Here is a 70,755-nt window from a genome sequence, read left to right on the forward strand (position 1 = left end):
TCAAGTCACATCAGAACGGTTCCACTTGAGCTGTCAGACACAGACGACTCCTCATGTCCAAAAAAAAAAAAAAAAAAAGTATTAATCACACGTCTCATTTTGAATGCCACTCAACGTGCCGCCGCGTCCTCCATCCCGGGCGGAGGGAGGAGCCCCGGTGACGAGGCCGACAACGCGCCGCTAATTTCATCTCGCGCCGTCCCTCATCGAGATATTTTGCTCCGGCTTTCGGCGGAATATCTCCGTAGCCCGGGGAATCTGTCAAAACACTCGGCTCTCCGGCCGCCGATTCCGTCTGGACATCACCGATTACAGGGTGGGTGTTGATTCGGAGCAGGGCCTTGTTATGTAAAGCTGGGCCTTGTTATGTAGCCCATCTCACGCCACGTGGAGGTTCAAAATAGGTCTTTCACACCGACTCTTAACCTGGCCGCCAACCCTTTAACTCGTGGCCATTATCGAGTTGAGGGCCACATTAGCTGTCTGTTACATTAGCGTTATGGTATAATAACAAAACAAAACGTATGGCTAATAACCCCGGTTCTGCCCATTAACAGAGCAATTATTTATTATTTATATTATTAATAATTACTTATATTATTATTTATTTACAATTAAAAAGTCCTGACAACATGGAGAGTATTTTCTTGGGTGACATCCCGGCATGTACATTATTTGCATCAGGGTGGTAGTAGCCTAGTAACACACTGGGGTTCGAACCCCACTTACTACCATTGTGTCCCTGAGCAAGAAGCTTAACCGTGAGTGTCTCCAGGGGGGGGGGACTGTCCCTGTAACTACTGATGATAAGGGCGTCTGGTAAAACGCTGTAAATGTAAATGCATCAGTGTAAGGTGCAGTGTGAAATATAACACGTGAAATATGTGTATAGTCTATAAATGGAGTTGGTCCTAAATGAACCCTAACTACTCGTTTTGTCTTCTGCTCGCCCCATGGTCGGTGACCCCATGGTCAGAAGCCCAGCTATTCTCGTCGAATAGAGAAATCATGTTCATGCGAACTACCAAACAACATCTGTTACTCCTTTTGAGTGGGGAAGCATTGCACTGCAAACTTAAGTTTGATGTACAACGTGCTCACAAATAGGGCCAGCTGATGGGGTGTCACCGGCTGACACGATGCCCGGGGAGATGTGGCGCTTTGATGTTGTCACATGCCAGCCGTTGTCTGCACCGCTGCTGGCGCTGCGAAGATTCTTTCCGGGCTGAATAAACACAGGTGAGTTAGCGCCCTGACAGCGGAGTGAAATAGTCCTGCGTTGCACAAACATTACCTCACTTGCCTCGTAAGTCGCGGCTGGCAGCCGTCCACAGGTTATTGGTTTTCACCGCGCGCCGCGCGTTGCCCGCCCGTCAATCAGAGTCCGATCCGCTCCTTCCTCTCCGTCCGTTGCTTCTCTACTCTCCGGTCTGGTCACGCGGTTGAGTTTCGTAGGCGTGGTCCAATACGGAGTTTTGACCATTTTTTTTTTCTCCCCCTAACGAAGGCCAGCGAGTCATTAGGGGCCATTAGTGGCGACCATTAACCAGACAGCGATGCATAAAGCATATAAAGGTGTTTTAATAATACCGGCGGTAATACTGCAGCAAAGCACGTTTTAACGCCAAACAAATGTGGAAGTGTTGGCGGGATGGGAAATGTTTTGGGGAAAATGCACTCGGGAATTCCTTGTGTAACTGAGGGCTCATTTTGGTGGGTGGTAGTAGCCTAGTGGGTAACACACTCGCCTATGAGCCAGAAGACCCGGGTTCAAACCCCACTCACTACCATCGTGTCCCTGAGCAAGACACTTAACCCTGAGTGTCTCGAGGGGGGGGTGGATAAGGGTGTCTGGTAAATGCCGCATATGTAGTTTTGGATAAGTCGATCGCTCAGCCACTTTGCATCTGAACACGGTCCAGATTTTGTTCCACCGCGCCGCGAATGTTTCAGAACAAAAAGGTATTGGGTTTCGTGTTATGTCTCGGTTACAAATGACACAGCTTAACCCGCCATGTAAGTCAACGGCGTCAATTTGACGTTCGCCCAGAGCCAGGTTTGGCAAGTGAGCGGAGACGCACATCTGCGATGCTTTTCCGACACTGTTAAGCGATACGGCCTAACACAGTCACGGGTTTTAGCATCCGCCGTGCCGGGGAAAGACCGAATTGAACTCTTCGGCTCGCTTTACGCCGTGTTTTTGCCAGTCTCGTCCTTCTTTATGGATTCTTTTCAACAGATGTCTGGGATACCGGCATTAAAGGCCCATCGGCGGTGGTGCAAATGGGTCCTTAGAAAGTGTTTAATCATCACGCCTCCACCGAGGAGGGAATTTGTCTATATAGCCCTGTATCTTGATCCACTGTGTGACGTTGTGTTTAATTCCTACGCTGTGTAAGTGTCATGTTTGCAGCGGTGTGATGCTGTTCTTCATCAGGCGCTTGTACATCAGGGAATCCTCGATGCACCCCGAAGCCGCGGAAAAAGTCCTGGGGCCGCAGCTCCGGGCCGTGTAAACGAGAGAAAATTTCCAATGTGTTGCCATTAATCATTAGCTGCAATTCCTGTCATAATACATGACAAAGCAACACCTACAAATTGTCTCAGGACGGCGAAGTTGTGAAATAGCAGCTCCGGGGAGGGAGAAAGCACCGCCGCAGACCTGACAGCCGAGTTCCTGATGGTGCTCTCTGCCCTGATTAATGAGGCGGGCGGCTGCCATGGAAAGTCCCCGCCGCTCAGCATTTTTTTTTGTGTGGCCAGATTGGAGCAGGATCCCCTGTCCTTCGCAGGTGGGCACCTGTCCTGTTTGCACGACTCTCGGCTTCGTTAATTGGCCTTGACTTATGGCGGGCCGTAAACTGTTGCACTGCTTCCCATCGGTCTGAAACTGAAAACCCAGGGTGGCTGTTTGTTAATGTGTCTTTAAAGTACTCTGTTGTCCTCTGTTTACATTGCAATGGCTACAGAAGACACATACAACCACAGATTGCATACTTTTTTTTTAATTAAGAATAATGCAATTTTTTTTTCTCCAACATGAAACGTGATGACATCCTTTGCACATTTTGCTACCTATTTGTACTCTCTGTACTGTTGTGTCTTGCGTAGGGGTGGAGCCTATTTCCAAATACGGTATTTGCAAAGGCATAAATAATGGATTTAATTGCCACAAAAATGCCGGATTCATATCTGCTGTTCTCCACAAGCATTTTTCCTAAAATATCAAATTCAAAACCGACCAATCTGGCAACACTGAGTCAGGAGAGATAGTAGGGTGGTAGTAGCCTAGTGGTTAACACACTCACCTGTGAACCAGAAGAGCCTATGAACCCAGGTTCAAATCCCACTTACTACCATTGTGTCCCTGAGCAAGACACTTAACCCTGAGTGTCTCCAGGGGGGACTGTCCCTGTAACTACTGATTGTAAGTCGCTTTGGATAAATGTAAATGTAATCAGGAGACAATGGTAAAGGGTTCAAATCCCACTTACTACTATTGTGTCCCTGAGCAAGACACTTAACCTTAAGTTGCTCCAGGGAGACTGTCCCTGTAACTACTGATTGTAAGTCGCTCTGGATAAGGGCATCTGATAAATGCTGTAAATGTAAATGTAAATGTAAAGCCTAATTGTAATAGTGTTATTTTAAGGTCTCATTAAAAAGTATTTTTCATATTAAACGTGTAAAAGATTAATGAACTTTTATCAACTGAATATTTCCAGTAATATGTTATTAAAAACATGCAGTATATACAATATTTTATACCGAACTCAGACTTGAATTATAGTGAAATTAGGACATTTGCCTGTGACAACTGAACAGGCTTAGTTCCATTTCTCAGTTTCCATAAGACCGTGGATGACAGGGCATTAGCGAAGATGGACGGGGAAAGTGGGAAACGCTCAGCGTGTAAATATTTGGAGGGAAAGCTCGTCCTCCTATTTCATTAGCTGTAAAGGCTTGTTAGCCTAATGGTGTTTTCCATAAACACCGCGGCCTCCGTTTCTTCTGATCTCCAGTAGAGGATTCTCCCCGCACTCTCCGGACCATGGCGCTTCATTTGGCCACGTGCGAGATTGTCCTGTGCCACTGAGGAAGGAATCAAAGGCCCAGTTTACTCAACTAACATTGAAAGTGTAGCAAGTACATATTGTTGCATGAAAATATATACATATTGATAACCTAGGCACTGGGATCAAAGCATCTGTTCATTTCTTTGAATCCTGATGCAAGCATTGAAAGTGAAAGTGAAAGTGAAGTGATTGTCACATGTGATACACAGCAGCACAGCACACGGTGCACACAGTGAAATTTGTCCTCTGTATATAACCATCACCCTTGGTGAGCAGTGGGCACCATGACAGGTGCCCGGAGAGCAGTGTGTGGGGACGGTGCTTTGCTCAGTGGCACCTCAGTGGCACCTTGGCGGATCGGGAATCGAACCGGCAACCTTCTGATTACAGGGCCGCTTCCTTAACGGCTAGGCCACCACTGCCCCACAGTGACCCCTGTGACCCATGAGCCCTTGTGTGACCCTTTGACCCGCTGATTGTGTGTTCGTTGTGTTTATTATTTATAGATGGGCCCTAGAAGGATTTCTGGTCATATTTCTCTAATCAGCCAGGGCATTGTGATTGAAGCCGAAGTTGTAGATGACTCAGATTAAACCCTCAGCGGCACAAAGTGCCCAAACTCTATCTCGATCGCGGCTGGAGACAGATGAGCGGGGCTCGGTACGGCCTCTCACGTGAAGCCGAGCAGATGTGGGAGCCGCGGCGGGGAAAGGGGAGAGCCCATCAGCCCGGCCGGGGGGCCGCCCCTCCGGCAGCAGTAACGGCTTCTTCTCAAGGCCTCCCTCCGCTCTCTTTTCTCCCCCCCCCGTTCCATCTGACTGAGGCGGGCCCTCTTATCCATCTTATCGCCCGCCATCTAGAACTTGTCGGTTAGCGCAAATTGCCAGTCCTGCTGCGACGGCTGGCGGTGTGCGACTGTGCCGTAACTCTACACCGACATTAAACAAAAGAGCGTAAAGAAGGAGACGCTCTCCACCGACACGGGAGCTCTATCACGGGGAGGCGAAGCGAAGCCGGCGCGATAGCATCTCCGTCGCCGCTCCGGCTATTTGGAAGCGTCACGCCTCCTTCCATGCGACCTCTATTTACACTGCGCGTTGTCCTTCAGCCATGAAGGGGGCATCTTCTCTTGCGAACGGACACGGGGCTTTAGGTGCCGACGGCCCCTCGTCAGACGGTAGTGGCTGATAAGCAAACACTCCACATGACACCACATTAAAAGCTAATCCAATACACAAGACGAAGAAAGGCCTGTGGGGCCCTCAAAGGGACGTGTCCGACATTTGCACGATTCTAGGTGGTGAAGTGTTCATGAATTATTGCATTATAAAGGGATTTTTACCGAGAAGTGTCACACACGAGCGCAACATTTACATTTACATTTGTGGCATTTATCAGACGCCCTTATCCAGAGCGACTTACAATCAGTAGTTACAGGGACAGTCCCCCCATGGAGCAATTTAGGGTTAAGTGTCTTGCTCAGGGACACAATGGTAGTAAGTGGGGTTTGAACCTGGGTCTTCTGGTTCATAGGCAAATGTGTTACCCACTAGGCTACTTCCACAGGGTAAAAGTAAGCAGTCTCAAGACCAAGCCTCCAACTACAAGGGTGTCGTCTGAACGAATATACATGTTTAACGAGAGGGGGAAACGGGAGACCCCCCCGCCCCCTTCACACAAAGCCCCCGAGGCTGCAGTTCCAATAGGATCCCACTCACTGAGCCAGCTAATAGTCATTGTCCGCTAATTGTCATTGAGAGCTAATTCCAGCACGTTGCAGCAGCGCTGTCGACCGCAGACGCATTGTGGACGTGCAGGAGCTGAGCGGAGCCCCAGGGGTGCAGTTCGGCGGCGAGGCTTAAATGCCGAGGATTACCGACGCGAAGCCGAAGAACAAGGCAGGCCGCTAAATGGGGTAGAGGGTCAAGCCCTGGTCGAATTGAAAACAGCACATTCCAGCTGGCGGAGATGATAACAGGCTTTGGTTGTCTGAAAGGAAGCGGACCACTTGGGAGGTTCTGTGCTAAGCGAATGATTAATCTGCTGAAATCATTAATGAAGCTTAACTTCCTGCCGGTGCAAGAAAGGCCCGAGTCTGACAAATGATCCCAAGGGTGTTGCTCATATTTCTACAAGTTGCAGACACCTTACTTTGGAATGGGCCTAAAGTTCATGGGGCCGTGGCTCATCTCCGCAGAAGGCTTTCTGAGCTTCTCGTTCACCCCCTCACCCCTCCGACCGGGGCAACAGAAGGCAGTTGTGCAATCTGTCAGGTGCTGTGGCATCGCCTGCTGGTCGCGACTCTGTAACCCAAACCCACGCGTCTGTCTTTCATGTCATGATGGATTCCGCTCGGCGAGTTCAGGTAGGGGTCCACAACCGAGACTGACCACCGGACCCTGTTTACCGCAAACACGGCAGATGCTGCAGAATCGGCTCGTTGACTTCTGTCATGAATATGCAGATATAGATCAAACGAATGATAATGGGATGCATGAACAACCCCATATGCGGTGTCTCGAGAAAATGAACTGTGATTTGACCCCAAAGCAAAGGTCAACTAGCAGCAACGTTCCCCTTGTTATCACACACGGTGACCATATCATAGCCTGTGGTCTTCAAAGCTTTTTTAAATGGCTTTTGTCGAATGTTGGAAGCTGGTTAGCTGTGGGTCACCGAGCTGTGGTCACCTCCAAAGAACTTTATTTGATTTGGGTTGTTCCTCACCTTGACCCCCGGGGTCTTGTTCAAACAGTCGGGGTGAGCGGCGGAACAGCATTTGAGTGGCTGAGAAATGAGTGTGTGTGTGTGTGTGTGCTTTCAAAGTCCAGTAGTGTGTGATCCAGAGACACCAACACAAAGCAGCTAATCCCACTGGGCAAACACATTAGCGATGTCAAAATGGTGCTATTAGCACCTCAAACCGCAACACAGAGGTCAGATGAGCATCTCTGTTCAAAGGGAAGAAAGGGAATTACTAGGATTGGTTTATCTTTTACATCCACCATGACTTAACTGGTACCCATTTACTCCTTTAATGATGGTAAAAAGTTGAGCAAAATCACGTTCTTTCCTACGTATTCAAAATCCACTGGTCTTCCGGGAGGTGGGAAGAGATGGAAGGAAAAAAAACAAAGGTACTGGCTGTTAATCAAGTTGAGTTGCGCTTGTAGACCAATGTGCACCACTCTGCACCAGGTAGTGTGCAGGTCAAGTACCACAACTGCTTACGCTAGCATGTACTCGAAGAGTTCAGAGGTCCATAATACTCAGAGCCCGCGTAAAACGTTTCCCACATCCATTCTGGTCGAGCCTCCAAAGTTTAATGCCTCCACGTGCCTGAGATGGTTCAAACGCATATTCTAACGCAAACCAACGTCATCCAGGCAACTGCTGCAATGGTAACACGAACTGGGGCTGTAATTGGGCCTAAAAATTTCGGCAAGACCCGGCCCCATCCTGACAGAATCTGGCCCGACAAGTATGGCTTTTTAAAAGCCTGGCTTTCTTTGCACGCACTATGAGTGCTAGACTTGAAAAGGAAAATAAATGTGTTGCGAAATGAGCGGGTTTCTCCTCCAGTCTTCACTTTCTCTTGCAATAAGTAGCTGACGTGGGGCTGAAATCAAACGAACGTTTCATCACAAATGAATGTTTAAATAAAACAAATCTTTGCACGCAAAACACTTTTGCCACTTTCACCGAAACACTGACCCTCATCACAGGGCAAAATCGACCGTCACCACCAAGCGGCTGAGATGTTAGAGATGTTTGCCAAGTGCTACCAATTTTCTTGACAGTAGGTTTGTAACAGACACTGGCGGGATACAAGTGTTTAGCAAACAGTGGCTTCCTTCTCAATGCTTTTTGGACTTTAAAGGGTGGGTAACACATTCGCCTATGAACCAGAAGACCCACTTACTACCATTGTGTCCCTGAGCAAGACACTTAAGGGGGGGGACTGTCCCTGTAGCTACTGATTGTAAGTCGCTCTGGATAAGGGTGTCTGGTAAATGCCGTAAATGTAAAAAAAAAATCATTTATATTTCATATGAATAATTTATACCACTTGACTCTAATTTGACGGTAGAATGCAAAGCAATCATTGGAAGGTAAATAGTTCCTGGAATCCATGTGCATCTCTCCAACACCAATTAAAATCTTCCACATCAATTTTTCTTCTAAAAAAAGTCAGAAAAAAAAAAAAAATGCATCCAATCAAGACGAAAGTCCAAAGGGTGCCTGCCTATCTTCTGACGCAGGGTGGTAGTAGCCTAGTGGGTAACACACTCGCCTATGAACCAGAAGACCCGGGTTCGAATCCCACTTACTACCATTGTGTCCCTGAGCAAGACACTTAACCCTAAATTGCTCCAGGGGGGGACTGTCCCTGTAATACTGATTGTAAGTCGCTCTGGATAAAGGCGTCTGATAAATGCTGTAAATGGAAATGGTAATCTTGTGTTTCCCGCTTCCTGATCCTCATGGCGCTGCGGGTCTCCGACGGTGGACGGGCTGAGGGCTCCCCGCTGTTTTTTGCACCATGCTCAGCAGTAGGGGGTAGCCCTCTGTTTGTTTAAAACTCACAGGAATCCCATTAAAGCCCTGATTCCTCTCATTTAGGACTTCCACGGTGACACAAAGCAGAGCCCCTGGGAAGCGGCACGTTGCAAGGGACACCAATTATCAGGGCGAGAACATAGGCCATCTTGTTTGTGCTCAGGGGACCTGTCAAGTCGCTGGACGGCCCCCTTCGTCAAACCTATTCACCGGAGCGCACCGAGAGGCATCCTAATTGGTGTTGAGCAAACAGATTTTGTCACAAAGTTGCAAAGGAAGCTAAGTAGCTGAATGTTCACATTGTCCAACCCCTGACCCGGGGGTCCTGGGGCCATTCCGAGACATTATGCTCCATTACTTTGATTAATCGTCTCTGACTTGCCTTTACGGCCGCGAGAAATCCAGGGCAGCAATTAAAAACAATATTCTGGCAATAACCAGTCGAGTAAATAAAAAGTGAGCTCTTTTCTCCCGGTACAATGATATGATAGTGGCGAGGGGTAGGACTTGGCAGACGCAGAAAATCTAGTAGGGTCTTTGGGGGCACGTCAAGTTCATTTTTGTTAGTCTGTTTTGCTTCTCCTCTAAAGTGCCCGCCCACCCACCCACCCGAGTCCCCACCTCCCATTAGGGCGCTTTCATTGTTTTAAAAAGGGGGAATTTTGCAAGGGAATCACTTGACATCATTAGTTTTGGAGAGCGGCCACAATTACCGAGCGCTTGTCTTGGCTTATGAAAACATATGTCGGATCAGCGGCGGAGGAGCACCCTGGTGACCTCAGGTGAAAGGTCTGGCTGTCTGTCTTCCCCTCGCTTTCGCTCAGGCCCCGCTCGCCCTCGGCCTGCGTTCGTCTCGGTCTGGCGGCCTCCGCATCTTCTCCGTTTTGGGAGGTGTCCATCGTCCGGGAAGCTGACAGATCTCCATTAGCGGCCCATTAGCGCCGAAACGGGCGGTTTACAACGGGCTGGTGGTTTCGCCGCGTTTGAAGGGCTGAAGAGCTCCGCGCCCCGTGGGTGAGCGCCTGTGCCAGGTTACGGTGGCGAAATTAGCATGACGCCATTGACTTCATTTCAACTGCCTCACACTTCTTAAACAACGTCATGGCCACTCATCTATATGGCAGGCGGACCTTAAACCTTAGACAGATTTCGTGCGCTTTTGATGCTGAAGAAATATTTAAAGCCAAAGTCAATTCTAATGTTGAATTTCAAGTGAGCAAGCGTTCGAATTTTTGTACATTCTGGGCTTCTACAGAAGACGATGAAGGATGAGATACCCATTCTAAGATTATGACAATTTATTAGTGATCTAATAAATCTGTCAACCTCGATGGGTCATCAATCAATACACACTTTCGTCTGTTAGAGGACACAACATTAAATGCACTTGCCACCCCCTGTCAGCTCTGAAGGTGACCAAGATGTTAGCAGCACATCCTTACATTTACATTTACGGCATTTACTAGACGCCCTTATCCAGAGCGACTTACAATCAGTAGTTACAGGGACAGTCCCCCCCTGGAGCAATTTGGGGTTAAGTGTCTTGCTCAGGGACACGATGGTAGTAAGTGGGATTTGAACCTGGGTCTTCTGGTTCATAGGAGAGTGTGTTACCCTCTAGGATACTACCACCCCATTCAAGTCCTTTAAATTCCTCAAATGTGTGCCAAGGTCCATTATTATGCAGAGAGTGGTCACTACCATCAGGGTCAACGGCGTCATTTTTAAGTAGATCCTGCTGCCCAGGCAAACACGTCCTCTCCTGGACAGATTCCAGTTGTTCCCAGGAACACCCCTCGTGACCCTCTGACCCATTCTGGTCCTTGTCACAGTCGCTCAGATCCCTACACTTGTTCACTTTGCCCTTATTCCGATGCATCACTGACTGCTCACCTGCTGCCTTGGCAGGTGCCGCTGCAATCAATCAAACCAATTAAACTCAGTTCGCCAGTCGGTGGGCGTCTGGCAAGTCCGTTTTAACATTTAACAGCCGCTCTCTAGATTTCCTATCAGCTCTCTAATGTCAAAATCGGAGGATTTACATCTCCCCCCTCCCAAAAGAGCAAATAACTCTTAGGTTCTTGGGCTAAATGTCGGCCTTGAAAGAGTCAAGGGCCCTTTGCCACTGGTGGGAAAGTGCTGATTAATTGTGTAGTGGCTGTGTGAGAAAGTACGCCCCAGCGCAAAGCACTAATTATGGGTCCCTGCCCAGAGACAGAAAAAAGGGGGCAAAAAACGCCCAACAAAGGCTCATCTCATATCTCAAGACAATGAGGAGCCCAGAGAATGGGAGAAAAATGGGGGGGGGGGAACTAATGAGGTGTGTCACCTGGCAGCTGCTCGGGTCCCGGCAGGGCCCTCCGGAGGGATTTCTGACAGGAAGGGGGGGTCCAGGGGCCAGCAGGTTCTGCCAGGGCTGTTAAGAGATACGCATGAGGGCCCAAAGCCGGCATGGTGACCCCGCCACCTCCACAGCTCCCCCTGACTCCGCCTCCTCCTCGTCGTCCTCCTCCTCCCCCATTCATTCCATAAGCAGGAGAAATGAAACCAAGCCACAACACACACACTCACTCATTCATATATTAATATCCACCACCAGTCAAGAGTTGGGACGTTATCGAGTCATTTTGATGAATCCATAAACTAATTTATGTCTCTTTCCTCTTTTTACCTTCACGGCTTCTTTGGTCACTGTCATCATCCAAACCCGCTTGATGAGCTGCTCATTAACATGAGTGAACGATAAGACAGTGTTCAGCAGGAACCTTCAGGACTGTTGGAGACTGTCCCCGTTGTCCAACTAGAGGTTGGACATAACCTCAAGCATGTTATTTCAAGCTTCCTGCATCTTCACTTTTGTCCTATGATGTAATAAATGCAAGAGCCATAAACGAGTAGATGTGTCCATATTCTTTAAAAGCATAATAACTACTGGTGCATTCTGAGTAATGTTCTGTTTCTGCTACATACCTCAAAAAAAAAAAAAGACCTACAGTAAGTGATTTTTTAAAAATATTTTTTCTCTTCACATCTGTTCCTTCGTACAAACACCTCTCAGCTGTACGGACGCTCTGAAGGAAAACACCATAACTGTGACAGTCGTGATTATATTAGTGGTCTGTCATTAATTTTGTGCGTGTCCTGCCGCACGGCTCCCCTCCCCGAAGGCCCAAAGGAGACGAAGGTGGTTCCAAGTCTCGAAATCACAGGCCACCAGAAATGTTCTGTTGACGTGGCCTTTTATTAAGTGTGTGGCGGCTGAGGCGCGCATCCCCGAGGAGCATTTCGGGTCGTCTCCTCGACGCGTTTGACTTGTGACCGTGACAATGGCTTCCCACGCACCGACACCGGACGGGTGGCGGAAAAGGCCCGGCGCTTTTTCAGGGGGGGAACGCCCTCGCGGGGACTTCACAGAGCCGGTCCCCCAGACGGAGGCGGCCGAGGGGATTTTATGTTTCATTTAGAGTTACTGGGTCAGTTCCAGGGCCACCCTCCACTGATCAAAGGTTAAGTCAAAGGAGCGCGCTGGCAGGAGGCCTGCGCCAAATGCGCTCTGTTCTTTCATTTCGGAGGGTCTTGCGCTTTTTTGGACCGGGCTTGTTTACGGACCGCTTTTTTCTTTCTTTTCATAAAGGAACCGCTCCTGGTTTAAGAGGATGCACGTAAAAAAGAAAGAAAAAAAAAAAGCTCATTAACACATAATCACAACGACGCATGAATATTAAAAACTGGCAGGTGAAGGGCACCGTTTTACTATCTGTATATAACTCAGTGGTCATTCGGGGGGAGGAATTTCCCAAAATTCTCCACAGACAGACTCCGGTTTAAAAAAAATTAAATAAAAAAAAAAAACTCATTAACACATAATCATAACAATGCATGAATATTAAAAACTGGCAGGTGAAGGGCACCGTTTTACTATCTGTATATAGCTCAGTGGTCATTCGGGGGGAGGAGTTTCCCATAATTCTCCTCAGACAAACTCCGGTTTAAAAAAATTAAAATAAAAAAAAAGCTCATTAACACATAATCACAACGATGCATTAATATTAAAAACTTGAAGGGTTTTTTGATGATGCTGGCAGGTGAAGGGCACTGTTTTACTATCTGTATATAGCTCAGTGGTCATTCGGGGGGAGGAGTTTCCCATAATTCTCCTCAGACAGACTCCGGTTTTAAAAAATTAAAATAAAAAAAAAAGCTCATTAACACATAATCATAACAACGCATGAATATTAAAAACTTGGAGGGTATTTCGATGATGCTGGCAGGTGAAGTGCACCGTTTTGCTATCTGTATATAACTTGGTGGTCAGTCAGTGGGAGGAAAATAAAAAATGAAGAAGAATGGCGATTTGAACAACCAGACGTGTTGTTAGTGCAGACCGCCGCGCCACATATCACGCAGTACTTCTGGACTTGTTAAAAGGATTTGAGGCATGGAAGTGCCACGATGTCCCCATATATCTGTCTGCCGTGGGTGGCTCTGCTGGAGGGGGTCTGATAACATCAGTGGGAACTTAAACAAAAGGCATTTTTTCTGCAAAACTGCCATCTTTCAGGCTGACGGTTACTGTAAACACCATTCCAGCGTGCAACATTATAAGACGCGCTGCTCCACATTCCACGTTTTGTTCCCCCCTCCCCTATTATTTAAGAGAAAAAGAAAAATCTGAAAGAAAAAAGTTCCGCCGAAAAGGAGCCTCTTCAACATTTCCCAGTAAAAAAGGGGGAGACGGGCTTTTTCGTAACAGAAGATTCGATAATCGCCCTCCGCTGGGAGGCTGACGTCCATTAACCACAATCTAAAGCCTTTAAAATAAGAAGTGATTGATGTGACCCTTACCCCGTCCACTCCTGCACAATGTTACGGCCGAGTCGGCTGAATCACGTACAAGGCCTGAGTCTCTCGAAGGTAAATCTGAAGGAAGCGGCAGGTTCGGTTGGGATCAGGAGCCGCTTCATTTTCCTGACGAAATGTGCCACTTGCCACGTCCACAGCTTTCAGGGACGCGTGCAAAGGGACAGTGGTGGCCCAGCGGTTAAGGAAGCGGCCCCCGTAACCAGAAGGTTGCCGGTTCGAGTCCCGATCCGCCAAGGTGCCACTGAGCAAAGCGCCTTCCCACACACTGCTCCCCGGGCGCCTGTCATGGTGCCCACTGCTCACCAAGGGTGATGGTTAAATGCAGAGGACAAATTTCACTGTGTGCACCGTGTGCTGTATCACATGTGACAATCACTTTCACAAACACTAGCAACACTAGCGGGAACGCATGTTCAATTTACGAATGGTTAACGTCTGTAGTGCGATCGAACCGTTTTCAGATAACCGGGTAGAAAATGTCTCTTTTTATAGCGCAGCTGCGTGTGTGCGAACGTGAACTTGACGGAGTTGCACAACCGGCCGACCGGCCGCCCCCGGGCTCCTGCAGGAATAAAACACGCGTCGCGTCGATCCAAGCCGTCGGCGGCAATTAAAACGCGACGGACGTGGATCTCTGATCCACGCTGCGAGGAACCAGCTGCGCCTGGTGTTAAAAACATCACCCACACCCCCACCCCACCCCACCCCGCCTCTTTTAAAGATGGGAGAAATTTGTCAGGATAAAATAAACATGGCGCCGCTATCGGCCTGTTTCCATTTCATCAGACGACCGCGTGCGAGATAATGCCGCATATTTTGCAAGGTGGAGATGTGCTAGCGCCGCGTACAAGCGCATTCGCACTCCCCGCCCGGTTTGTATATGAAAGTGCATAACTTGGCCGCCCAGAGGTATGTGTTGCGGGGAATGTGCGAGTCGGATATAAATGAAAGAGTCCGTGCACAGCGATTCGCCAAGAGAGAAAAAACACGGAATGGCGTTTAAATACAAATCCGAGAGGGATTCTGTTTCATTTCTTATATGGTCCTGTTTTTTGTTTTTTTTGTTTGTTTTTTTATTATTAACAGAGGTCAAATAAACTCGTCGGGCTGTATTTACAAGACAAAATGCAATAAATACTTTTATAATAGTCATAAAATTATTTTGCATACATTACAATTCCATAAATGTGTCATGTTGTTAGTAACATCTCATACAAAAAAAAAAAAACCTGCCCTGGGGCTGTCGGTGGATATATATGCATTAAAACTAGAGCTCTGCCCCATGCAGGGACGAGTCCAACCCATGTGCCGGCGGCAACGGAGATAAATAACTTATCGGCGGGGGTGCGAGTGGCTTTACAGTTCTTCTGTCCCACCCACCATCTGACGGTTTCCACCGCGGCCCAGAGATCCGGCCCTCGTCCTCGCGCGTAATCCCCACCGTCGCGAAGGTCCCGTTTGTTTTAACAAGGCCGCCGCCGACCGGCTAGTCAAAGCATGTTGCGCTCGGGCTGAATCATGAAAAAGATATGCCAGGGACGTCGGGCGTGCAGCACGCTCCGCTCCGGATTCCACATCCGGGCGGGAGCAAGTCGGATGTCCAGAAACAAGACACGTGTCGCAGCCGGAGGCCGAGCGTCCTGTTGTCCTCCTTGGTTTTATCCAGTATAAATAACGGCGTACGGACTTCAGAACGAAGACCCGGGAAACATTCAACAGTTGGGAGATCCTCAAAGCTCCTGGAATATAAAAATAAAACTTTTTTTTTTTTCGTCCCCACTCGTTACTGTCCCCATATCCGTTGTCTTGTTAACATACAAGGGTCGTGGAGCGGATGAAGGCAGGGCGCCGGAGGTCTCTCTCAGTTCGTTTTGGGGTTGGGTTTTAATCGCCTCGCCCTGCGAGTCCGCTTGGTTACCGTGGTGAAACGGAACTCTTCTTGCGGATGAACTTTGCCCATGGGATTGCGCTTCATGAAGTGCACCTCCTGCTGCGTCTGGCTGGTCCGTGAGCCCTTCTTGGGCCGACCCTTGCGGTTGAAGCCCAGGTACCAGCCTTTGTACTTGGCCGAGACCAGCGCCGTGTAGTTGTTCTCCAGGAATTCCTCCACGAAGACGCACTCCTGGTTCCTGCCGTTGAGCTGTGGCGTGGAGAGGACAGGACGGCATGTCAGACCTCCACAGGTATAACTCACCATCTCCAAAGGTCACCAAGACATTCTATTATTAAGGTTTACCAAAAAACTACACACAACATGGCTCAGCCAATCATATCCTTCCAATCGAGCTTCGTTTTGACCTGGCAGAAGATCTAGAAGCCTGCAGACCCGGTCTGGCCCTCGCCATGCACTTTGTATACACACGTGGTATTATTGATGTAATCTTTGTATTTTTCTCTATGTAAGATATTAGACCATATTGTATATTGTCGTTGTTTTATACTATACTGACCGGAATCAAACTCCTCGACCAATAAATGCAATTCTGACTTTTTTACATATTAAAAAGGCTCCAAAACACATATATATATCATATAACATCTGTTATTTTTGGCCAAGACCGAGTGATTGACAGTAGCATGGCTGATACAGGGCTGCTTTGGTTTGCGGTATGAAGCGCACGAACAATTAAAAGTTAATGGAACGTCGCACGTGCCGGGGAAGTTGGAATTTGTGGGTGCTATTCCGTATTCCGCGCTAAATGGGGACGCAGAATGCACGTGGAACATTTCGTTTGTGTTGAAAAAGTGGAATAGTCAACACGTAAATTTTTTTAACCTTATTAATGGTTTAAACCCATTAAAAAGATGACCGGCTCGGTAAGTGAAGTGAACAAAGTGCTCGTACCTTGCCGACAACCTTGCCATTTTTATTCATGCAGATGTAGTAGCCACTCTCTTTCCCTTGTATCCGAATGTGGCTCCCGAACGTTTCGGTCTCAACAACAAGAAGTGCTGTAGGAGAGAGAAAGAACAACTGGTTACGCACGGATCGGGAGTGAAGAAAAACGAGCGGCTATCTTGGTCACTTTTCACGGGGAAATAACGCGTTCGGTGGTCAAATCTTGTCACTTTCCAGCAAAAGGTATGAAACAAACCTCCGCCAAAGTACAGGGTGGGCCATTTATATGGATACACCTTAATAAAATGGGAATGGTTGGTGACATTGAACACATTTTATAAGTGGTCAGAAACTTGTAAATAACTCTCGAAAGAATAAAGTCACTTTAAAACCAAGCACACCATTGTTTTTCTTGTGAAATTACCAATAAATTTGATGTGTCACATGACCCTCTTCCTATTAAAAAAAACAAAAGTCGGATCCAAGATGACCGACTTCAAAATGGCCACTATGGTCACCACCCATCTTGAAAAGTTTGCCCCCTCACATATACTAATGTGCCACAAACAGGACGTTAATATCACCAACCATTCCCATTGTATTAAGGTGTATCCATATAAATGGCCCACCCTGTACTTTGCAGACTTTATAAAAACCGGAACTCTAACGCCGGGTCGAGACCCGCACCGGAGACACCTCCTCTCTTTCTTCGCCTGCACCGGTTAACAGGACGAATAAGGCGTTCGACAAACATGAGACGCGTCCACGAAACCGCGCTCCGGAATGAATGGGAGCCGCGGTCGGGAACAGGTTGGACTTAGCCACGGAGGTGGTCCCGTCTTCAGGCACCTTTGTTTCTGCGTTTGGCACGGGAGATCAGCAGGCCCCCCCCATCACCGGCCCTGGGGATTGGGTTTCACGTTCCCTTCAGTCTGTGCTCACTCAATCAAAAAGTTAAGATGATCCATTTGTTTAACACACTGGGCTATTCAGCGCTGTTCAAAGGGAAAGGTGGTGGCTGGGGGGGGGTTTAGGACGGGGTTTGAGGGCTTGGGGTCCCCTTGGAAAATACTGGGAAAGTAAGGCGTGGGAGAGATCCTTTCCTGAATGCAGAGCCTCGCCTGAAGAAAGAAGACATCCCAAGACCCTCGAGATCAAAGCCAGGAAACAAACGTGGATGTTCTCAAATCCACATGCAGAAAAATGATGCAAGGATCTCAGCTCATCGAGACGTCTTTGAGGAAACCCCTCGTCAGCCACCACGTCTATAGTGACCATTCACGTATCTGGAAAAATGTTAGATGTCCCGCCCAGTTCTCGATAAAGCAAGTGACCAGATACGACTAAATATTATCGGTTGAGACGCATCTTCCAACTCTCAAGCAGAGGGTTCAAGCAAAAAAATATTTTTAGCGTGCTATGGAATGGAAGCCAACATACGAGACTAACTTCTCCACATTTTTGTTCGGTGGAGAAATGCCCACAGACCACTCGTCCACGTCCCTGCTTTTGCTAGAGGTTTGGAGGATGTCTTACTGCCCGCTCCAAAGTCCCCCCACAGTGTCTCGACAGGGCTCAAGTCGGGCCTCCGCCAAGTCTGTCCCATCACCCTCCATTTCTTCCTCTGGGCCCATTCCACGGTCCATTTGATAGGGTGCTTGGGAGTGTTATCCCGTTTTGAGGGTCCACCGGCAGGTCAACTTTAATGCAAACAGCCTCACGTTCTCATCACGTACTCTTCGAACAAGGACATTTCCACCAACGTGCGTCACAGTTTGCATAAACGTCGATCTGTCCAGAGCACACGGTTCCAAAAGGCCTGGTCCCACCATGCTGTCAAGGTCTTGGCGACTTCAACAAGAATCCAGTCACGGCCAATCAATCTACGGGTTCAATTTTACCATTTTGATCCAATTCTTGCACAAATACAAAGTGAAGACACAAGGTAGGTGTCCTCAACCACGTGGCCAAAACCATCGTGCCGTGACCAACGGCCCTACACTTTCCACGCTGTCCTAGAAAAAAAGGGGTCCTGGAAGAGCGCATCCCTCCATGCGTCTTCGTGTCCCACCGCGAAATGGACAGAGCCTTCAATGCCTGCCGCTATTAGAGCTAGCAGGGCCGCGTAATCCCAGTTCTAGTCGAGCGGGTTCTGCACAGGAACACTCCCGTACCGTACTTGCCCCCATCGTCTCCGTTGGCGTTGACCTTCTTCCCCAGGATCTGGACGTGCTTGCCGGTGGTGCGGCTGTACAGCTGGTAGATGCGGGTCTGCTTGCGGCTCAGGTCGTCCGGGTGCCGCGTGTGGTTCTCGATGTAGAACCGGAAGTCGGCCGAGCTCTGCTGGGACTCCTGCGGGACGGGGACGGAAAGCTCTTTAGTTCCCTCGACTAGTACGAACTGCGTTTTTTTTTTTTTTTTTCCTCGCGCGCCTGGGCCTAAAATGCGAGATTTCTGCACGAGAGGAACCGGAGGACGTTCTCGCTGCGCCCGAAGCCATGTTGGGAAACCACTACCGCTAAAAAGAGAGAGAGAGGGAGAGGGAGAGAGCCACCAGCAATTATACACCTGAAGCATCCAGACCTGTTACACTATCATCAAACAAACATCTGCCCCGGGCCCACATCGGCCTCGTAAATCACGGGCTGTGGAAACGGCGGCCGCGGCCCACCAGGGGCCTCGCCGCGCCGCATCGCGCCGTGTGTGCCATGCATGTGGGGACGGGGGGGGGGGCTGGAATCTCGGCCCAGCTGTACGGGCTGGTAATTACACGGTAATGGGCTCCTCTCAGGTGGCTAATTACACATGCATTACGCACGCCGTCGCCTTGTTGTTTTAACCCCAGCAAATGAATGACATTTAGCCGAGGAGGCAGATCGGCGGAAACAAATCTCCGAGCTCGCCCCGGCTCGCATCCGATCGACGCGCACGCAGGCAGGAAGTCGCCCGTGTCTTCACTATCAGAGGGAAATTGAAGGGTAATAACTCATTTACTCGCTCTGACGTATTTACGATGAAGGAAAAACCTCTCCGTCTTTTTTTTTTTTTTTTGAAGGCGTCACAACTTCAAACAAATGGCATATGCCATTTATTTATCATATTCAGTAAAAGAAAGAAAGAAAGAAAGAAAGAAAGAAAGAAAGACAAAACCCTGTGCTGCATGCATGGGAGCCAAAATGGCTTCCTTCGGCACCGAAATTAATGGGAGCAATTAGGGGGCAGAAAAGGCACGTACGTAGCCTATCTGACCAGGGCTGAAGGCTGCAATTAAAGCACTAGTATTGTAATTACCGCCACAAAAGGGGGGAGAAATCAGACTGCGGCCTACACTAAGCTGTTGTTTGTGCCAACTGCTTCGGAACAAACCGAGCGCATACCGTTATATAACCCCGTTGTGTCTCATTTCCTTCAAAACCGGGCCTTTTGTTCGCCACTGGGGCCTGGTCTTTGTAGACGGCCCTCGTTCATGAGATACTAATGCGGGCTTTTGCAATCGGGCCGCCCCGACCCATTTATTAACAGTTTATTTGATTAGGATTTACGACATTTTCGTTAAGGTGAAAGGTGCCCGAGCCTGGTGCCTGGTGTACACATATAAAATACATTTTTTTCTAATTATTAAATAAAAATAAACGTCATTTGCATTTAAAACACAAAATGATACGGAAACTATGAAACTATGTTAGTTAGTATTAAGGTGGTAATTAATGCATATTAAACGTTTAATGCGTTTGCGTTTTTCGCATGACGGTAACGTTAAATTTAATTAGTCAAACCAATAGATTTCGTTTTGTGCTTCATTAGCTGACAATTAGATTTTAATTGCGTACTTAATCAAGTTATTTTTTCTAAATTAATTTTAGAAATTCGTCTCGGATCGGACGCATCATCTGTTCGATAGTAAAAAATAAAAAGTCGAATATTTTTGTGTCTGTTGTGAAGGCGGATGGACGGGGACTCACCTGCAGCTGGAAGTAGAGCACCAGCAGATGTAAACACCTGGAGAGGGGGACAGAACAGCGGGGTGAGTGTGGGGGACCGTACCTGCGCAGCCGCCTGCGCCTTTGGCGACTTCTATTGGCAAGAATGCGGGGTGCGGGGGGGTGGGGGGGGGTCCGCGTGGGTGGGTGGGTGAAATGGAGATCCTTACACGTAGAAGAACCTCGACGGGAGAAGAGACATGTTGAGCGGCTCGGAGACACCTGTCCCGTTTCAGACCCCCGGGGGCGCGTCGGAAGCCCGGCGCGATGGGGAGCGCATTCGTCCCGCCGCCGCCTCCTCGTGTCGGGACGGTGTGCGTGGTGGGGGCAGGTCCGCGGCCCTCGTCCCCTTCTCCCAGCCCGCCACCACGGGGTCCGGACAGCGTCGCGACGATGCGGAGATCAGAGGGCGCGGGGGTCCCGTCCTACCTGCTGGGGACACCGAGACGCGCACCTTGCGCGGGTCATTCCCGCCCTTTACGTCCGCCGTTCAGCAGATGAGTAAAACAAACCGCGGCATTTCTCCCCCCCTTCCTTGCTCTTCTTCTTCTTCTTCTTCTATTTCTTCTTCTTAATAAATTAAAAGCAGAATAAAAGTTGCGCGGCGGAGGAGGCGCGCCGTGCGGCGGTGATGGAGCGGCGCCCGTCGGCGGACTGACGCTCCGTGCGCGCCGGCCCGTCCTCCTGGAGGTGCTGGTGGGTGGAAACTCCGCACCTGATAGGGTGAGGAAGGAGGAAGACTCCCGACCTCTTCATCGCCGCCGGATTCCCACGCGCGCGCGCGCGCGCACGCGCGCTCCTCGACTCCCAAATTGTGGAGGGGACAGGAGATCCACGGTCGTGGATTTTTTTTATATATATATATAAACGTACATATTCCGCGTTTATTGCTTTATTGATCGCGGGGCGAGCAGTTGTCGCTGTTTGGCGCGGGTTGTTTGTCCCTTTTGTGGACGCTTTGTGGATTCCGCTCCGCGTTTCCAGACACCATTCACATGCAAGTTGTCGTCGAACTCGATATTTCGTGTGTTCGCCGCAACTCGGCTCGCATGCAATTGAAAGGAAGGTGTGAACGTGTGTCCAGAACCATCCAGCCATCTGGAGGCAGTTTCATGCCATAAACAGCCGAACAGATTAAAAAATTGAATAAACCAGTGGTGATATTTTATGATTGGTATTACAATAGCTAATGCCTTTCGAACTGTCTTACAGGTCTTAATATGAATATTCGAGATTGGTTTATTGTCAGTATGCAATGTATTGAAATGCTGTTTCAAACAGACCCCCCCCCCCCCCCCCCATAGTGCAATAATAAATAAAATTATATATATATATATATATATATATATATATATATATATATATATATATATATATATATATATATATATATATATATATATATATATATATATATATATATATATATATGTATATACACATAAAACTAAACTATACTGACTAAAACTTAAATACTGTACAGGACTATAAAAACATCATGTGGAAAAGTTGTCCTGTTTAAAAGTGAACTTTTTATAGTCCTGTACAGTAATTAAGTTTTAGTCAGTATAGTTTAGTTTAATGTGTATTTACATATATATCTATTTTTTCTTTTATTATTGCAGGACAATAACAGGACAACATCATGTGGATAAGTTGTCCTGTTTAAAAGTGACAAGGGACAAACGGGACACAAATTGGGCAGGGCGTTAGGAGGTGCATAAGGCTGAAAGTGCAGCGTTGTCGTGGTGTTTTGGCGATATTTATTATTTGGTAATATTATTTCTTTATGTCTGTCACCCAGTGTCAATACTGCAGTCAAACACGCGTCCAGTGGGAAATTTTTATATTTCTGACATTTATCAGACGCCCTTATCCAGTGTGACAGTGGAGACACTCCGGGTTAAGTGTACCCTCGCGTATGAACCAGAAGACCCAGGTTCGAACCCCACTTACTACCATCGTGTCCCTGAGCAGGACACTTAACCCTGAGTGTCTCCAGATGGGGGGACTGTCCCTGTAACTACTGATTGTAAGTCGCTCTGGATAAGGGCTGTAAATGTAAATGCCGAGGGACACGATGGCAGCAAGTGGGGTTCGAACCTGCGACTCACTACCAGCGCATTAGTTACAAAGAACAGCAACTACTCAGGTGTGAATATGAACGTGAACATGGGCGGACGGATGGATCCGTCATCGCAGCGGCCTGCCGTCAGAAGCCCTCCTGCAGCCGCGTCCCCGCGCCCGTCCGCCAGGTGCCCGGCGGTGGAGCGATATCAAAGCGGGCCTCTGTGTACGTAACCCCTACAAAGGCGGCCTTATTAATTTCATTAGGCCCGCGTGTCATCGGCTGCGGTTTAATGGCGGCAGGGCGAACAATAAGGCGCCTGTTTCTCGTCCGGTGACGGCGGTTCGGTTTGTCGGCCCTGCACACCTTTCACTGCCGACGGAGGGAACCGGCAGGAGGGCCTCGCAACGTGGGGGGATCCTGTGTCCGGGGGAGGGGCCGGGGGTCACGTTGACGACCCCGGACCTTTTAAGCCCGGCGAAGGAGCCCGGAGAGCGCGTTAATAACGGCTGATGTGATTTGTTCATGTCGGACCACCGCGTCCCTCCGCACTTTCATCTCTGACACCGACGCATCGGCGCTGGGGGGCATCTGCATCTTGTTGAGTCGGGAGGGTGAGGGTCGTGGTGGGGCGGGGCGGGGACGTCGAACGCTTCGGACAGCTCACGGCCACTAATCGGGACCGGTTCTGGCCTCGGCCCCTCGCGCGTGGCGTTCAGGCCCGGCCGGGTCACCGCGGGGTCGCGGCGCGGAGACGTGGGAGAGGGTGACGGGGAAGGAGAGCAGAGCGGAGGACGTGTCGGGGGACCTGGGAGAAAGCCGAGGGCACCGGCCGGGTAATTTGTCGCCTTCATGTTGTTAGCTGGAGTGACGGCCCGGGGCACGAGGCCGTTTTGTGCCGTGGCGGGTGTGCATGGAAGCGGGGGGGTGGGTGGGGGGGGGGGGGGTTAGTTTCGTGCGGCCCGTGTCCACGTTGAGGGCGGGGTCGGTGGGAGGGCGAGGCCATAGCAGGAGCAAACAGGATAATTAAGGTGCCGTTCCTGTGCGTTAACAGCTACTTCAACGCTGCACGATGCTAATGCTAATCATCCCCATCGCAGCCAGTACACGCTCGTTGGTCCCATTAATAAATCTTCTAAATCATTTACTGACGAAGCATTGTAGCAAAAAATAACAAATCGGTGCTTTACCGTAACGGGATGTTTACTGATATAAATTCATATTTCGTATTCATATTGTAGACCATGTATTATTGTATGTTATATTTGTTCTAAATGTCATCATTGTGTCCCTACACATTGTTGTTGAGGGACACCATCTACCGGAATCGAATGCCAATAAACACGATTCTGATCCTGATCCTGGTTCTGAAGTGGCGACTGCCATTAACCAGCATTAGTTTTGAACAAGGCTAAATACAGTTTAGCACAGTTTCAGTGGCTGTGGTTTTGGACCAAACAGAGGTTGTAGTGAATTTTTTACGTCACGTTCACCATAACACGTGCAATATGTGAACACAACATTCAACATTCATATGCAGAGAATGCACTAAATGTCACGCTGCGTAGTGACACTGCACATGAAATAAGAGTAAACGTATAAAATTGCAGATTAATGAAAGCGGTCCGTTTGGGAAAAGTGAGCGAAAGATTTCAAGATTTGCTCATAATGAACAAATGTTTTTTTTTTTTTTTTTTTGGTTCCGTGGCCCGGGCCCTCCTCGGCGCGACCCCGCTGCCAGTCCCAACCTGTAACGCCGGTCCAGCCTAATGGGCGAGTCCAATCCATTCCCCTGTCTAACACCTCTTTAGAGGCAGCCCTGCCCTTTGTTCTGGCAATACACAAGCACCTATTCAAATGTGGAGCCTGTAATCAGCGAAATACTAGCCTCTGGGCCCTTGCGGAGAAAGAGGAAGAGAAAAATCCACCGGCGGCCAGTCGGCTCGCGCTCCAGCTACCTGCGCTTTTAGTTCCAGATGTTGTTTTTTTGGGGGGGGGTAACAACTCGAGAAAATTCTGCTTTTACAGTAGATGAGTGAAGCCGCGCCTCCCCCGGGCAGGAAAAACTGCCTCGCGGCATGTTTCCATGACTCGCTCCGGATATGTAAACGATGGAGGATGAAGACCAATTAGACCAATAATTGTTCAACACTCAATATCTAAACTTTCACGCCGTATAACAATCACTTATTCCTACATGGGCGTGGTTATAGCGTTTTTAAATACATATATAATCTGAAGGCCATTGGTTAATATTGGTCTATATAGCTAGACTGCCCCCCCACCCCCACCCACCTTTTTTCCCCAATGTATTACACATTAATAATCAATAATCAATCGCAATGATCTAACTGAAAATATGAGTATAACATGTGCCTGTCATGGCTGCCCACTGCTCACTCAGGGTGATGGGTTGAATGCAGAAGACAAATTTCATTGTGTGCACCGTGTGCTGTGCTGCTGTGTGCATCACATGTGAAAATAACTTCACTTTAAAGTAGCAGCACACATTCGCCGTCCCTTGGAAATAACTAAACACAGAGACATTTGTGACATTACACCCCTGTAAGTGAAATTGGGGAGCAGGTGTGTTAAAATTGGAGTTGACGCTCCCACACTGGCATCACCTTATTAGCCTACACCATAAATATGGTGTAGATGGTGGAGGCCACCATAAAGATGGTGTAGATGGTGGAGACCACCATAAATATGGTGTAGATGGTGGAGGCCACCATAAATATGGTGTAGATGGTGGAGGCCACCATAAAGATAGTGTAGATGGTGGAGGCCACCATAAAGATGGTGTAGATGGTGGAGACCACCATAAATATGGTGTAGATGGTGGAGGCCACCATAAAGATGGTTTAGATGGTGGAGGCCACCATAAAGATGGTGTAGGCTAATAAGGAGACGCCAACACCCTGAAACTGAGCTGCAGCACGGTGGTTACTCCCAGTAAAGACCTCGCCATGGTCCACCAAAGGGGTTGACAGCACGCGTTCGGCATCCTATCCGGAGGTCGTCTTTTGGAAAAAGACGGATGACTGCTGCCAGCATCGCTGCAGAGGTTCAAAAGGGTCTGGGGTCACCCCGTCAGCCGCCAGGCCAGACGCTGCATCACACAGCGTCTTCTAAAGATGTTGCGTAGATTGCTGGAACCGCCTCCTGGGGTCTGATGAGGCCAAGATGGACTTGTTTGGTGTAAAGTGTACCTTGCCTACAGTCCAGCATGGTGGTGGGAGGGTCACTTTTGTGAGACACTGTATGTATACATGAATAAATAAATGCAGAGAGAGATGCGAGGATCTCGAGTAGACTAATTTCCCCCATGAAAGCCACGTTTGTCAAACGTGTGTTTAAACCACAGAGCTGAGAAAATGCCGGGTTTGTCTCGAGAACGGAAGCTGGGGGGGCATCAAGGAATATTTGCGGAAGCAAATGAAGGAGATCCCTGCCCCGCTCAACCAAATCACTAATCATTAAGGGAAGGAAGTGTGTCACAGCCTCTGTACACACACGTCATGTGATCAGACTAATTATTATCCGCTGGTTCGCACAGAAATTCCGCGGTGTTGTCTTTACAGAAGCTGACGCAGCGGCATTCCAGAAACAGTGGTGTGACCGTGGTGTGCGAACCTGCAGCAGCTTTCACGACATAAGTGTTGGGGAGCTTCTGAACTTCAGCGCCTCCTCAGATGTTCTTGTTGCGTACGTAAATCCACTTTCAGATGCAAAACGTTCACTGGAATTAAAGCGCCTGATAACCTGCATGTTGGTGGTGGTAGTGGGCGTGGTCACGTTCACTGGAATTAAAGCGCTGATAACCTGCGTGTTGGTGTCGGTAGTGGGCGTGGTCACGTTCACTGGAAATAAAGCACCTGATAACCTGCATGTTGGTGTCAGTAGTGGGCGTGGTCACGTTCACTGGAAATAAAGCACCTGATAACCTGCATGTTGGTGTTGGTAGTGGGCGTGGTCACGTTCACTGGAATTAAAGAGCCTGATAACCTGCGTGTTGGTGTCGGTAGTGGGCGTGGTCACGTTCACTGGAAATAAAGCACCTGATAACCTGCATGTTGGTGTCAGTAGTGGGCGTGGTCACGTTCACTGGAATTAAAGAGCCTGATAACCTGCGTGTTGGTGTCGGTAGTGGGCGTGGTCACGTTCACTGGAATTCAATCACTGATAATTTGCATGTTGGTGTTGGTAGTGGGCGTGGTCACGTTGACTGGAATTAAAGCACCCGATAACCTGCATGTTGGTGTTGGTAATGGGCGTGGTGTCGTTCAGTGGAATTAAAGTGCTGATAACCTGCATGTTGGTGTTGGTAATGGGCGTGGTCACGTTCAGTGGAATTAAAGTGCTGATAACCTGCATGTATACTAGGGGGTATTTGGAGTGTGGAGAACGGAGGGAATTGGGAGGAGATGGACGCTGCACTACACCTGGGCGTGTCACTTATTGACACGAGGGGGTTTAACTCGTCCAAAATGAGGAAGTAGGGGGTGTGAGAGCTGTCAATCATGCCCACAGGCTCCTCCCCCTTTTAAACCTTGTTTTTAAGAACATCATTAACGTTAATATAATTGGTGCCAGAAATAATTCCGTAGTTAGTTCCTTATCATCAACATACGGATTACTAGTGACCGGCAGCCACTTCCTGTTTCTGTCTGTTTCGAAATGCAGTGATGGGTGAACACGTCTTGCATGGCGCCCTCAGTCTGTTGGATCGTGAGCTCATTCGGTGAGATGTTGCAACCACCACATCCAGCACCGGCAGTGAACCCGCTGACCCTTCAGCTACTCGGTTTGCCCTGGCACCGCACCTACGTACCCGACCCTGACCCGTAGACACTGCAGCCCAGAAGGAGGGTGCCGAGGCTGCAGCCCTCGCATGAAAACCCCGGGCTCCGTGGGCAGAGGAATGCAGCTCATGCCTCTGCCATAGCCAGCCGCAAATGTAATGCGCTCGCGTGTCGGCGCATGTTCCCCTCAGCGCCTCCTTCTCGGTTTAATAACCCCCGCCTGTTTACCAGCGCCTGGACACCTCTCCCCCGACCTGTGCGTGCGGGGCGGCGGCGGCCGTAGCGGCACCTGCGGCCGGTGTCGTGTGAGCGTGCACAGGGCCGGTATGAACTCCGAGGGGCCGAATCGGGCTGCGAGGGGGGAAAAAACCCCCTGACGATGATGGCTTCCTCTGCCTCTAATATAAACATACCAGCATGATCACTTTTTTCCCCCCGGGGCGGCGTATTGTTGCAGTTCCACTCTGGAGCTTCTCCGCGAATGCTTGAAATGTTTCCCTCCCTCCCTCTCTCTCCCTCTCTCTTCTCCTTTTTTTATTCCAGCGCGTGTATCTGGGGGATGCGGTAACACGCCGCGTGCGAAGCCCTCCTCCACACGACGGCGTCCGATCTGTATATGCAGATGCGCGTTTTGAGGTTTTGTTCGGGGCCTTTAGCGCCACGTTGAGCCCGAGCGAGACGATCCCGTCCCGTTTCGCCCGCCGGCAGGGTTTCGGGGGGAGATGGATCCTCATCTGACACTCAATCGACCTCTTAACTGGCCTTCAGTTGACGTGCGGCGAGAGCTGCAGCCGCGCCCCACCTACCTGGTAGTAGCCTAGTGGGTAACACACTCGCCTATGAACCAGGAGACCCAGGTTCAAACCCCACTTACTACCATCGCGTCCCTGAGCAAGACACTTAACCCTAAGTTGCTCCAGGGGGGGACTGTCCCTGTAACTACTGACTGTAAGTCGCTCTGGATAAGGGCGTCTGGTAAATGCTGTAAATGTAAAATGTACCTCTCTGTACCACTCCTTCCCAACGTTTCTTCCTTTCTTTTTCTCGCTTTTTTTTGTGTGCAGAAGGGTCAAGTGTGGGGGGTGTCAACTGTAGGGCCTGTCGAAGCCCATTGAGACGTACTGTATGTGATTATGGGCTATATAAGAAATAAATGCTGTTGATGTTACTGTTGTGTACAAGAGGCGGTGCGTTGGGAGGGCGTGGTCACTAAAGTGACATCAAGAATAGAGAAGAGATGGGGTCTGTATCTTGCAGAGGAGGAACTAACTACCCACCCAGACCCTTTTGTTCGTGTGTAATTGTTTCTGACACCCAGAAAATGGCCTGAACAAAGTTTAAAAACCCCCCCGATGTCAATATGTGACGGCCCAGGGTAGTGCGGCATCCATCTCCTCCGCTTCCCTCGGTTCTTAACACTCCCAATACCCCATGTACCCCAAGCGTGACCACGCCCACCGCCGACACAAACACGCGCTTTAATTACAGCGTTCTGGTACGCGAACTTGTGAACGTGACGTCAGAAGAAGTGCCAAGGCTCTTCAGAAGGGAGGTTTCAGGCCTGAACATCTCTCATCTGACTCAACAATGAAAAGGATTCTCTGTCTGCGTTTGTTGAGAAATGCATGATCGTGACCTCCTCCCTCCACCACCGCCCGTCATGGCTGCCCACTGCTCAGCAAGGGTGATGGGTTAAAAGCAGAGGACGCATTTCGCAGTGTGCACCGTGTGCTGTGCTGCAGTGTTTCACAATGACAGTCACCAGACGCTCGGTAAAAGGGGGGACATGCCATTATCCGGCCGACCTTGCGATGGTGACGGGGACCCCAACCGTGAAGAACCATGAGGTCATTTTTAACGAGCACGTTCAGAAGGTCCAAACTTTCCTCTCGGTGGCCGTGGGGACCGCAGAGCCGCCATTGTTCACCGCTCACCTGGCCGATGAAGGTGCACCTGCCGGGAACACGGCGGTCAGCGGTTCTAATCCCACCGGCATGAGTGGATTTTCCTCGGCTTCCAGACGAGGATCTGAAAGGCCAAGACGTAACAGAATACGCCTCCCGAACGATGAAACGGGACGCCGTCGGTCATCCGATCGGCGGATGCCGGGCCAGGTGCGGATTATTCCGGTGAACTGCGTGATCCGAGGCTGAGCCTGGCATTCCCGCCCAGCCTCCCGTCTCACCTCTCCAAACCCTCCTTTGTGTCCCCGGGGCGAACGGCAGGGAGTCGAACCCCAGCCTGGAATTTAACTCGCCCACAAAGAAGGGGGATTTCCACACGCCGCCTTCCAGGCCCGGCCTTCCACGGCAGGGGTGTGGCGCGGCGCGGCGCTCTCGTCCCCCGGCGCGATTCCGCTTGGCGGCTACCAGGCCGAGAACAGGCCTCACCTGGAAATGGCGCCGCGGGGGACGCTGATAATGGGCCCGTCCATGAGCGCTGGCCATTACCGCCACCAAGTGGCGACAGCCGTGCTGTGAGTTCTCCCATCGGTCGCCGGGCCCAACGAGTGGGGGGGGGGGGGGGGGTCACGTGATGGTGCCAAAAATGCACATTCCGGAATATTTTACCCTCGCCAAAACATTACGATCACTGGATCGGGGTTTCGTACCCGGGTCAAGCAGTTGAAGAATATTTCAGGACTGGAGGGGAAAACACGAGGTAACAAATTCGAAGTGTTTACGATGAGAAATGAACTCATTAAATGTGTTGATGCAGGGTCATTGCATATGTAATTACGCATGTAATTATTATGGAACGTGTGCGTTCAGTCGGCCGCCTGGTGCAGAAATCATAACACATTAAGGAAGTAACCTTCATCCCAATGAGGATCCATCACGGCCCTGAATGGGGGGGGGGGGGGGGGGGGGGGGGGCAGAAGGACCTTCGGCTGCCGTGAAAAGGCGCTTTGTGGAGAAGCAGGACAGAAGCACAGAATCACGAATCGCGATGCTTTTATTTCACATCAGAACGAGAGAAAACTGAATTCTGTAGGAAAACGCTGAGCATTATTACAGGTGCAACCCAAAAACCAGCTTCTTCCCAGTCCCAAAAAAAACCCCAATATTAATACTAAACAATAACTACAATAAAAAATTAGAGATGAATAGAGAACGCTAGTAACAGGGGGTCTACATACAATACAAAAGAAAAAAAAAAAAGAATAGCTGTACATCGCATAATACTAGACGGCCAATCAATTGGCCTTAAAAAAACAAAAAAAATATATTTTTAAATATATGAAAAAAAAAAACCCTTTTCACAGTTTACAATTGGTACAAATTGTATACCTTCAATTTCACATTCAATAGAATTAAAAGAATAAGAAAAGAAAATATGGTTCAAATCATTAGTAAGACAAGTTTGTACAGTAAAAAACGGAACCGCGGGTAATAAAAGAAACGCGTTACGTAACAGAACTTCTCTCCAAACGAGCATCTTTCTGAATTATGGCCGACGTCAACGCGGCGCGGCCACATGCCAACGTTCCGTTTGAGGTGCGGGGAACCGCAGCTGCGGGCCGCTTTCATGCGCGCAACGTCACGTCTCCGTGCTGTTGTCAGCTCGTAAGAACGAGAGGGACGCAGCGGTGCGCCAGACACGATTATCGAGGCCAGACAGAACGGTCCGGAATCCTCAGGAACACGACAAGCCAAGCTGACATTTCACATCTACGTCTACATCGGGGGAAGCAGGTACGAAATCCAGTGGGGGAGCAAGGGTTAAACGCCACTACAACGGGTGGGGGGGGGGGCAGAACTGTCCTCCTTTTCAACGCGATGGACGGAGCTGGTTTGAGAGCAGGAGGCCGCGTCCCGTCGGGAGGACGAGGACCCTTCACCGTGGAGAGGGACACTGGACTGGTCCGCGCCGAAACGAAGGGGGGTGGGGGGGGGAAACTATTTTTTATCCGGTTTCAGAGTCTGCAGAAAGCTCCAGAGATCTTTGACCACCTGGTGGAAAAAAAGGAGGAGATGAAGATGAAACGGAGCAAAGGACGCTTTGTAATTACGAGACTCGTGACTCAGGCGCAGTTAAAAAGATCCACGTTTGGGGGGGGTCGACACAAACATCTCCACTTGGCCTCTGCACCAAAGTGGTTCCAGATATTTGTCTGTTCGCTAACGTCCTTAGGTACCACCAGACAGGGACCACCGAGAGCTCGGCCTGCTCGACACACACACACACACACACACACACACACACACACACACACACACACACAGTAAATCATCTTCAACTGCTGGAGAGAAGCGGGGAAGTAATGAGAGGCTTTAGAGCAGGCAGCTCTGCTCGTTTGACCCCGGCAGGCATTCCTGGTCCGGAACGTTCCGCGGCCATCGCTCTCCCCTCGTTCGCGTCTGCGGGATCAAACGCGCCACCAGACCCCCCACCCCCCCACCCCCCCTTCATTCTGAAGGAAGTTTACAACAAGGCCGGCGCGACTCTGCCGACCCTCGCCGAGAGCCTGGTACCGTCCCGCATACCTCCCGTCCCCTCATTAGGTCCACAAGAGACACACTCGTACGAGCGGAGTGGCCGTAAATCAGGGGAAGGGGGAGACGTTCGCCTTGGCAGATCCACGGCCATATTTCTTCCCCCGTCGGCGGCCGGGCCTTTCCCCGTCCCATGGTGCACTGCTCTGCGCGCGTGGCCAACTCCCACGCTGCCGAGGCGTGGGAACGCTTGTGAGAGGCGCGGAACAGCGGCACCCTCCGTGCTCACCTGCTTATCGGAGATCTTGAAGGAGCTTCTGGCGTAGTTCTCGAACTTCTGCTCCGTCTTGGGGAGTGGGCTGCCCTAAAAATAACACGCGTGCATGAAGATCCTCCGCATTTACAGCGCTCACCAGACTTACAAGCAGATGTGACGGGGACAGTCCCCCTGGAGACAGGCAGGGACGCCGTGGTGGTAAGCGGGGTTTGAACCTGTGACTGTGAGGTGAGGCCACTACGCCACCTCTCAGATATGCCCGGAAATCGGCCGTCCAGCTAGAAAAACAAGCTGAAGAAGAGGGGCGAGGAAGAGGCTGGGACGCCGTGCACGTGTGCGCCGCTCGCTGTGTGGTCAATCAATGCAGGAAATGATGCGAGCCGCTCGGGAAGGCAGTCTAATCAGTCACATGACGTAATGGCGGCCGCGGGTTGGGATTCGGGGGCCGCGACGTCACCGCAGGGTTCATTCAGCCACCCACGGCGGCCGGGCTGCTGCGAAGACGGACCCCCAAGCAGATGTGAGCAGGTGGCGGCGGGCAATCATCTGATGATCTTCCATCATGGCCGACTTTAATTAGTCTGCAGTGGAGGCCTATCAGCTAAGGAAGCAGACTCGTCAACAGAAAGTTGAGGGTTCGAATCCTGAAGGTACAGTCCCCCCAACATACTTCTTCCTGGGCGCCTTCCATGGCGGCCCACCGCAGGGTTAAACGCAGAGGATGCACTTAAAAAGTGAAGTGACTGTCATTGTGATACACAGCAGCACAGAACACGGTGCACACGGTGAAATGTGTGCTCTGCATTTAACCCATTACCCTTGGTGAGCAGTGGGCAGCCATGACAGGCGCCCGGGGAGCAGTGTGTGGGGACGGTGACTTTGCTCAGTGGCATCTTGACAGATCGGGATTCGAACCGGCAACCTTCTGATTACGGGGCCGCTTCCTTAACCGCTAGGCCACTAGGGTAAGAGCTTGAATGAGGGAAAAACGTTCCTTATTCAACGTTCATGTTTCACTTCAGAAAAGTGAAAGCTGTGCAGTTGTTCTAGTCTATATACTTGCTGGGGGCTACACATGCGTATCTGTACACAGCTGTGTCCGTACTGTAATCTGTAGTGTGTACTCCTTACCACCAGGGGGGTCAGTGTCGAGGCCGCAACACTGCAGCCTACAAAATGACGCAGGTGTTGCATTCATATCAGTCCCGTTAATTGTTGAGTTCGTGCACAAAAACCGACGCAAAGAACGCAGGATACGGACCGCTGCTGAATGTATGTTCATACGTTGTTAATAGCAAGTATATTTCTGCCTTTAGTGTTAGCAGCAGCTAAACCAATAGCGTGGTAGTAGCCTAGGGGGTAACACACTCGCCTATGAAGCAGAAGACCCAGAAGACTCAGGTTCAAATCCCACTTACTACCATTGTGTCCCTGAGCAAGACACTTAACCCTGAGTTGCTCCAGGGGGGGACTGTCCCTGTAACTACTGATTGTAAGTCGCTCTGGATAAGGGCGCCTGGTAAATGCTCAAAATGTAAATGTAAGTCAACCCAAAAATAGACACAAATGGGTTGGTAACGTGGGAGAAGTTACCTGTTTAACTGCGGCCGTTAGCTTGCTCTTGATTTCACCCAGACTTGGCACTTTAGGCGCAGAACTCGTTCCGGCCTTGTCTTTCCGTCCACCTGGACTCTACAGGCCAGAGCAACGGTGGTTAGTGATTTACTCGGGCACAGTCTGTTCAAGCAAAAATGGTGGCAGATGTTGGGTACGGCCCCATCAGCAATTTCATCACTGACGTCAAGATGGCACCATATCGACATGTGAATAATTCGCTGGCACAGGCGATTTGCGGCATCAATGTAGTAAGATTTGCTGACATTTACATAAAAAAAAATACACACAAAATGCGCACATGTTCCTTTGGAATAATGGATTTGGAGACCATAAGGGGGCGATAGACAATCTTAAACTTGACAATCGACGTACATGAATTGCTAATCATTGGGACAAATGTTCTCTGCACGGTTGAACGCATGTAAATACATAAATGGCACTGAGCATAGTGCAATATTTTTGCGACTTTTCGGCCAGGAACTCCCTAATTCCCATTCTCAAGTCTGAAATGAGACCAGGTGGTTGACCAAGGACCTTATTACGTCGCCTTTTCGTACGGCACCAAATGATCGTTTTCGAGCTCCCCGGCAGAAGAGGGCAAGCCCCAACGTTTCGGCTGCGCTTATTTTTTTCGAGCCGCCGCAGGTGTGAAACATCACTCAGACCGGCAGACGTTTCCAGGACAGGAGATCTCCGCGCCGCTGCATGAGTTATTAAGAGCCGTCCACGTGGCTGTTTTCGTGGCTTGTTGATAAACTGGAGGGTGGCGGGCGTCCAAGTCGGGCCTCGGCGCTTCGACTGCGAGCGGCGGGCCGCAGTGACGGGCATGCACGACAGCGGCGGCCTGCCTCTACACGCACGGCGGACTGGAATCCGCCGTGATTGCAGGGTTCCGCCGGCGACTGCGCCCTGCTGTCAGCCCGGGCTGGAGTAAAGTGAAGCGAAGTGATTGTCACATGTGATACACAGCAGCACAGCACACGGTGCACACAGTGAAATGTGTCCTCTGCATTTAACCCATCACCCTTGGTGAGCAGCGGGCGGCCATGACAGGCGCCCGGGGATGCTGCTTTGCTCAGTGTCACCTTGGCGGATCGGGATTCGAACCGGCAACCTGGAGGGACCCGAATCCCCCAGGATGTGATCAGAGTTACGAGGCAACAGCTGTGCGTCCAGGCACCTGCGCAAACGTTGCGTGGGTAACAACAGCGAGAAAAGTGGTCGAAGAAAAAAGAAAAAAAAAAAAAAAAAAAAAAAGGAAAAACAAGAAAACAAAAAATCACTAACAAGATGTTTGAGGCTCCAGGAAAACAGATGGCGTGGAGGGAGAAGGACCTGGCATGGAGTCCTCCATTCATTCCTTTGTCAGTAATCCTTGCTTTCCTGAACAGAAATTGACGTTCGCTGCGGAGATCAAAAGGTATCAAATTAAAGGACACACACACACACACACACACACACACACATTTGACTTGGTTCCAGACAGGACTGTTGTGTGTGTGTGTGTGTTATTTCTGGGCGTCTCATCCTTGCAGAGGACAGCTGTGGAGCTGCAGCGCCGGCGCTTTTTCATCTCCGGCAGACGCTGATTACAGATGCCGCGGGACACCGGACCTCGTCCCAATCCAGTGCACTTTACAGACCGAGCCTCATGACTCGGGTCTGGGGACATGCGGGAGAATGACAGTTGCGCTGTGCAACGGCACCCTGGGCCGGTGTTGGGGACAGGAGGACACTTCTGAAAGGGCTAATGGAGACAACCAGTGGTGACTGGTGGTGACCCCGCCCTCAGTGCTCTCAACAAGGTTGCTTGTCCAGTAGATTGCATTTGTAGATTGCATTATTCCAATAAAGCCTCAAGGCGGACCACTTGGGCAGTGGTGGCCTAGCGGTTAAGGAAGCGGCCCCGTTATCGGAAGGTTGCCGGTTCGAATCCCGATCCGCCGAGGTGCCACTGAGTAAAGCACCGTCCCCACACACTGCTCCCCGGGCGCCTGTCATGGCTGCCCACTGCTCACTCAGGGTGATGGGTTAAAATGCAGAGGACAAATTTCACTGTGTGCATCGTGTGCTGTGCTCCTGTGTATCACATGTGACAATCACTTCACTTTTGAAAATCTTTTTTTTGAGATATGGGCGTGGTCGCTAAAAGGCACTGGAAGTGAAATGAATCAACTATGTCCTTTAGAGGCGGTCTGACTTTCCATCCTTCGTGCATCAAAGGCAACAGCCAAAAATACAGTGCACAGTCGAAGTGTCCGGTGAGTCCCAATGGAGACAATGTCCTGGGGAGACCCAGAAGTGGGACCACGCCCGCCACCCCTACTCCCTTGCGGCGCATTAAAAACGCGCAAGCGTTATCGGGTTCAGGGGGGTCGGCATCAGGGCCAGTGAGGGTGTTGGGAGCCGGGGGCGGGGACGGGTTAGCGTTTAGCTACCAGGTTCAGCTAATTGCTAATGCCACCGGACGTTGGTTCGTTGTGGTTCTTTGAAAGCCTTCAAGCCGCTCGACATTTGCTTTCCTCACACAGATCGTCCCACATTTATTCTGTTCCACCGTATCACTATTTAGTATTCTAGAATATATTATCAATGGGTAATACTTTTCCAATCGTATCAATTTAACACGAGTCAAATATGAAGTTAGCCACCATTTTTATTGTTGCAGCATTTAGTTTTAACGTATAAAAGCTCACTAAATGAACACTGTGCTATAAAAAAAATTATTAAAATGGCCCTGCACGGAGCTCTATAAACGTGCACGATGATGCAGTGCCACACCAGTTTATCGCATCCGAAGTATTTCAACTCCTACCTTGGCCTGAGGCTCCTGTGCCGCTCCATCCTGCTTCTTCCCGGGAGGCGTCTTGTTCTGCAAGGTCATCGTATGCATACGAGTTGCGCGTTTTTACAAATATCTTTCTGCAGAGAAAACGTCTACAGAGTTGGACCAAGCGCACCAAAAATGACAAGTGACAGACGTCACTCAAACATGAACCGAAGGCGGTGACTCAACACCACACGGCACACTTTCATCCGTTCATCACACCGTCCACGTCAGAAAGAACGTTCCGACATGCCTGCTTTTCCGTAGTCTGTCACGGCCGCGGGGAGCGGGAATGTGCGGTCACGTATAAACGTTACACATTTTCAGCCACGTAGCGGCGGGACTGCAGACGGGTCGAGGAGGAATGGCGATCCGCTGGCGGGGGTCAAGGGGGGCAAAGAAAGCAAAGTGTGTGTGTTGGGGAGGGGGGGCCGGAAAAGGCAGAAGGGAGGCGAGAGTTAAAAGGAGTTGAGAGACGGGGGAGTAAATCAAAGTGTGACAGGATCAGCTCAGCTGTCATCTCCCTTCGGGCGAAGAATCGCTGCTCACAAAGCAGGTATGTGCATCCGAGCCCACTTTGATCTCAGCCTGGCACTGCAACACACACACGGATGTACAAACACACAGCCAGGTGCGCCGAGGGACTTGGGGACACTGGGGTCGGGGGGAGAGAACGGCAGGGGCTGACGGGACACCATAGGCTAAACAAGAAGACTACTTAAGCAAGACACTTAGCCCTGAGTGTCTATATTATTTCATTCTATAATATTATATAATATTTCATTCTATTCACTTCTGGATACCTGATAAACCGATAACTCGATGGAGTGTGACGCCAGTGGAAGGAGACACACCGTTGCTGGGACAACACACCGCCCCCTATTGGACACAACTGAAAAACCCTGAAGACAGACCGAGCACCCTGTCATGATGCTGAAATGTCAAACTCCATACCGATACTAAGGATGGTGCTCGGTGCTATTTTTGAAAGAAAACCAAGAAAATTATTTATTTATTTAGTTATTTTTACATAGTTTTCAGCCCAAAAAAAATAATAGTAATAATATGAGTGAATCAGACCCGACCTGACAAGTACAGCTTTTTAAAGGCCCGGCTTTTCTGTTGCACGCTATAAGTGCTAGACTCTGTTTCACCTCCTCAGCATTTTCACATCTCTCTTGCGATAAATAAAACAAATCACCTGGTGACGGAAGTTCGTGTTTGCTGATCGATCGTTTACTGCACAAGCTCAATCGACCCAAGCACGACTAAAACGATCAAAATTGGGCCTGAACCAAAATACTTCCAGAAAGCGCTTTTTACATTTTCTAGCAAGTTTGGTGCTGCAGGATCAAGTTTTAAGTGGGTTCTCGTTAAATGTTTTCGGGTGGTAGTAGCCTAGTGGGTAACACACTCGCCTATGAACCAGAAGACCCAGGTTCAAATCCCACTTACTACCATTGTGTCCCTGAGCAAGACTTAACCCTGAGTGTCTCCAGGGGGGGACTGTCCCTGTAACTACTGATTGTAAGTCACTCTGGGTAAGGGCATCCGGTAAATGCTCTAAATGTAACGTGTGTTCTCGTTGGGTCCAGGTATTCAGGGGAGGGGGTGCCCGCTGCAATGCCTGTTTACATTTACAGCATTTTTCAGATGCCCTTATCCAGAGCATCATTCAATCAGTAGTTGCAGGGACAGTCCCCCCTGGAGACACTCAGGGTTAAGTGTCTTGCTCAGGGTTCGAACCTGGGCCTTCTGGTTCATAGGCGAGTGTGTTACCCACAAGGCTACTACCACCCCACTACACTTGTAAGTCTATCGGCAATTTCTGTGAACTGGCAGATGCAAAACCAGAATTTCGGTATTGACAGAACCCAGCACTAATTGGTATCAAAATTGATAATACATTTTAGTATTGATTAGTATAATATAAACTACTGTGTAAAATAAGTTAAAACCATTCAATCATTTAAATACTAATGAATTTTAATATCCATATAACGGAATCAATATCATGCATAGACAAACACAAACCTTTTTTGGTGATTTGACATGGCTTTTCTCTGCTGGTCCATCCCCTTTATCATCATCATCATCGTCCCCCTCATCATCATCACTACTGAAAGAACCAAGTAATTGTGTCAAACGATGTGTAAATTGACAAATGATCAAACACAACTTAAAAAAAAAAAAAAAAAAAAAAAAGCTTTCATGAAATTGTACAATTTCATTCCAATTTAAAACAATAACAATATATAAAAAAAATAGCTAGAAAGATGGTCTTACTCATCATCATCCTCACTGTCATTTTCGCTGTCATCATCGTCCTCCGAGTCCAGCTTCAGTTTCTTGCCATTAAAGAGTTAAGTGACAGTATTAACACAATGCAGCACAAATCTAGACAGAAAGCTGTAATTTCACTGTAATTTCTTCTTGCACTGTAAGAATTAATATTGGTAAAATGTTGCAATGCAAATTAAAAAATTAAGATGAGCAAATTATGTTACCGCTGTCTTAGAACAGCTTCATTTATTCTCTTGTTCTGCATCAACTCAGACAGCTCCAGCCCCAATAAACAGTGAAATGAAATAAAGACCCCCAGTTGCTGCACGTAAAAGTCATTAGCGGAGGCTCAAGTGTCATTCGCCGTGCCGCTTTTCACCTCCTGTATCTATAAATATGAGAGTGAAAATGTAAGAAAATTCGACACCTTAGGTGGTAATTTTGCTGCGGTCATGTTTGAAGGCCTCTTGACGGGCGAGGTGTTGTTCTCCTCCTCTTCCTCATCCCAGTCTTTAACGCCTGCAAATATTAAATACTGATGTTTTTAACGGTCTTCAGCATCCACGCCGCGCATCTGAAGGAGTGAGGGTGACATTCCAAAGTCGAAAAATAAAGATCACAACTTACTGACAAAGTGCTGCCCGCTGATGTAGACCGGACCACTGCCCGTATGGAGACGGAAGGATACGGGCGGGGTGATTTCAAAACCTGCTAAGCTCAACTGAACACACAAGTCAATTCATCAACATGATATATACAATATTCCTGAACATTCCAGATATACAGTACAGGCCAAAAGTCTTGACACACCTTCTCATTCAATGTTTTTTTATATTTTCATGACCATTTACGTTGGTAGATTCTCACTGAAGGCATCAAAACTATGAATGAACACATGTGGAGTTATGTACTTAACAAAAAAAGGTGATAAGTGAAAACTAGTTTCTAGTTTCTTTGCTCTGGTTACTGCTTTGCACACTCTTGGCATTCTCTCCATGAGCTTAAAGAGGTTGTCACCTGAAATGCTTCTCCAACAGTCTTGAAGGAGTTCCCAGAGGTGTTTAGCACTTGTTGGTCCAGCTCACCCCAAACCATCTGGATTGGGTTCAGGTCCGGTGACTGTTGGGGTCTCCACTTTTTGTTAAGTACAGAACTCCACATGTGTTCATTCATAGTTTTGATGCCTTCAGTGAGAATCTACCAACGTAAATAGTCATGAAGATAAAGAAAACACATTGAATGAGAAGGTGTGTCCAAACTTTTGGCCTGTACTGTATGGCAGTCACACGGCACACATAACAACTTAAAAAAAAAAAAAAAGAAGTTGGGCGGGATGTGATTGGTCTGAATGGGTGTAATGTGCGTTGCCGTATTGGGCGGGTTCTATCTAACTAGTGGTGCCGGGACTTACTTACTTTCATTGAAGAAAGAAAGAATGAATGAATAAATAAATACAACGGTTCCGACTATGAGCCAGTTTCCTTACCCAGTAGGCCACCCCTGCCCCATGAACGTGATTGATCTGAATCATCTGCGGGGTCTACAACATGGCACTGAAAATGTTTTAACAGTATATTTATATATAATGTAAAAACTTTCAGCACCATGTTGTGTGTGTGTGTGTATATATATATATATATATATGTTTTTCATGCTTCTGACACATTAAAACCCTGTTGTCGTGGCTACAGGCCTGGAGTGATGCACGCAACCTTAAAAGCCTGCTCAGGCTCCAGTTTACGCTACAGTGAAATTCTGCAGAGCTTGCATTTCACTTGCGCAAAGTCATAAAATGCAGGGACGACCCCCCTGCAAATGTCATCGTTTCCATGGGCCTCTGCGGCCAGACTAAGGGGCATTGCCATGGCGACGGAGGCCGCGCGTTTCTTCGACGAAGCTGTGTCAGACAGGACCCTGCCGGCCCTGGAACATCGCCGACTTTTATGAGCCGCATTCCGGCAGCTCTGTGAGACTGTAGCTCTTTGAAAGCTGGTGAGGTCGGGCGGAGATGCACGGAGCTGCGGTTTGTACCTGAAAACACCTGCAATAAATGCGCACAACGGCCAGCAGCAGCGAACAAGTCGTGTTTAACTTAGAAAGGCAAACAAGCGAGCTGCCTAGAAGAGTAAAGAGTTGATCAGGGGACTTATTTTCCATTCGCTCGGATTTGTTTGCGGCAGACCAGAAGTTAGTGGGGTGGTAGTAGCCTAGAGGGTAACACGCTCGCCTATGAACCAGAAGACCCTGTAACTACTGATTGTATGTCGCTCTGGATAAGGGCGTCTGATAAATGCTGTAAATGTAATGTAAATGTAAGTTAGTTGTAGGTCAATGGTTATAAATAGGGTATAAAAAATGAATGGGTATAAATGGGAAAAAAAAAAAAAAAACACCTTGAGAATATGTAGTGAAGCCACATAACTCTGTTCATGATCAGCATCTCCTGGTCAGGCCAGGCCACTTACAGAGGGCAGCACAGATGGCTTCAGCACAGCGAGGGGCACTTTGCTGGTCTTCCCGTCATATGTCACACCTTCAATTTCCACAGTGTGAAACTTGTCCTCTGCCTCGGCACCTAGGCACACCTGACGACAACATTTAAGAGAACATTTTCATCTCGAACATGCACACTTTTCTGGCATGGTAGTTCGAATGAAAATTGACCCTCATTTTAAGTTGAGCTTTATCGTCATTACAAGTACATTGTAAAATGTGAAACAACGTCTCTTGAACCTGGTGCTACATGTAACAAAGTTAAATACTGACATAAAATGTGTGACACAGACAAACCGGGCTACATACAGCGCAAAAATGGGACACAGGGCAGTGTAATAATAACATTTAACATGTAGGCAACAATGAGACTGACAGAATAATAAATGTTAAAAGTCAGAAAAGTCTTGTTCTCCAGGGAAACTCCCACAGGTTTTGGGTGCATGGCTCGCTTTTCCTTGTTGCCAGATAACTTGCGAAACTCAACGTACAAACTGCAAGCAATTACAACCAATCTTGCACCCCAACCTGGCAACCTCAGATCATACTCAATGGGGTTGCCAGGTCCGGCCAATTGGTGTTGGTCGATATGCAGATTGACGTACAGATAGAAAGACATAGAAATAAATAGAAACTTGATTGGTGCAGAGGGATGTTCAGGAACGAAAATCTGTATGCTGCTGTGACAGAGCACTGCAGACGAGAGAACGTATGCTAGCCTAGGCGTTACCGATTTGAGGGACAGTTGATGCTCCGTTCCTTCGTCTTCTACTTCGAGGTGAAACTCCTTTCTCTCCGCAGTGAGGGAACATCCTGCGGGAGAGAGAGGAGGTTGCTAATGTTCACAGGAGGTTCACGGAAGCCCGAGAGAACATCGACCACTGCATGGATGTTGGCGGCAGCATCTGAAAATAACATTTCTTAACCGCTAAAGAATCCTAAAAAAAATGGTATTAACCTACTATAAACATATTGTGTAAAACCGTTAATTCCGCAGAGTTCAGTCGTGGACAACTGCTTTATTCCAGCTAGAGCGCAACTATTATGCAGCGCAAGGTACCATTAGCTCCCTGGCTAACGTAGCACGTAAAGTGTAGGATTTAAGTCAGCGGCGTGAGTGGACGAGAGTCGGAGTGAACTTGTGCTTGGCCTGCGTCGCCACCGGACGCAGGGTGGAAGAAAGGCGGAATTAATTCGGCTCACCGAACAGATACATCTGCGGTCTGTTAGGCTCGGTGCCGCCGTCGTCCGCCATCTTTGCGCGTCCGACCGGTCACGTGATTCATTCAAATCCCGATCGCCCACCGTCGCGGCCGCCGCGACCGACGGCCGTGCCGACCAATCGGATTACAGAGCTCCCGCCCACGCTGCCCAATGAAATGTCTCCGTGGGCGGTGCCAAGAGAGCCTGCAGTTTCACCTTGCGGGAGCCAGATGTCGCACTTGGGCTGATTACTGCCAAGTCTCCAGTGTTGCCAAATCCAGTCGGGCTTAATTATAATGTGTTTATTTTTTATTTACGTAGTCCTTCACAATCTAGTCCATCAGATCGTTAAAGGCCAACATTTTCACTAACATGTCCCGTCCCGTGATAATAGTCACTAAAAAACCCTGTTTGTTAGAACTTACATGTTTTAAGATATTTGAGCTTCCAAGTGCCTTTTTAACCTTATTTATCTCCTTACATTAATGTTGTGTTCTTACAGAGCAGGGACGAAGTGCTGAGAATTCCTTACCTGTTTTCTTTCGGGCAGCGCCGCGGCCTCTGGGACACGGCAGAGATCGGCATCTTTACAGGTGAGTGTACCTGAAGACATGAGCTGACATGACTTCCTTGGTTTGCACTTCTTGTAAATATTTTGACAACGAGCCCCATTCATGACCAAGAACCCCGTTTCCTTGATTTGCATCTTGTTTCGCGACCATGTTTTCTCTCCTCTTTCATGATGTATAATTCAGAGTTTGCAGAAGCAGCTCGATCGGCGGTGCCGATCTACTGCGAGTCCCCTCCCCTGGAGTGTGACAAAGTGTGAAAAAATGCTGCATCCAGGTGGAGCGAGATGGGAAGTCTGATATGGAGCTGTCGGTGTGTGGTGACGTTAGACAAATCACCTGTGGCGGAACACAATGCGTGGCCATGAAAAACAGGGGCGGGAGGAATCCGGGCCGAATGAGCCAAGTCACGTCTCCACAGCGAGCGGGAGATGAAAGAGCCGTGAGAGCTGGTCGGAGGAAATGTGGGCGCCGGGGCTGTCACCTGGACACCATCTTAGACAGAGCCGGCTAGTTTAAACACGACCTCGGCGTGCAGCTTCAGACCTGTAACCCTTCGCTAGGTACAGCCGGAGTTATATTACAGCACGCAGTCATAAACCCTTTACACTTTTGGCCTATCATCGAAGTCCCTGTGACAGCTCGTCACGCTGAGGGATTTGGAGGGACGAAACACATGCCAACAAGTTCATCTGCTTTGGTTTCTGGAACATACACCATCATGCACAGGATCATTAAAGGTAACCTGACGTGAAATTTTGAGATTGTGAGATGATTGAACATCAATACGAGTTCCCCCGGCCTGTCCTGCAGTGGCTAGAAATGGCGACAGGTGTCAAGAGCGCTTCGCCGTTCAGAGAGCTCAGACATTGTGGTTGGTGAGTGGCGGTGATGACGTCATTTCATCTCCTCCACGTCCCGCCCCTCTCCTCCTCATTAGCATTTAAAGCTACAGTCCTGGGGAAATCTCGTTGTGGGACTGGACCAGAGTGGCTGAATTTGGGATCAAATTCAACACGTTTCCATCCGGTGCTTTCGGAACGGAAGAAGTGAAGCAGCAGACAGCAGCCGAGTAAAAACTTGCAACCTTCCAACCTTCCATCACAAAATGGGAAAAAAAAAAAAAAAACGGCATTCGAAAGTTATTTTACGTCCCCGCAGCGTAATACGACGAGGACGTGTCCGCTGTGTCGAGGCCAGGCCCTGCACGGCAGCCGGTCTATTTGTGAACCGCGCAGGGCGGGGAAAATCAGTTTACCTTTTTGTCTTCTCCTTCTCTCCCGGCTTCCTGTGCGGAGCAGCAGCAGAAAGCGGCGCGAAGATTCCCTCCCGATGCCGATTTCTGTTTTGACTGAAGATTATGGGATCTGATAACATTTCTCACACACTGACGGTGTCTGGACGTCTGTGGTTCGGCGGCAACAACAACAACGCCCCCACCACAGCGACAGAGCGCCTTTCGCCAGGAGACATTGTGAGACGCAGGTAGAAGTTCAGCCACGTCGACACCGGAGTATGTTGGTGGCTCTCAAGTGTATATAGTAAATAGTGAAGTGATTGCTACACAGCAGCACAGTGAAATTTGTCCTCTGCATTTAACCCATCACCCTGAGTGAACAGTGGGCAGCCATGACAGGCGCCCGGGGAGCAGTGTGTGGGGACGGTGCTTTGCTCAGTGGCACCTTGGCGGATCGGGATTCGAACCGGCAACCTTCTGATGACGGGGGCCGCTTCCTTAACCGCTAGGCCACCACTGCCCCGTGAGTTCCCGGAGGGAGCACATCCTTCGGAGGAGGCCGTCTACGAAGGTCTGGCCTTCACAGACCGCGTTTTCTGAAGGCTCCGGCACTCACCAGTATTTTTACGAGCTGGCCTAGCCAACAGAAAAATGACGGCATCATCTTTTTTTTCTTTTTTGCCACGTACAGATTGAGACACCGTTGTCACATATGGTGTGAAGGATCTGGCCCCTGAATTCATTTCCGGTGCAAGTCCCTCTGGTGCATATTTACAGCATTTATCAGCATTTACCGGACGTCCTTATCCAGAGCGACTTACAATCAGTAGTTACAGGGACAGTCCCCCCCTGGAGACACTCAGGGTCTTTGAACCTGGGTCTTCTGGTTCATAGGCGAGTGTGTTACCCCACTAGGCTACTACCACCCATATAAATAGAAACAAATAAATACATGACGATCTAACAGGTGAAGGTTTACCAGGATCCAGTGTCATATGAGGAAGAGCCACTAGATAGAGCTGCCTGGTTTTCAAAGAACCGTGGTACCTTGTCAAAAAATGATTACTGCGAGGGACGCACCGGTCGATCGGAACAATCTTCAGCCTGACCGGACAGATCAGTGATCAGCTGCTCAGTCTGGCATATTTCTGATCCAAAACTTTTTTGGGGAAAGAACGAGCTACTCTTACTTTAAGGGTGAATCGCTTTGAAGCAGAGTTTTGAAGACCCAGTTTCGGTGTGCGAAAGTTCAAACCGCAGTTTATCATGCTAGAGTGGTCGAAATGCAACGCAGGAGGGACTATACTTCACTTTTTCCGGTAACAAGCTGAAATGAGGTCCATTGGTATTGCATATGGTATTTTGAGGTGCCCCCTCGGCCAGTTATAAAGACATTATTTAACCGTCACCCTTGGTGAGCAGTGGGCGGCCATGACAGGCGCCCGGGGAGCAGTGTGTGGGGACGGTGCTTTGCTCGGTGGCACCTCAGTGGCAGCTTGGCGGATCGGGATTCGAACCATTTACATTTACGGCATTTATCAGACGCCCTTATCCAGAGCGACTTACAATCAGTAGTTTCAGGGGACAGTCTCCCTGGAGCAACTTAGGGTTAAGTGTCTTGCTCAGGGACACAATGGTAGTAAGCGGGATTTGAACCTGGGTCTTCTGGTTCATAGGCGAGTGTGTTACCCACTAGGCTAATACCACCCCAACCTTCTGATTACGGGGCCGCTTCCTTAACCGCTAGGCCACCACTGGCCCCGTGTTGGGATGGTAATGCTAAAAAATTGCACATTTTTGGTGGATCGGCTTTTGCCAGAGCGATTATTATGAGCAGTGTTGAAATGTGTGAGTGTGGGTGATCCATCTTACACGCTACTTACACGCTACTTACACGCTACTTACACTCTTCCTGGAACAGCGGTACAGTTGAACGGTCTCTCGGTGCCTCTTGCGCACTTACAGTATTTAACCTCAACACTTCCCGCGTACGATTCCGAAACTGCGATTCCGTACGGAATCCGGGCCTCTCTCGCGTGTTCATACCTACCGCTCGTCCTTTCACTCGGCTTTTATTTAAAAAAAAAATGTTGTTCGTGTGTTTATTTGTTCTGTTTTATCTTTTGAATTCGTATCGGTCAACAATATATTATGAAAATAACATTTCGCATTAAAGAAAGAAAATCGCTATCGGCTGTTCACATGCCCGATTATTACCATTTAAAATCAAAACGGCGTTCAAATGGCCCATATATCGATTGAAAGTGTGTGTGTGTGTGTGTGTGTGTGAGTGTGAGTGTGTGAGAGAGAGAGAGAGAGCGAGAGAGGGGGGGAGGGGCTAAACAGAAAAAATTCACAAGTATGTTTAATATAAAACAACTTTCGATGGCATATCATGAGGAATCCAGGTGGGGGAGAAAAGGACTGCAGTCCCGGCGGCGTCCACCTCGAAGACAAAACTCGGTTTCCGCCCGAGAGCGGTGAGAACATGCAGCACATAACAAGGTTTTTTTTTTTTTTTTTTTCTTTCCTTTTCTTTTTTCTCTTTTCTCGTGTGTTTTTGTGTTTTTTTTTTTTTTCTTCTCTTTCACAAAGTCAAAGTAAAGCCGACGAGAACGGAGGCGCCACGGGGGGGGCGAGTCTCGGCGACGCCGCGTGGCACGTGGGCAGCGGGACGGTCTGGGGGCTTTGCGTCCGTCCAGATGCTCGGGAGCCGAGGACTCAGTCCCGCCCTCTAGGCGGACAGCTAGGGGAACAGTGGAAAAGGAGCGTAAGGGACGGTTCCCCACCCAATCATCAGCCACTTCCACCCCGAGCGCCAGACCGGCGAGTTAATCCGGTCGCTTATGGCGGCGGAAAATGAAAATGCGCCGGTGAGGCGGTCTGACTATCGGAGAAATGCTAGCGGTGTTTTAACCTTAGAAAACACACACACACACACACGCCGGGACCTGAATCTGGCACCGGCCCAGTCTGCCCACTATAGTCCCGTCCCCCCGCTCACACCACGGAGGCCACGCCGGTGACAGAGGTCACCTTGTTGTCCTCAGCCCAGGGCTGCAGGTTCTGCAGGGCGTAGAGGGACGAGTTGTGCAGGCACAGCGGGTCCGGCTGCAGCGGCTGGCTCAGGGTCTTCTGGAAGGCCTCCTGCTGGAGCTGCAGCATCAGGCGGTTGGCCTGCTGCCGCTCGGCCTCGCGCTCCTCCGCCGTCTGCCTCCTGCGGCACACACACGGGAAAGAGCGGGTCAGGGGCCGGAGCCCTTTACACCACGGGAACCTGCATTGTACATGCAAATCTTCAGTAGCCGGAACAAAGAATGGCCCCGCAGAGGTCAAGGGTCAGTCGCGACTGAGAATTTCTGTCCTGAACAATGCAAAGTGACCCATGGCACAAGCCATCACAACATTTACATTTACGGCATTTACCAGACGCCCTTATCCAGAGCGACTTACAATCAGTAGTTACAGGGACAGTCCCCCCCCTGGAGACACTCAGGGTTAAGTGTCTTGCTCAGGGACACGATGGTAGTAAGTGGGGTTTGAACCTGGGCCTTCTGGTTCATAGGCGAGTGTGTTACCCGCTAGGCCACTACCACCGAATTCCCCCTTCAAATTTGCACCGCGACAGCAGTGATGTTTTCGCTAAAGAATGTTTCTGGAATCGGACGTTTGCGGTTTCGCTGGAGGGCCGCGGCGAAGACAGACGCAACGGAGCGCGCGGCATCGAGATTTCACGCCGTTCACACGCCGTTCCGCTCCGACACCCGACGAGCTGGCACGAGAACGACAGGGAAGGGTGACGCGGCGCACAAACAGGGTGGTAGTAGCCTAGTGGGTAACAGAAGACCCGGGTTCAAACGCCACTCACTACCATCGTGTCCCTGAGCAAGACACTTAACCCTGAGTGTCTCCAGGGGGGGACAGTCCCTGTAACTACTGACTGTAAGGCGCTCTGGATAAGGCCGTCTGGTAAACGCTCGAAATGTAAATACACACAAAATCCAATGTGCCGTGTTGCCGGACGCCATTACCGCAAGACGAATGGCCTGAAGGATTTTTACACTGTTTACTGAGCAAAAAGACTTTTACTGCTAAATGCCGAGCTACGGGGGCGCGACGGCGACACTAACGTCCCCGGCGGTCGCCGCTGTTGCCACACACACCACCCTCCACCCATTAGCCACACGTTACAGCTAACTGCATCACCGTAATGGGATTTGTTCTCGCGCTCATTTGATCAGGCGCTTGTTACCCGTATGGCTGACACACAAATACATCCCTCATCCATATCCCGTCCTCGGGATGGATGCAGCAAAATCGCGGCAGAAGAGGGTCGCGGGGGGTAATGAGGTGGGCGCGGCATCCCAGTCCGGGACAGACACTCGTCAGAGAAACCCCCCAAAAAGATGGACTCCGGGAGGCAGCATCATGATGAATAAATCCTCGACCGCGGAGGTAAAAAAAAACCCACCAAGAAAGAAGAAGAAGGCCCGGCGCCTTAATTACATTCGTCTGCTTTAAACCAGCCGACAGCGGCAGGCTGAATGGATTAGGCAGGAACTCAAAGCTCATTTATTGCACCGCGAAGCAGTTTTACTCACAGAGCTTTCAGGGGGGGGGTGCAGAATTTCTACATACAGGGATTAAAAAAAAAAAAAACCTGTGTAGTTATCAATATTTTTTATTTTACTTTTTATTATTTAAAAAATGTATTCTTGTTATAACATTCTAAAGTGTGTGTGTGTGTGTATATATTTAAATACATTAAATTAAATACACACACACACTCTAGAATGTAATGTTATTATTAAAATAAATGTGTTTGTGATAAATCCTCATCATACAATTTTTTATCAGCAAAATATAAATAGTTATAAACAAACAAACAAACATGCTGATTAATAAAAACAAAAAAAAATATTTGCAAATGACTTTTTTTTTAATTATTTCATTTTGATGAATGAATTGTAACAAATATGAATAGAACAGCTTTCGTTTTTAAGCTGGTTGCTGTTTGCACGCAATCCATGAAAACGTCCCGTTTATATCACCGTGCATCCCGGCCGAGGCCACCCTCCTTACCTCCATTTGGTTCTCCTGTTCTGGAACCAGGTCTTGACCTGGGCGTCGGTCATCTTCAGGGCCTTGGCCAGGGTGGCGCGCTCGGCCGACGCCAGGTACTTCTGCCGGTGGAAGCGCTTCTCCAGCTCGCAGATCTGCACGCGGCTGAACGAGGTGCGCGGCTTTTTCCTCTTGGGCGGCGTGCGGTTCTGGTACGGGTGTCCGATCCGCCGGGTCACCGAGAAGGGGGAAAGCGCCGCTGCGGGGGGGTCAAAGGTCACCGGTCAGAGTCGCCATTCTAAGGACACGCTGCTAGGATTTAACCGACTGTCATGTCTCTTGATGCATCCGTCCCCGCGCCGATTTTTCGGGCGTGTCAGGGCGGGCGAGCGGAAGGCCCGGCCGACGTAGGCCAGAAAACCAGGGCGTATTTTCGAGCCCTGACGTCGGCAGTAACAGACCCTCGCGAGGATCAAATCGTCACCGTCCACAGAAGATTAAACGGCCGGGTCGCGCGTCTCTTCCCGCGACAGATGGTTCTGCATTCAGGACTCTCGAGTTCTCCTGACGTCCCTCAGCCACGGAGAGCCCCGGAGAGCCGAGCTCCGCACCGCGGCGAATACAGCGGAATGGAAATGAACGTAGTGAAAGCTGCACGAAAGCTGGATGATGTCACGCAATCAATTAAACAGACAGAACTTGTCGGACTTTTGTAATTGAACGCGAACTTGACCCGGCCCCGCCCGGGCGACCTGACCCGGAGGACCACGTGAATTTTATTCAAGTGACGGGTGCTGCTGGTCCAGGGGACGACGCCCGGCCCGGGTGATCATGTCTAATTTTGGACGGGCGTGGGCCTCACGTAGGCCGCATAGAAGCACGCTCGGCCGAAACCCCACCACGCCGACGGGACGCGGGGGGGACAGGTTGACATGCTGGAAAATCTGCGCGCATGCAGACGGGCCCGCCATCAGCCTCGTCCTTGGTCCCGGGTTCCAGTGGAATAACGCTTGGCCTGTTTTTAAAATGATCTGAGAGCAGTTACGCCGATTAAGACAGAAATGGACAAAATTCACTCTTATACGGTGATCATTTTAAACGACATGTCGTGCATAATATATAAATAGATGTTATTCAGCCGTCTGAACCCGGACATCGGATATCCGCCCTGGCTCCATATTCCTTTCGGAGCTGGCCGCCATTTTGGAGATTTAATTGCACCCCCCCCCTCATTTGTCAGCGTAACTTGATGTGACGCCTTTTAATCACTTCGCAGGTCGCAGGTCGCAGCAGCAGGTTGACAAACGTCGTTCCCCACGCGCGTTATGAATAATGACAATAATAATCATCTTATTTTTTTTTTCTTTTTGGAGAGAGAGAGAGAGAGAGAGGACCGTTAACGACGCGTCCGCGTAATAAAACTCGGAGAAAGGAATAAAGAATCCTGCCGCGGCCGGCGTAATGAAATCATTTATACGTAATATCACTTTTCATACGACAGCGCCGCCTTCCCACGGCGAATATTACCTTCGCGGCAATCTAATAAATTTAAACCTAATGGATTCAAAAGGGCGATATTGAAATACAACATGAACGTTTATGGTTATTTATTCTGTGGACAGAACGTGCTTTTTAAAACACAAATTTATATTTATTTTATATATATATTATATATATGTATGTAATGTAAATGAAATGTCTACTTCTTTACAGGCGCTGTTAATTGCTCTGATAATGGCTTTTAATGACGGCCACGCTCAGATTAACGAAAAATTGCGACGTGGACATTTTGCGGCGCCACACGCTGCATGTTCAGTTATCGCATTGATCCATCATCAGGTCTCGTTAATAAAGACACATTTCTGTATATATCTAAAAAAAAACAAAAAACGACATTTTGTCGTTGTCACCACGCGTCAGGCGCCCCGGGTCTGGGGGGACCGATCTGTTTACCCGCTCCCACACCCGCAAAAACACCCGCCAACAACAACAAGACACGTGGTGTCGACTTTCTCGCGCCGTGTCCACATCTGTCCGGCCTGCGGTGAGGGCGGTGACGTCACCGCGTCGCCACGTTCGGTCGCAGGTTCCATAAAAACCGACTCACGGCCGTATTTACGACAGGGGCCGCGTCGCTTCCCGACCTCAATAATTGATGGCGTGAATATTTCATGCGCGCAGATCCGCATCGCTCTTCGTTTCGCGCTCGGCGGTGACGTCACCACGACGGACGGAGACGCGCCGCGACCCGAACGGAGCCCGGAGCGGCCCGGCGGCGACGAGACGCGACGCTTAAACGCGCTGCCGCGGATCCATTAGCGCGGTAAAATTCAATAAAGCGGCATATTAAGCGGCATATTTATCACCCCTCTGCAATATAATATGGCGCGCCAACGAGGACGCAAATCAATTCTTATAAATGTAGGACATTTATGGATTTTCGTAGGACATTTATTTCATGAGAAAAAAAAAATCCAGGGTTCGGGGGTGAAATTTATTAAAATTAATGAATCTGATCCAGTCTGAATAGATAATAATAATAATAATAATCATAATACAAAAACTTAAATTAAACAAAAATATAACTAATAATAATGCGAAATTGTTATTTATCCCAGGGCCACATTATTCGAAAAAATTGGGGCTTTAACGATTGAAGTTTTTAAAACACTGGTACCATATATTCATTTTTTACCAATCAGGTTCATTTAAATTAAGTATAGCTATATTTTATATATATATATATATATATATATATATATATATATATATATATATATATATATATATATATATATATATATATATATATATATATATATATTTTTTTTTTTTTTTTTTTTTTTACAAGCAGCCAATCATGTTATTCTGGCCGAGTCATTTATACCTCCCAAATAATCTAAATACGATTACATTCTTCTGATATTATTACATGCAATAAATGATGCTAAAAAAAAGGTTTTATTATATTAGACTGCTGCTGTTATTTTTATTACTATTATTACTATTGTTACTGTTCCTGTTGTGTTACTACAGCAGGAAAAATAATACCAATTAATAACAGAAGCATGTTGGTGCATCGTTTCGGCCCTACATGTAAGCCCGTTTTTAATAATTGTTTAATAAATGTTGTTGTTCTAATAACTGATCTGCCCAGGCCTCCTAAAACCTGATATTTTCTCAACCGGCTCCTCTCCTTGGTGGAGAATGTTGAGAATCTTTTATTTATTTATTTTAAATCAGTTTGGTTATTGATGATGATTATTATTATTATCATTGTATTTTTATTTTTTTATTATTTTCCCCCTGACAATCCTCCTCCTCACCCGTCAGCCGGTCCTTCGCGAACCTCCTGCTGCTCTCCATCCACGGGAACGTGAAGTTGCCCGGGCTGCCCATGCCCGGCATGGCGGCCACCGACGGCATGGCGGCGGCGGGCGGCGCGTGCGCGTGCGCGGCCGGGGGCATGGGCCGGTGCGCGGGCACGCGGATCACCCCGCCGGCGTTGGCGGAGTTCACGTTCACGTTCATGTTCATGCTGACGTTCATGTTCATGTTGACGTTGTAGGAGCCCGCCAGGCCGGCCGCCATGGAGCAGGGCGGGTACACGCCGCCGTAGCCGCCGGGGTAGACGCCGGGGGGCAGCGGGTAGTCCGGCTCGGGCGTCCGGCTGGGCAGCATGCAGCCGCCGGGCTGGTCCGAGCCGTTCAGGATCTGGTCGATGCCGAAGCTGATGGGTTCGTGGTGCTGGTGAGCGTGGGCCGCCTCCTCGATGCCCGTGTGCTCCATGGTGTCGGGCACGGCGCGCAGTGTCCACGGAACGGCTGCCTTATCCGCGCTTCTCCGGACCCGGCGGGGACGAGAGGCGGCCGCGTTTCATGCCCCGGAGCCGGCAAGATCCCGAACCGCGCCGAGTAATCCAGGCGCCGGCGCGCATCTCTCCGTGGACGCGCGTAAAAGCGCGTAAAAGCAGAATCCACGGCGCGACGCCCTTCATCCGACGCGCGGTAGCTCCGGAGCGGCTTTCCCGCAGGTGCGGCGCGTCCGCGCAGCCCAAACTCCGGCGCTCGGCCGCCCATTGGCTGGCGGCGAGGAGAGCCCGCCCTTAAAGGGGCCGCGTCTGTTTTTTTTTTTTTTTTCGCCCAAATTCTTTAATTTATTCATCCCCTTTTCCAATATGCATCGCGGCTTTTTTTTTTTTTAGATCAAACTCCGCCACTCCGCTCGTTCCCGACGCCGTTCGCGTTTTAAGTTCTTTTTTTTTTTTTTTTACCGTATCGGCTGTGATCGTGTTTTTGTACCCTGGTCTCTGTTTCGGCGGCGCGCTTTATTTCCGTTGTGTCATTTTCCAACATTTTCACAAGATGAAAAAATGAAACTTAAATAGATTCTGTTTTAGAAATGAAGATATTTTGTGCGAATATTGAAGTTGGTAACTATTTAGAAATTTTAATTTATCATAATCGGAAAGTACTTTTGTTTTTGTCGAATAGTAGAATTTACAGGAGTTCTCGCTGCAGCTCGTCGCGCTTTTTCTCACGTTCCTTCTTCTTCTTTTCTTTACGTTTTTTAAGCTGTCCACGCCGTGGAGACGAAAAAGCGGCGCCGATTGGCGCGAAATAATTTAACCTTTCACCGCCCGCGGCGACGCGTCCGCCGCCGTCGATTCAATAAGAAATGAAAAATGGCTCATAATAAAATCTAAAAAAAAAACACGCCCAAAACGAATTTAATAGATCACCGTTTTATTACGCTCTTATTTCAACGTTCACGGGAATAAAAATATTTTCCTCGCCGGCGCAGTCTGGCTCTGGAGTGAAGAGGGGGGGGGGCATAAAAATCAATTGCGTGAACTGTGTGTATTGGGGGGGGGCGTATCGATAGTGAATGCCGCGGCCTAAACGTGATCGAGTGGAGGGGAGATGGAGCCGAAAAGTTTAAAAGAGAAAATGAATTCGCCGCTGGTTATGAAACGCGTTTTTTTTTCTTGCGTTTTGCCATTATTTTATTTTTTTTTTTTTTATATCGGAGATCAACACGGCGGCCATAATCGGCGTATTAAAAAGAAATACGATTTACCGATGTGCTAATAGTAGAACAGAGTAGAACAGGACACGATAACGCGTAGAATATTATGATATTACAGTTATTTGGCCAATATTATAGTATCAGATCACATAATATCACATATAATATTAATGATAAATATGACAGGGTGTAATGAATTATTACAAAATGTGTGTGTGTGTGTGTGTATGTATATATATATATATATATATATATATATATATATATATATATATATATATATATATATATATATATATATACATATACATATATATACATATACATATATACATATATAATTTATTTATTTATTTTTTAATCAGTACATATTTCCACCATTTACCGTGACGCACGGTGACCCCACGGCGTCTGTGGGTGAATAATTTGGGTCCGCCGTGAATTCGCATGGCCGGCAGTCGGAGTGTAATTAGGCCAGATTGTTAATTACAGATGCTCTGCCCGCGCTGCCCTTCATTGGATTAAAACCCGTCCGAGGGCAGGAAGGCCAATTCGACGGCGCCACTAATTAAGGCCGCGGACGGTCCCGTTATAAGCGGCCCGGCAGCAGGTTGCTGGCCGCGGGCGACGTGATGGTGGCGCTCGCCCGGGTAATAAAGTGCGGGGGCCCCGGCAATTTGTCACCGTTCGGTGGCCCTACAACGCGCAGGTGACCCGCCCGTCGTCGGTGCCGTGACGTCACCCGCCGCGGATGTTATTGTGTTGTGACGGTGATGATGATGAAGAGGCATTATTTATCGGGCGGGTCGGTGCGCGTGCACGACGATGACCCCCCCACCCCCCTCCAGCGCCCGGCGTGCTTTCTGCTGTAATTAGGTTGAATTCAGAGCAGATTGAATTACATTATTCTGCATTTCAAGCTGCAGTCCTTGACTTTCCCGCTCCCGCGGGAGAACCTGGCGCCTCTCGGCCCCGATCAGACGGTTTTAAACTGGACACAGCGGTCAGGAGGAAAAAAAGAGAAGCTGCTGGGGAAGCACGTCTTGCTCCTCTAAATATGCTTCTCCCAAATGAGCTTCGGTGGCATTCAACTCACGACTCACATGCTTATTCTGTGCATTAATAATTTTATTCATAATCACCAGCAATCATCATCAACATCATCATTACTATTAATATTATTAGAACTAGTAGTAATATAGGTAGTGACATGATTCTTTTAAGTGACATTAAATGTTGTAAAATGTATGTGTGTGTGTGTGTGTGTGTATATATATATATATATATAAATGTGTGTGTGTGTCTTTATAATAACTTAGAACTTGGGATAACTAATCTATATATATATATATATATATATATATATATATATATAGATTAGTTATCCCAAGTTCTAAGTTATTATAAAGGCCCTGTTAAATATAGGACAGTCAAATATTTGATAGTCAATTAAAAATAAATAAACAAATAATACATGTATTTACTTATTTGTAGGTGTACATAATTTCTAAAATAAATAAACACATTTGTAGACTGGATTTCGGTATCGACCTTCATTATAGAAAGAAGGTGGGTTGTGATGGGACTTATTACTATCAATATAAACCAGACGAGTTGTACATCGTGAGTAAATCGATCATTTACCGGTACGCGTAATGGGATTATTGGCGAGGACGCCCGATGTGAGTTTCGATACCACCGCGAGGTTAAGCGGCCTTCGCTGTCACCCGCGACGCGTAATTAAGCGGATCGTCGGCTTTGTGTAATTTAATTTCCGCGCCCGCCACCAGCCGCCACCTCGGGCGCCGCGACAGCAGCGTGGCCCCAGGCCCCTTCAGGGCTTCGGCGGGGAAAGGGGGCTCTGAACCCTAAAAAAAAAACAGAATAAGGCCGGTTGGTAAGCGGCCACACGTCCTGCGTCCCGGCCACCTCGGCTGCTGGGCCTGGCGGTGTCACCAGCCCGAGGCGACATCGTTATTAGATGCCGCAGCCCAGGCAATCAGCGGCGAGGAGGCTTTTATTCTTTCATTTTACTATTGTTACTCATTTTTTATTATAATAAAAGTAATTTAATTACAGCAAAAGGAAAAAAAATACTTTTAAAGGCGTATAGGGTCTCTACTCATACTCTCCAACCGCTAAATAAATAATAAAAAAAAAACTAAGACATTTACATGGTACAGACACAACCTTATTAATATTTTACATATTAGAATGTTAAAATAATCCGTGTCAGTAGTGCAAACATTCACTTTTGGTTCCATTTAGTTTGTGGATATTTATGAATATTTGAAATAAGAAAAGGTTAAACGAGGCTCCGTGTTGACGGACATGTCCCATCTCCGTCACGTCGCCTCCCGGTCCCCTAAAGTGACAACTGACGGCCGACAGGCTGCGTGGCGACGCTCGGCTCCGAACCCCGGACGTTCGTCACGACGAGCGCGTTGATGGCGGGCGACGATCTTTAATTTCGGTTTCGGGCCTCGGAGAATCGGAATCAATCTTTCGAGGTGGGGGGGGGGGGGGGGGGGGGGGGGGGGGGTGGGGGTGTGGGGGGGGGTGCTTAATAAAACGGCGAGCGCGGATCAATAATGTATAAAAATGAAAAGATCCCGGGGAGGAAGTGCCGGCAAATGCAGTTATCCTGAGCAATGGCCCCTGTTGATACCATTTATTAGGGCTCACTTTTAGTCCTGCGGGCCGACTCTTATAAATCCAAAAGTAACAAGTACCCTAGGTGTGGTGCAGCCAAATTTAATGACTTCATTACAGCAGGCCCCAGCATGGGCCTGGTCAGTGTTTCAGCGGGTTTATCAATCTTGGCCGGAAACACAGGCCTGCACACTCGCATGTGTGTGTGTGTGTGTGTGTGGGTGTGTGTGTCTCGAAGTCGTATTCGCCCTTTAGGAAGGAGATGATCTAGATTCATTTGTAATGGGAAAGCCATCCTCCCATCTGTAATTAAGAGCATCCAAATAAACTCTGCCTTCGCCCCGCAGTCCGACGGTGGGAAAGAAACAAATAAAGAGCTAATGAGAAAATGATTGCGCCCTCAGATGTGTGTGTGTGTGTGTGTTTAGTGTTTAAAGCCAGCTCTCACACCCTTTAATTTTCTCTGCAGGTTCAGGTTCAGGTTCGCCTGATCTGGCAAGGGGTGTCGGCACGCATATCTTGGTGCAGGTGAACCCTGAAGAGCCGCAGCTCTGTGGCGTGGCGGGCGATGACTGAGCGGGCAAACGAGCGTTCTAACAGCCCGGATCAGAAGTGGTTATTCTGCCTCGGGCGGAGAGTGAAGAGATAATAAACCTCGCCCCGAAAAACATATTCCTGCACACATCCCGTAATAACCTTTAATATGACACACCAATAACTGTCTTTCATGCCGTTTCTGCGTTTAAAAGTATGTTTAAAGGACCAGATGAGGCTTTAATCGGATGAAACTCGGCACAGCCATACATTTCGGAAGAGCTAATTAGAATTGTTAATTCTGAAACGGCCCCTAATTCGGAAATATTGTCCGACGTCCTACAGAAAATCCACTCCGGACGCCTCATTTCCTGTTTTCCTGTCCCCGCTTGTACTAATACATCCCCTAATTTCCCCAGGCAAGTAAATAAATAAATTACAATTAAAATGTAATTTGTTGCATCCGTAATTCGCTAATGTGTCTCATTAATTCCTCGCGCCGCGAATGAAGCTGCAACGAGGGGCCCGACGGAGGCCGACGGGGGCCGCCCGTCCCGGCCCGGGGTCGCTGGCGGGCCCCGGCCGGGACGTTCGGCGGGTTTCGAGAGGGGGGGACAGGCAGGCCCACGCGCTCCGTCTTCGAAGCCGAGGGAGGGCGTGGGGCGCCACGCCGTTACGGCGAGGCCGAGCGGCCCTTCAAGGCCCGTGTTTACCTTCCTCGCCAGACGACTGACAGGCGACGAAGCCGCTGAGCCGCTCGCGATGAAAGCCGCTGACGGCGGAGATGAAAGTTTTGCGAATTCCTTCGGCACCGCGGCGTCTCGCGTTACACGAAAAAAGGGGGTCAGTCCACTCGCAAATGGCGGCACGCCGGCGCGAACAATGGCGGCAATCAAAGGGAAGTACATTTGGCGCTCTCGGGGTGACGCGCTCCAGCACGAAGCCCAGCGTCTCAAAGTCAGGTGACCGGTCGCCCGGGCCGCCGCCGGGACTTGCCGCTGGCTCGCCTGAAACCCGACGCGGCACATCTGCGTTTTCCGTCTACGCCGAAATTCCTGTAGCTACTGTAGCGGGAGGGCTTTGTTTTGTTCCCGCGCCACTCCTCTGCCCGCTTGGTTCCATAAAAGTGTCAGGAGAGAAATGTCTGGATTAAGCGCATGGCGGAATGGCGTCTACTTCCAGCGAGATGTGTGAAACGTCCCCCAGGAGGAAAAGGCATTAGCCGCGACAAAAGTTAAACGCGCTGCCGAAACGCGATACGGAACACAAGAGGTTCCCTCAATGAAAGAAAGTCGCGGGCAGATTTACGTCGGGACCGCGGCCTGGCAAGTTGATTAACTTCGGTTCGCGCCGCAGGTGTGGCGACCGACACTGGCATTTCCAACAAGTGAAAAGCCTCCATTAGGCCGATCCCACGATGCAGGACGGCCTTCAGGTCAAGTTTAGGGAGCGCATTGGTCCGGATGGACCTGTGCTGGTGGTAGTAGCCTAGTGGGTAACACACTCGCCTATGAACCAGAAGACCCAGGTTCAAATCCCACTTACTACCATCGTGTCCCTGAGCAAGACACTTAATCCTGAGTGTCTCCAGGGTGACTGTCCCTGTAACTACTGATTGTAAGTCGCTCTGGATAAGGGCGTCTGATAAATGCTGTAAATGTAAATGTGCTACGTATTCCCAACTTTTTAAAAGAGGAGATACTTGCCTGGGACCCTTGAGTTATATTATTTACTTTTTTTTGCTACCCCTGGGCCGCGGGGCCTGGACGGTCTCTCGGCTGCGTCTCGCCACTTTGAAAGGTTAGGGTCCGCCCGCCGCCCGAGTGCTGCCATTTTCATTCCGTCCTTGCCGACTCACTCTTCCAGTTGTCATCTGCGCATTCCCCCACCCCCACCCCCCCCGGGTCCACCGCTGACAGGAGATCAGCAGGCAGCGGCGGGCAGGGAATCCGTCAACAGTTGCCATGTTTAGCGTGACATTACCAAGTCTGGTCGTTTTTTTCCCCTCCATGTTTCACCATGAAATTCATTCCGTCTCGATGGAGTCTAGAAAACATGAAAAGGAAGATTTAGAGGGGTATCTTACATTTACAGCATTTATCAGACGCCCTTATCCAGAGCGACTTACAATCAGTAGTTACAGGGACAGTCCCCCCCTGGAGACACTCAGGGTTCAGTGTCTTGCTCGGGGACACAATGGTAGTAGTAATGGGGTGGTAGTAGCCTAGTGGGTAAGACACTCGCCTATGAACCAGAAGACCCGGGTTCGAATCCCACTTACTACCATTGTGTCACTGAGCAAGACACTTAACCCTAAGTTGCTCCAGGGAGACTGTCCCTGTAACTACTGATTGTAAGTCGCTCTGGATAAGGGCGTCTGATAAATGCTGTAAATGTAAATGTAAATGGTAGTAAGCGGGATTTGAACCTGGGTCTTCTGGTTCATAGGCCAGTGTGTTACCAAAGCTACTACCACCCCTTTAATTTGTATCTTTAATTTGTCCACTTTTTACATTTGTGTGCACAATTTACTTTAGACCCAATTAAAACCCATCAATAAAGCAAAGCGGGCGTGATGGTTTGGACATTTGCACTGTTACACCGATGCAACGTTGTGTCAGGTTCGTCGGGTCACTTCGCTCGTTGCATCGAAGAACCGAATTTGTACACTCCCTTGTTTTTCCACAGGTAAAGCTTTGCAGGCCGACCTCGACTCATTACTCGGGAAAATGGCTCGATACAGATCGGGAGATTAGCGCACAGGATGTGAGAAGCCCTCAGCCATCATGATGGCTCCGGTGATAAATGAGGCGCTCGCCTTCAGCTTAGCGCGCGAGGCCGCGAGGCGCTGAGGGTGTTTGGAGGAGCGTAAATAGTACCGCCATGGGTTCATTTTGCCACGTATCAGTGGTGCATCTTCGGCTGTTTGACACGGTTGACTCACTTCGTGGACGTCCGCTTTGATCTCCTTAAAATACGCTGTGCCGGCGGCCAGAACTTGTTTTGATCCTCGCACTTCCTTCATCCAACTGCCGGAACTTAAAGTGCCGTCAAGGTTTGGCTAAAACTGCCAATTGTGCTTCAACCCTGCTGCTAAAACTTTTTTTTTTGTTCCGTTATGTGTTTGTGTCTAATTTGGACTTAATTTGAGAGATATTCTCTCTTTACACACTGGAAACTGCTGCTAAAACTTTTTTGGTTTTTACATAATGTGTTTTTGTCTAATAAAGACTTAATTTGAGAGATATTCACTCTTTACACACTGTAAACTGAGCTAGCCAGACAGCTACAAACATGCTAGCGTGCTGCTAAACAGTTGTGCGTGCTGATTTAGTTGTGTTTGTGTGTATACGTATTATTTGTTTCCCCATGCTTTAAATGTTATCAGTCGTATGTAGCTGTACGTAGTTCTGACGTTTCTCCTGGCTAGCTTGGGCTATAACTACATGCTAACGTTGATGCTAACATAAACACCCTGTGTTTTTAACGGGGAAGCGCCAGGCCAAATTGAGTAATAACGACACTGATCCAGCACCGGGCTTATTGGAAGTAAATTTGCACTAATTTGCATGAAACCTGACTCCCCGGCAGCTGCGGTTCCCGGCCCCTTCTGCCATCCATCCCACATACACGCCTGGCCTTCAGTGTCTTTTAAACACCACAGATCTCAGGTGTCGGAGGATTACTTTTGGAAGGAGGGTGGGAATAATGGGACTGATCACATACGGGCAGAAATCAAGGTCGCCTTTTAAATGTTCTAGATTATTGTGGATGACTAAGAGGTTTAGAGCCAGTGATGAACACGAGGATTGACACCAGGGCTGTGGTGTAGCTGTAAAAAAAAAAGAAAGGTCCACACATTCTTCACTCAAGTAAGAGTACGATGTTTAAAAATTTGAATGGTACAAGTTAATAGTCTCATCTATTAATAGTTACTCAAGCTAAAGTGAAAACACTCTAAGAACATTTTGAGGACTTCATGTCATGTCATATAATTACATTGTAAAGAAAATTTTATTTTATAGCTGGTACAGGTACAAGCAAACAATGAGTTGTAATTGCCACCAAAATACACCACACTAAAACGGTTGCTGTCTTGTGTGTAATGTGTATAGATGGATACATCAATACGATTGTCTTCTCTATGTGTGTCTATATGTGTCTCTAAGCTTCATCTAACTGGTTTGACGCAAAATAATAGGTCAAATGAAATCTGTGAGATAAAGATACCAAATCAACTGAATGTGTTGAGGGGTGACAATCATATTGGGCAAAATTGTGTTAAACATATCAAAGGACTGCTCTTAATCAGTTTTTCATAGAGGAAAACTTAATTAATTACTAATAATTTTATAGCTATTAAACAAAAACCAACTGAATTAAAAACCAAATACACAGAGGGAGTTGCGGTAAAAAATGATTTTGAATAAATAATAAATATTGTTCGATATATGCACTGTTTGGAAAAAAACGTGCTTATAAAAATTATGCATAATTAAATACGTTTTTTTTTTTTTTTTTTTTGCTGTCTTGTAAAGTTGGCAAATGTCATATGTTTTGTAACAAGGAATAAATTGCATTCGACTATTTTACTGAAAAAAATTCTTGCCGACCCTGAATTTGGCTATATCAGGGTTTGCCAGACTTGCCCTCTTTTCTTCGCAGTGTGCTTGCGATGTGTGGGTAAAGAGATCCCACTCCAAATTACAGACATGATTTGTTTTCTGTCCTCAATTTTCCATGACACGCGAGGTTAAAAAAAGCCGACGTCAGCGAAATTTTGACAAGCCCAAATAACCAGTTGTCCCAGTTCACTGCGAGGAGGGCGAAGTCCTGCTGCTCCTTCCGAGTGCGGGTTTAAAAATAGATCCCTCATTTTCCCAACCACCGCTCCGGCGGAGTGGCGAGCAGTACGAACGGGCTAATGAGGCAGCAGGTACGCGCCACGGGCACTAACGTAATTTCCTGCGGATCCTATGGCGCATAAATGGCTCTGATGGATGAGCGCTTCGTAGCGCCCCCCGCCCTGCTGCCGCTGCTCCCCTCCTCAGACCCTCGTCCAGGCCGAGACCGGGGGCCGACAGAGTGGTGCCGACCTCTGTGACATCACCCGAGCGCCAAGTTGTGTTTCTGTTGCCTCTAAGTGATATCCGTGTCTCTCCCCCATCAATAATGCATCGCCCCAGTTGTTGGGGCCGGGGATCTCAGCAGAGCACGAGTGGAGCAATTAGGGTGGCACAGCATCTAGTTGTCTGGAGTGTCGGCGTCCACCCCGGGGTGGTGATGTGCGTCCTCTCAAGGGCAGCAGAGTGCGGTTTTCCTGGGACGTGGGACCGTACGGTGACAGGGTTGAGTGTTGGTAACCTGACTAGACGTCGGCGAGGTGGAGAGGGCCCCTCGCTGCTCCGTTGGCCATTTACACGCCAATGTTTTCACAAAGCAACACCGATGCAGACCAACAGCGGTCGAGGAGAGGTCCTCGTCCTTCGGCTTGCGCTGTCTGCCTGAACGGTTTCCCGCCATCGCAATTTAAAATGCTAATTACCCGAGTGGTTTGATTAGCATCAACACACATCGAGATCAAATGCGCGTAGACGGGAGCGAAGCTTTGAGTCGTGTTTAACAAGGTTTTGCATACTTCCTCCTCTGTTCTACATGAGTAACTGGGGCATTTTTTCGCGCTGCCGGTATGTGCGTGTGTTTGTGTGAGAGTGCATCTCCTTCAACTGTAAAGGGTCTTTAACGCATTTAAGTCCTAAGGAGTTAAACTCTGTCTAATACGTGTTGTTAGCGTATTAGCGTATTTGTTGCATTTGTCGTTTTTAAGACTGATAAAGTGCACGAAACACATTGCTGGTGGGTAGCTAGTTCCTTCCCTTTTACTCAATCTTTCCATCCGTAAGCAGTGGCAGCCTAGCGGTTAAGGAAGCGGCCCCGTAATCAGAAGGTTGCCGGTTCGAATCACCGATGGTTAAATACAGAGGACAAATTTCACGGTGTGCACCGTGTGCTGTGCTGCTGTGTATCACAAGTGACAATCATTTCACTTTCTCGCTAGAAGACCAATTTCACCCAATACTAGCTTATGGGCTTATCTTAGCAGCATCAAAGGCCAACGTCCTACATTAGAGCATGTCATACTAATGTTTCTAATCATTTTATTCCAGGGGCCAGGGATAAAAGAACACGAAATGCTTTCAAGTCTATTTGATTTTTTTTTTTAAGTGTCTCGGCCGGCTTCACCGCCATCTGGTAGAAGTCCGCCTAAACTTGACCACTGGTGTTGAGGGGTTTGACCTCTGAAGCTGCGGCGTGACCCGTGGAATATGTATCGGCGATCCGGAGGAAGGGCGCTGGCATAAATCACCCCGACATCTGTGGGATTAATCGGCGGGGAGGGCCGCTCATTAGTGCTCTGTTATGGTCTCGGCTCGCACAGCCTCCGTGGGCCGGCGTCCGTGCGCGCCCCGTCTTTCACAGCTCTTAACGTGACGAGCCGGGCTCCGAGATAAGCCGGAGAGGAACTTTTCCAGGCCTGTTGAAATTTTTTTTTTTTTTTTTTTTCTAGACCGTGCCGTTTAAGATGCTGCGAGACGGCGGTCGAGCTTTTAATTACCCCAGAAAGCAGAGTGCGGCGTTTTCATCAAAAGCTGTTACGCTCGCGACGAAATGAGATTTCACTTCAATTTTCTCATTATTGTAGCCCAGGATCAAACATGCAGGGGAGATATTACAGGACACATTTGCATATGTTTGCATTCGCGTCCTTAGGCAGCCGACAATTATGTAAACTTTTGCAAAAGTAACATCGAACTGACTTTCAACCTATCGAGGCAGAGATGGAATGAAAGTCTCAGAGATGAAAACCAGGCCGGAGTGTGTCGTGCGAACAATTCCCACAAACAATCATCTCCTGTGAAGGGGCCGAAGCCCCTCGGTTTTCGGTGACGCCGAGTGGAGCGTTCCATTTTAATTTAAACGGGCTAATGTCAGCATCCATGGCGACAAACGGCCAGCGTTCGCTGGCGATGGTGTCAGAGCTCATCAACTCTCGTCGAAATTGCCACAATAAGGACTGTCAAACATTAAAACTGGGCGATCTGTCTCCCTGAAGGGCCATTCCACTCCAGCAGAAAACATGATCCATGTCTCAATACTGCGATGAAGAGCAAAGAGGGAGCGAGCACACTTTAGCACCAACTAATTACAGCACCATAATAATAAGAGCTGCAGGAAGCAGTGCATCCTGGGAAATGGCTACGCTCGTGGTTCCATTCTCATTTAATGGCTTGTCTGACTTGTTGGCTTGTTTGTATCCTCCTTACCGTCATTAGACTCCTTTGTTGATTCTTTTTAATTTGGCGCGGAAAAAAAATTCAAATCATATGTAATTGTTACATCACAACAGGGAAATAAAGCTATGGGTTTTGGAGGCGGGGTGAGGAGTGCATCAATTAAATCTCTCGTTAAATCAATTGAAATGACAATTCGAAGGAAAACAGTCATATCTGTGTGGCGTGGAAACGCGTCTCCGATTAGTACTTTTAAAAGCGCTTAATGGGTGATGAAAGGGCGCATCTGGGTAATACGGGCCTGAAATTGGTTTTTACCGAATGCATTATGCCATTTATTATGTTGTGGTTCCAGGCTGCAATGACAATCATCGCAGCTTCCTACCTCATCTAGACAACACAAACCGGGGTGACGCTAGTGTTATGTTTGCGCTAAAGTGCACCCGTGCCGCACTTACGCGGACCACTTTGTCGTTTTGCACAGTTTGGGCTATAGCATGTAATTACAGGCTGCAACCACCGGGCGCAGTGTGACAGTGCAACAAACTTGAATTGTTTGAATAGAATAGAAGAATAGTTAGAAGAAAATATAATTGCATAAGCCAAGGCCAATTTCTGGCTCTGGATCCTTGCAGCATAAATAAAAGGACACATTTTTATCCTCGTAATGAACTCAGAGTAAGGATGCAGAATGCATTGATGTGCTCAGGTCCAAGACAAGACCAGGGGAAAATGTTCTCCCATAGTCGTGTAGCGAAACAGGTAAAAATCGAGCAGTGGCGACAAACGAATTCATAATCTACAGACCACGTTCAGATCTTAACTCGCCGCTAGTGGTAGAACCAACCCATGGTGCCCGCATTCTCCATGTTCCATTTTAAGGGTGATGGGTTGAAAGCAGAGGACACGTTTGGTTGTGTGCACCGTGTGCTGTGCTCCTGTAATAAGTGCTCGGGTAGTGTTCAGTTCTCGACTTTCACCAAGTCCAAATGGGTGGTAGTAGCCTAGTGGGTAACACACTCGCCTATGAACCAGAAGACTCAGGTTCAAATCCCACTTACTACCATTGTGTCCCTGAGCAGGACACTTAACCCTGAGTGTCTCCAGGGGGGGACTGTCCCTGTAGCTACTGATTGTAAGTCGCTGTGGATAAGGGCATCTGATAAATGCTGTAAATGTAAATGCACTAAACATGTTGAAAACAGCGCAATCCAGAGCACACACAGTCACACAGGCGCTGAGGATAGAGCCCCACTGATTGTTTGGTTTCTGTTTTCGAGCGGCGATGTGAAGTGTGTGTGTGTGTGTGTGTGCACTCACTCTGCATGGTGCTGTTTTCAGCGTGTCGATATATTTCCACACAGCCGCGTATTGATCTCGCTGGCCTATTTGAAGTTTGGTGAGGGGATACTCGTGTTTCCCCGCACAATCTGCCAGGGCCCCTAGTTTAGAGGTCTGGGATGTGTACGGGACCTGTGGGCAGGAGGGGGTGGGGAAATGGCCACTCCGGGCCACTGAAGGTCACCACCGAGGGAGGGGACGGTTCTTACGCGCCCGCTCGTCCAGACAGCAGTATTCTGTATTAAAACCGTGGGCCTTTTCTAGTTGACGTAGATCTGGAAGTTCCAGGAAGAAGACCTGCATTACCCAGGCCCGTCATTAACCGCAGTAGCTCTGTAGTTAGGTCCATTAGGGGATGGGAGATAATTTAGTCCACGGAGGACCGGCCCGGCCAGGCATAATGATCTTACAGCTGTCAAAGGCCGCCTCGATTACCGCCAAGCCTTCCCCGGCCCCGAGCAGAAGGTGAGAGAGGTTTAAAAAAAACAAAAAAAAAACAGAATGAACGAGGGGAGGCGTAGAAAACAGAGGTTAAACAGAAAGAGAGATTGACCTGAAACTAGTCAGGCACAAAAGGAAATATGTGAAGAGCGAAGAGTGTCCTTGTGGTTAAAAGACACTTTTGGACGTGCTTGCCTTTTGCATGTTGCCACAACAGTGTGAGTAGGTTTCGTGCGATGGTACCGGCATCTGCTCTTTACAACAGATCTCCCTGTAGGATTTCGGTATGAGGACGTGCTGACACGCTGCACGTGAAGGAGGGAGGTCACGTTGGCTCTGCGCCGGCTTTTCTTTTTCGATTGAAATGTGTGGTTTTTAAAAAAGCCCTGCCTGCGAATCGCTCCAGGTCCACATTCCAAGCCGCTGCAGCATCAATAACGCGTAGTTGCAATGCTCACTGTGTCCCTGGAGCGACTCCATCGCTCCTGAACAGCCTCTCTCTGACCGTGTGATCGCTGTTCGTGGTGCCATAGCGATACATTTTACCGACTTCATTATATTCACAGCCAATGAAGGGGGATAAGAAGATGCATGCTTAATACCTGCTTAATAGTTACGTTGGACGTGCGGCCATAGTGGAAAATGCCATTTCTGAATCCCATTAATCTTTGCCGCGGCAATTGCTTGGGACTAAAAACAGCCTTTGGAAAGTCTACATTGTTAATGTTGCTGTGTTGGTGTTCACAAACACCCCCAAACCAGTGGGCAGCGGTTAAGGAAGTGGCCCAGTTCGAATCCCAATCCGCCAAGGTTCCACTGAGCAAAGCACCGTCCCCACACACTGCTCCCCGGGCGCCTATCATGGCCGCCCACTGCTCACTCAGGGTGATGGTTAAATGCAGAGGACACATTTCACCGTATCTGGGTAATACGGGCCTGAAATTTGTTTTTACCAAATGCATTATGCCATTTATGATGTTGTGGTTCCGAGTTGCAATGACAATCATTGCAGCTTCCTACCTCATCTAGAAAACACCAGTGCCGCACTTATGCTGACCACTTTGTCGTTTTGCACAGTTTGGGCTATAGCATGTAATTACAGGCACCAAGGGTGAGGGTTAAATGCAGAGGACACATTTCACCGTGTGCACCGTGTGCGGTGCTGCTGTGTATCACCATGACAATCCCTTCACTTTCTAACCATGTCTTGAAATGTTTTGTGAAGAGTTCGTAATGCCACTGCTTGCAAATGTATGTACTCTTACTTCCCCTTGGCGGCTACGAAGAGTAGCCCAGGTAGAATGAAGGGCTGGGTGTCTGCCAGTGCCGGCTTAAGGTGTGATGGACCCTGAGCAGAAGTGAACGCTGCTCAGATTTATGTCAATTAATCATTGGGACGAAGGTGAGCCGATAACTGGATGAGAAGGAAAGCGAGAGGCTTTCTCCGGGACGCTTGATTGATCATGTGCATGATTATACCAAAATGGGGCACTGGGAGCATCTCCTAAAGGCGTCCCCCGGGAAACATCATCTTCACCTCTCGCCATTGGCCCGTCTCAGTAACGCTATCCACATCAGAGACACTGGCCCATTGATTTAGCACTTAGCTCTGCCGTCCCTCATGAGCGCTTATCATTTCTGCCCTTTTTCCAGAGCCGAGGCGTCAAAGTTACCAATCGATCCGCAGAACTTTGGCGATTTAGAAAGCGCCAGAAGGTGGGGACGAGGGTGCTCTCTGCAAAGGGGAGGAGCGTGAGCGGGGACATACTCAGCTAGACGTTGGTCAACAGATGGTGTTTTTTCGCCACTCGGTTCTCGGGTAATCGATTCCAGTTTGGGACTTTCTCTGTGAGTTTCCGGCTTGATACCTGGATCTTTGAGATTTTCAGCGTGGGCCCACAGGGACTGAGGCCTGAAGCTGTCGGGTCTGATCCAGGGGAACGAAGTCCAGAAAACATTAGAGTTCATGCACGCAACATCAACAGGCAGATTCATTGCACCGCTAAGTTAATTGCACTAATGCTTTTATGCAGCAAACATTCCGGTAAGGCAGGTGGGGCAGCAGGAAAACACCCACAGTTATCAGACAAGATCAGTTATGGGAAGCAAAAACAACAGCTTTGCATGTGTGCACATGATGCTTTCTTTCGGTCAAAATTGGAAAAGAACTACCTTTTTGTTGGTGAAAACCGGTGGCTAAAGCCTTCAAACCAACGTATGTTGTTATACCACACTGTCATGATCCGGTCCGGCAGTGGCAACTCCGGGTCCAGAGTTCGGCCCGGAGTTTTGCGTTGGTCCTGTGTTATTATGTTTCCTGATTGTTATCACCTGTGTATAATTGTATAAAGCTGCCCTGTTCGTGTCTGGTCGCCGTCGGGTCATTGTTCGGTGATGTTTCCCTTGTCCTGTCAATCAAGTATTAAACCCCCGTTTTGCATCCTTCTTCCTCGCCATGTCCAGCCAGCGTGACACACACTACTAAGCAGTGTACAACCTACATGCATTTAATTTATTGTGCATTTTACCATTTCTGTGAAGATTTGATGCAGAAGTCAAAGTGGCGTGATTGTCATTGTGAAACACTGCAGCACAGCACACGGTGACACAACAAAATGTGTCCTCTGCTTCTAACCCATCACCCTTAGTGAGCAGTGGGCAGCCATGAGCGCGTGGGGACGGTGCTTTTGCTCAGCGGCACCTTCTGATTATGGGGCCGCCTCCTCAACCGCTAGGCCACCACTGAACACGTCCTCCTAGGGATGGGACTCTACCACAGAAGTCTGGCAGATGTGCTCATGTATGTCAAACGTTCTTCACTTTTATATAAATGTTTGCGCATTAAAATCAAATTCACAGTATTTAGAACCACACGGAAACGGTAAGTTATGCAAAATTCGAGCCGATTGTGCATGTAACATGTTACAATGTTATTGGCTAATCCCAAGAAAAGGTCACTAGGTAACCAGCACTTGCATCCAGACACTTAAAAATGACTCAATATTCTCAATATTCAGGAGAAAAATCTGAATATGAACATTTCCCGTCCCCTGCGTGCTACCTAAAAATACACTCCCGGCATGGGCTCCGCAGAGACGGCCGCAATTGTTCATTTCAGAAAGCAGCTGCTCTGTGTGGGTGAGGCTCCGTCCCAGCAGGTCCGCAGACCCGGGCACCTCACGTCTGTGCAGCCCCGCATGCAGCCGGGGGCCGAGATACAGTTACTGCAGGTATTTATAACACTACATTAACTTCCATGCATTATTCAGGCCCGTTCCTCCTAATAGCGTTTTGAAAAGTCACGGATATTTGTAATAAAGTTTTTGCGGTATATCAGTGTACTGCTTAATGGATTTATGGAGTGTCTATTTGTCATACATGTCCTTCTTTGCCTTTAATGGGCCACACTATTCCGTCCTAAGATATTCACTCATCCATATGCTCAAATTCAGCCACTTTAACAAAAAAAATAAATAAATAAATATATATATATTTTTAAATATTTATCCCTGATCAATTTTGATCTTTGGTGACTTTCTATAAAAAGGAGAGCACTTATGCGGGGAAACTATGCTGAATACGCGGCCACGGAATGCAGCATTAACGTGATATGAAAGGCCATCACAGAAAGCTGTGTTTACCTGCTTGGGTAATAAAGTCACAGGCTGGTGACCCTTGAGGACCGTGTCTCTGGAGGAGGCCTTTTTGCTGAGGTAGGAAATGAAAACGCGTTGTTTTGTCTGTGTGTGCTGGGAATGGCTGGACTGTGGTGGTGTGGCCCCCTAGCGCAGGACCATTAGTCTCTATAAAGGATGATGAATTAATGGCAGAGCCACAGATAGCTGCTTCAGCGCCTGTGTCCAGGATGGGGTCGTAAGAATGATAAAGTGCACCCGCCGATGGGGGTAGATGGAGCTGAAATCATGAAATCATGTTGTCCTCTTATCTTGTCCTCTTAGCTTAAAATGTGCAACGCAAAAGAATTGCAGTTTAAAAATGATAAACTAAGATTATCACCAGAATTAGAGATCCTCGTGTTGTGCTGCAAAGATATTTATTGAAGATAGCCTGCTAACCAGCCAGCAGCGGCCCACCCTACCTTGTAATACCTCATTATGCCTGACATAATGAGGTACAAGTCAAATTTTGAAAATAATTCCAGTCAGACATGTCGGTCGACCCGTCCATTTGGAATAAATAATAAAAAAATTCTCAGTTTTGATGGAAAACAGTAGTTTTGAATCAATCAAAAATCGTGGACGTTGTCCACGTC

General features: G+C 48.6%; 3 protein-coding genes and 1 long non-coding RNA gene across 7 annotated transcripts; 1 reads left to right on the top strand and 3 right to left on the bottom strand.

The window, feature by feature from the left end:
• Positions 1 to 14,525: 14,525 nt before the first annotated feature.
• On the bottom strand, positions 14,526 to 21,428 carry fgf24 (fibroblast growth factor 24). 2 transcript variants are annotated; one of them, XM_028960089.1, is made up of 6 exons: positions 20,489 to 21,428; positions 20,301 to 20,337; positions 18,513 to 18,690; positions 16,345 to 16,451; positions 15,318 to 15,639; positions 14,526 to 15,238 (listed from the first exon to the last, which is right to left on the bottom strand). In XM_028960089.1, the coding sequence occupies exons 1-5, from the start codon at positions 20,518 to 20,520 to the stop codon at positions 15,361 to 15,363; spliced, it is 633 nt and encodes a 210-aa protein (XP_028815922.1). In that variant the 5' UTR covers positions 20,521 to 21,428; the 3' UTR covers positions 14,526 to 15,238; positions 15,318 to 15,360. The 2 variants fall into 2 exon arrangements, with proteins under 2 accessions (XP_028815922.1, XP_028815920.1); XM_028960087.1 differs by having other exon boundaries at positions 14,526 to 15,639.
• Positions 21,429 to 30,237: 8,809 nt separating this feature from the next.
• npm1b (nucleophosmin 1b) lies at positions 30,238 to 42,456 on the bottom strand. Of its 2 annotated transcripts, none has more exons than XM_028960986.1 (11): positions 42,328 to 42,456; positions 41,855 to 41,937; positions 41,097 to 41,216; positions 39,259 to 39,352; positions 39,059 to 39,150; positions 38,635 to 38,696; positions 38,383 to 38,464; positions 36,337 to 36,393; positions 33,498 to 33,596; positions 31,917 to 31,991; positions 30,238 to 31,144 (listed from the first exon to the last, which is right to left on the bottom strand). In XM_028960986.1, exons 1-11 carry the CDS (start codon positions 42,377 to 42,379, stop codon positions 31,091 to 31,093), a joined length of 870 nt encoding a protein of 289 aa, XP_028816819.1. In that variant the 5' UTR covers positions 42,380 to 42,456; the 3' UTR covers positions 30,238 to 31,090. The 2 variants fall into 2 exon arrangements, with proteins under 2 accessions (XP_028816819.1, XP_028816818.1); XM_028960985.1 differs by having other exon boundaries at positions 38,383 to 38,467.
• On the top strand, positions 41,600 to 44,554 carry LOC114768616 (uncharacterized). The gene is made up of 3 exons (XR_003743081.1): positions 41,600 to 42,074; positions 42,830 to 42,920; positions 44,198 to 44,554. It is a non-coding gene; the product is annotated as an uncharacterized LOC114768616 (long non-coding RNA).
• A 1,996-nt stretch (positions 44,555 to 46,550) lies between these two features.
• On the bottom strand, positions 46,551 to 53,210 carry tlx2 (T cell leukemia homeobox 2). Of its 2 annotated transcripts, XM_028960404.1 has the most exons (4): positions 52,521 to 53,210; positions 49,216 to 49,453; positions 47,170 to 47,350; positions 46,551 to 46,879 (listed from the first exon to the last, which is right to left on the bottom strand). In XM_028960404.1, the coding sequence occupies exons 1-4, from the start codon at positions 52,981 to 52,983 to the stop codon at positions 46,868 to 46,870; spliced, it is 894 nt and encodes a 297-aa protein (XP_028816237.1). In that variant the 5' UTR covers positions 52,984 to 53,210; the 3' UTR covers positions 46,551 to 46,867. The 2 variants fall into 2 exon arrangements, with proteins under 2 accessions (XP_028816237.1, XP_028816236.1); XM_028960403.1 differs by lacking the exon at positions 46,551 to 46,879 and having other exon boundaries at positions 47,134 to 47,350.
• Positions 53,211 to 70,755: the final 17,545 nt, after the last annotated feature.

This window comes from Denticeps clupeoides, chromosome 18 (assembly GCF_900700375.1).
Source record: "Denticeps clupeoides chromosome 18, fDenClu1.1, whole genome shotgun sequence".
Classification (NCBI taxonomy): Eukaryota; Metazoa; Chordata; class Actinopteri; order Clupeiformes; family Denticipitidae; genus Denticeps; species Denticeps clupeoides.

Bases quoted from the DNA above. Each gene is read 5' to 3' on its own strand.
- fgf24 (XM_028960089.1), bottom strand. From the start codon at position 20,520: ATGTCTCTTCTCCCGTCGAGGTTCTTCTACGT. The intron at 18,691-20,300 runs GTGAGTCCCCGT...CCCGTCCCGCAG, and splicing joins TGCTCTACTTCCAGCTGCAG to GAGTCCCAGCAGAGCTCGGC. The intron at 16,452-18,512 runs GTACGGGAGTGT...TCTCTCCTACAG, and splicing joins AGACGATGGGGGCAAGTACG to CACTTCTTGTTGTTGAGACC.
- npm1b (XM_028960985.1), bottom strand. From the start codon at position 42,379: ATGGCGGACGACGGCGGCACCGAGCCTAACAGACCGCAGATGTATCTG. The intron at 41,938-42,327 runs GTGAGCCGAATT...TCTCTCCCGCAG, and splicing joins ACCGCAGATGTATCTGTTCG to GATGTTCCCTCACTGCGGAG. The intron at 36,394-38,382 runs GTTTGTGTTTGT...ATGACCTTGCAG, and splicing joins ATGTCAAATCACCAAAAAAG to AACAAGACGCCTCCCGGGAA.
- tlx2 (XM_028960403.1), bottom strand. From the start codon at position 52,983: ATGGAGCACACGGGCATCGAGGAGGCGGCCCACGCTCACCAGCACCAC. The intron at 49,454-52,520 runs GTGAGGAGGAGG...ACCCCCCCGCAG, and splicing joins CGCGAAGGACCGGCTGACGG to CGGCGCTTTCCCCCTTCTCG. The intron at 47,351-49,215 runs GTAAGGAGGGTG...TGTGTGCCGCAG, and splicing joins AACAGGAGAACCAAATGGAG to GAGGCAGACGGCGGAGGAGC.